General features: G+C 32.9%; 1 protein-coding gene and 1 long non-coding RNA gene across 2 annotated transcripts; both read left to right on the top strand.

Moving 5' to 3' along the window:
• Positions 1-21,313: 21,313 nt before the first annotated feature.
• LOC124371758 (Golgi apparatus protein 1-like) lies at positions 21,314-42,853 on the top strand. The gene is made up of 6 exons (XM_046830097.1): positions 21,314-21,500; positions 23,457-23,657; positions 30,584-30,703; positions 33,096-33,321; positions 38,160-38,266; positions 41,419-42,853. The coding sequence occupies exons 1-6, from the start codon at positions 21,444-21,446 to the stop codon at positions 41,584-41,586; spliced, it is 879 nt and encodes a 292-aa protein (XP_046686053.1). The 5' UTR covers positions 21,314-21,443; the 3' UTR covers positions 41,587-42,853.
• A 14,326-nt stretch (positions 42,854-57,179) lies between these two features.
• On the top strand, positions 57,180-69,770 carry LOC124371756. Its single transcript, XR_006923273.1, has 2 exons — positions 57,180-57,642; positions 69,712-69,770. It is a non-coding gene; the product is annotated as an uncharacterized LOC124371756 (long non-coding RNA).
• Positions 69,771-72,089: the final 2,319 nt, after the last annotated feature.

Below are 72,089 nucleotides of genomic sequence, written 5' to 3'. Positions count from 1 at the left end.
TATTTTTTGGGTTGTCTTGGAAAGGTAAAAAAAACAATTTAACTCAGCATTTTGTTTTACTTTTAAAAAAGGAACCTTTGACTTTTTTTTCCCACGTGTAAATTGTTACAAAAACAGTTATGGATTTTGGTGTTCGAGATCTGTCCACTAGATGGTTTACGTCTTTATTTTTGTAGCGGGAGGGCAGTTTTGTGGAGACTTTTAAAAAAACCTTGTCAGGCAAGTGTTCTTTGGGTTTTCCCCCTGGGGTTTCAATTTTGGGAATCAATTTTTTTTTCTTGTTTACATCTTTTAAATTCGCCAATTCAAATTTAAAGAGGGGTTCAATATGGGGGAGGGATAAAAATTTTTCTGTATAGTTTAAAAAACCGAAAAAAGATCTTCTGATCAAACCCTTTTTTAAAACCCAAAAATTAGCATCCAGAAATTTTTCAAGTTTTCATCTGAAAAAAATTTTGGGGCCAAAAAAATGGATGTGATCAACTTTTTTTTCCCCTTTTGCGGGAAAAGGCGAAAAGGTTCAATTGTGATTAGGGAATAAAATTTAAATCCCAGGATGAAGCTGAATCCCCCCAAGTTTTGGGGTTTGTCCCTTTGGGACAGGGTTTACTGCCCTGGGTTTTGTTAAACATTAACAGTTTTGCTAAAAGGGTTTTGCCTCAGGCATTTTACCCTTGTTTAATCTAGCGAATTTTCTGCTCTTTGGATGTACAAAAAAACCACCCCTACTTTACCCTAAGTACATTTACATTTTTGGGCCTACGGTTTGGGGGACTATGGGAAGCTTTTCTAAAAAAAAAATTTGATAGATTTTTTAAAAACCCAAAAATTTAAAAAACTGAAAAAAATTTTAATTTAAATTTAAAAAAATCCAGAGTTTTTGTGCTTGGATTGCTAAACTTTCCCCCTAGCCTTTACTTTTTTCTTGATATTTTCCAGTTATGTTGATTTAAGTGCAAACAATGGTCTAAAATATGGGGCCAAAAACCCGTGGGAACTTCAGAATTTTAACAGTTTTAAAAGACTAAAATTCAAACACGGGTCACAAAAAAGGATTTCAAGGTAATAAAATTTAGCTGCCTGAAGATCTCAGACAAAATCAAAAACCCCCAAAACGTTCAAATCTCGTTTAATTTTGGTGTTTGGGCCCCCTGGGATAAAAATTTGCATTTTATCATTTTTTTATTTTCTCTTTTTCTGAAATTCGAAACATAAAAAATATTCTTTTGGGTTTAAAAATTTAAATTTAAAAATTTTTTTTTTTGTTTTTTTACTTTTTTTTGACCACCCATCCATAAACAGGTTTCGGTTTTCTTACATTCAGCTTACAATTATACTTTTTTTGATTTTTGGGTCATATGTAAACTTTATGTGGAAAAAGGGGAAAAGGAAATTTCCCAAAAGCGGGAACTACTGATTTTGGGTTATAAAATTTACCGCCCCTAAACCCCCACAGGAATCTAAATTTGCCTTGTTAACAGGTCTTTAATTAAATAAAATTAATGTTATATCGTTTTAATTTTTTTAATGACAAATTTTTTAAAGTGTAATTTGATATTTTCATAAAAAGGGAAGGCCCCCCCTTTCCACAGAGTCGCTTGGTGATTGGGATTAGTGTTGCCCATGATGGGAAATTTCCCGATTAAAAAAATTTAATTGGTCATGGTAGTTGGCTGTAAAACTTGTTTCAAGGTCAGTTCATTTCTCTGCAACATCGAGTTTTTCTTTTTGCTGCCCAAAATTTAAATTTTTTACTATCTTTTCTTTCAATTTTTTTTAAACTGTGATTTAAAATAATATTTTTTTAATACCCCTAACTAGTTTTAACATATTTGGTTAACATTAGCAAAGCTATCACTCGGGGGGCCCTGGAAAAAATTTAAAAATTTTCTGTCCGTCTGTCTGTCAGCCAATTTCTGAAAAACAAACTGAGCCCCATAGAAAAGTTTTTTCTTGAAATTTTTAAAAAGTACTTGAATTCTTTAAAAAATAAAAAATTTTTTGGGGACATCTTGTTTAAAAAAAGGGAAAAAAATAATTTATTTTAAAATGTTAATTTTATTTTTTTTAATCCCTTAAAAACCAATGTTTAATTCAGGAACAAAATTCGAATATTGACCCTTGACCTAACAAAGCAAAAAAAAACCCATTGTTTTATTTTATTTTTTAAAAACACTTGTTGCAACCATTTTAAATTTCTTTAAAATATCAAATTTTTTTTTTTTTTATAACGTGTTTACAAACTAAAAACATATTTTTAAAAAATATGCAAAAATTTAGCTTTGTTTTTTGGAATAAAAAAGAATTGTTTTTTTCCCGGGAAAAATTTTAACCAACTTGCAAAAAGTATTTGGGAATTAAACTCCCAAACTCTTAGTTTTTTTGGCTCCCCCAATTTTTTTTCATTTAAATTTAAAAAAATTTTTTTAAGTCAATTTGGTTCCGCTTTTGAACCCTGGGGGTATGAGTTAAACAGGTTTATTAAAACTGGGAAAATAAAATTAAAAACCTTTTTTCCTTTTTATAAATTCAGATTAAAAAATTCATCCCCCCATTGGGAAAAAGTTTTTTTAATTCCTGTCTCATATGTGATTTTTAGAAATTTGGGTATCAACTTTTGAAACTTTCTTTTTAATATTTTTAATGTAAAAAAAGCCCAATCAAAATATTTTTTAATACAGGTGAGTTTTGAAAACATTGAAATTTTTTCTATAAAAATATAAAGGTTTTAAAAATTAATTTTTTAAAAAATCTAAAAATGGCTTTTTTTGACTTTTAAGGGCTTTGTATTTTAAATTTTCCCTTTCAAAAAAAACAGTTCTTTCTGAAAAGGGAAAAAAATCTAAACGTGTTTACTTGTTCCCTATTCTTTTACTTTACACCCAACACCATCCAATTTTTTGAAAGGGTTTGGGATCCTTTGCTTTTCAAAAAATCAACCTTTAAGAATTTTTCCTTGAATCTATTTAAGTTCTTGGAGAAAATTTTTGGGTAAATAATTTGGGTGCTATGTGTGATCCTTTCAAAATAAACTTCCAACCTTACGACTCTCTGATTGGAAAAAAATCAAAAAACGAATTTGAAGTGGAATAATTCTTTGTTTTTAAATTCATGCATGGGAATATTTCTCCAGAATAAATTTTTAAAAAAAAACATTCAAAATAAAAAGGGCCCAAAAATTTTTTTGGCCTTGGGCAACAACAGGCAGGGAATTTTTCAAACCCGCGGTGATGGGGGGTTGATTTACTTCTGGAAAAGAAGCAGAATCCAATTTTTAAGTTCCTTAGGAATTTACCTTGATGGGGGGGGCTGGACATTGGTCGATCACATTGAAAAACGTGTTTGCTCATAAGGGTAGCTTCTTGAAATTTTATGTCCTGTGCAATCCTCGCCAAAATTTGTGTCCGGTGGATGTAATTCATATAATGACCTATTTCGGTCTAATACATCCAACATTTCAAATTACGGCTTAAAGATTGTGCGGGAAGGCTGTTCCAAATTACAAATTTGAAAGAGTTTTTCAGATCTCAACAGAAAGCCCATCAAAATTCTTTCAGAATTAAACCCAAGGAGACGTCTTTATCTGAGATGAGCTTGGATTGCTGATCCCTGCCCTGTTCTCTATACTCTCGAGGTGGCCCTTGTACTCGCTGACTTAAATGCGAGTTGCGTTTACTGGGCAGGGGAATGTCCACTCCAAACACGGATACTAGAAGGCGGATGGAAAACCCTTTCGAGTCGAAACAGCTCAGAACGGCAGCTTTCAAACACTTGCCATCACAAAGTTGGAGTCGGACTAAGCAATAGGCCTCCCTGAGGGTATTCAAACAACTCATTGAAACAAAAAGAATTCAAACCTTTACCAAAAATGGGTTCTTATGTCAAAGGCGTTTTTTTTTTTTTTTTATTCGACTGGATGAGGTCATAATGGGGCAAGCTGGGATGAAAAACGTTTTAAATTAACAACAAAACAAAGATACCCCGGTTTTCCTGTTACATACAAGGAATTTGATTGCAATTGTATGTATGTATTTGGACTTAACATAATTTATCGGGATGTATGAATAAAACTACCAAACTCATCCTCTTTGAGTTTTTCCCTACCAATAGCAAGGGAGCAGTATGTATCTTTGGTAGTTTGGACAAGGGTGGTGAATTTCCACAGGAGGACCTGGGATAGGTTTTTTTTCGGCGATTTGTGAGTAAATGCTGGAAAAACAGGCTGGTACGGGCCTCATTGGTGTGTTTCCAGGTGCGCAAAAAAGGCCCTTAGAGGCTTAAGTGGCTTGGCAATAGGACGCGCCCCAATAGGAAAAGAGAAAGAATTTTATGTATTTTATTTATAGTTACATTGACGCTTGCCATGCATTATTGTATTGTTTCATGCAATAAAGAATATTATTATTTATTATTATTAACTGTTGAGAAGCTGTTAGTGGGACTTTCTAAGAAAAAGAAAAAAAACAGCTATTGGGTTTTCTTTTCAGGAGTGACCGCCAAAATCGCGGACAATAGTAAAAGACTGCCATCAAGAGCTATGGGACTGCTACCAATAACATGATGGAACAATTTGAACCATCTGGCTAGCCATGCTGCAGACCGGGGTCTGCTAGGAGCGACTGGAAAGAGTGAATGGGACCAGGGCGATAACTTGCTCATGTATGTCCTTGGATTAACGTCAACCGGCATAAAGGAGTCCGGGACTGCCGTTCTCGTGGGGCAGAGGATCGGCCTCTTGTCGCTTTCAGTGAAATTTCTGAAAAATTATCTCGCATTTCACGGACAGTTGTGGAAAACCCGGGAAACATAAAAACGCTTCCCAATGTGGGCCGCATGGAATTGGATAAAAAAGGTGAGTTTTTCACCCATAACAGTTTTATTATTTTTGCTTATTTAATAAAAATTTAAAATGCAATTTTTTTAATTTCTTTTTTTAATTTTTAGTTTGTTACTGTTTTTTCTTCTTTGTAATAATTACAATTTTAGTAAGGTTAGTAGGTTTCAAAGTAAAACATTTTTTATTAAATTTCCCAATTTCAATTTGTTAAAAACGGTAGCCTGGTTCGTTGTATTGTGTCACACCAGATAACAGGCAAACAATTTTAACTGCTCAAGCTAAAGTTTTATAAGTCACTTGAATATCTTACATTAACCTTTAGTGTTTTGATTTATTCAGAAATAAATACTAAAACATTATGATAAAAATATATTTAATATTACCCATTATTATTTAAGGATTTCCTATACAGTTACAACATTTACAATTTTAAATTACATACATGGATTACAAATTATGATGTAACTTAACACAAGTATACAACATCAGAGAAACAACTAAACCCAAAACAATACAAATTAAAACTTACAATAAATCAACATGCCAGAGGCATGTTGTATCAATACAATCAAACATTGTAGTTATTTAATTATCGGGCCTGGGACAAAGATGCAAAAAATTCCGTCTCTTAAACTTGGTATTGTTAATTTTTAAATGGAAAATATCAAAGGGTCTGTTACAGTTTGCTGCAAATATTGAAAGGGTTTCATATTTATTGGTTATAAAAAAAAAAAGGCCCGATGATTACATGCAATTATATTTGTATTGACGGGATGAAAAAAATACTTGCATTGAGCTAAATCCTTCTAAAGAATGGAGGAGCAATAATGTGAAATTTTTCCTCTAAAGTTTGTTTTTATCCAATTGTAAACCCTGTAATAAATTTTCTTAAAAATACATAATGGATGCGGACGAAGCATCTAAACTTCTAAGCTCTTAAATAATTAAAAACTAGTTGTAGTTCTTCCCAGCAGTGATAGGCTTTTTCTAATGATAAGCCAAAACTAGGATTGTTCTGCAGTTTAAAACGGTGCTCATTGTATTAAACCTATAGAGATAGGGTGCAATTATCTATGAAGGTATCCTCTCTGAGAACTTCGTTTAAATCAGATTTAAAAAAAAATTAGACCCACTTTCTGTCTTAGACAAATATCTGCCCCACAGAGAGGCAGGAAGGTGAGTAATGAACCCAGGCTTACTCATGATTAATTCCATAACAATTATCCATCTTTCTTATATGTTTAGAGTGCAATCCAGTTTAAATAGTTCTAAAAGGGACCGTTCTTATTTTATAAATTTCACAGAATTGATTGAGATCGTGTCATGTTTTGGTGCTAAGCCCAAAATATTTTTTTTAAAACCGTTTCAGCCCTTTTATTTCTCATTATCCCGTTCAGATAGTCTGGAACTCAACAAAACAGTTAAAGTTGTTGAGGTACTACTGTAAAAGAAGAAAAACCCAAGACAGTTATTACCAGATTTAAGTTTGTTAAATAAATCGTAGATAAAAAAAACTGAAAATGTTTATTGTATGGTTTGCTCGGTAAAAAGCTGTCAGTTCAAAACAGCTTGTCCCCATACACTCACTTTGGGGGGGGGGCCTGTATTTGCATTTGGCTTTCTACACGTTTTGGTTTCATTAAACAGATAAATTCCCACAAATTTCCTGTTTTATTTTTACCATCCATCTATTCCTTTAATGGCAAGTTGCATTACGTAATAGTAAATTCCCCTGAACAGTTAAATATGGACGAAGATCTGCAATTTGTCACAAATCGGCGGAACACGTGCTTCTACTAAGTGTTCTTGCCCCAATTTTTATGTACTGTGTGAGTTTTAAACAATTTTTATTGTAGTTTTAAACTATTCCCCAATATTATTAAGCAGTGAAAGGGCAAAGAAAATGTATGTGCATTAATTTCCTTTACAAAAAGGTTACCTTACACCACCCAGTTTGTAAATTAGAATTATATATTTTTAAAAGTAGGGCCTAATGTAAATTATTTAATGTGTATAAAGATTTAAAGGGCAACAAGACAAAATATTATGATTTGGTAGTTCTAATGTGTCAAGAGTTTTGTAATGTAAAAATTTTGTTAATAAAACAAGATTTGTTTCTTTCAATAAAATTATAAATCTGCTTTAAAGAATGTTTGTTTTATTTAACACTAAATATATTTTTATTAATGTAAAATATTAAATCAAAAATTTTTTTCTTTCCACAAAAAAAAATTTTTTTTTAAAAAAAAAAATTTTTTTTAAAACCTTTTTTAAAAAAAAATTTTTTTTTAAAAAGTTATGAGGAAAAAATTTTTTTTAAATTTTAATTCCCCCCAAAAAAATTTTAAAAAATTTTTTTTTCCCCCGGGGAGGGGAAAAAATTTTTTTTTTTTTTTAAAAAAAAAAAAAAATTTTCCCCCAAAAAAAAAGGTTTTTCCCAAAAAATTTTTTTGGGAAAAAAAAAAATTTTTCCCAAAAAAAATTTTTTAAAAAATTTTTTTTTTTTAAAAATTTTTAAATTTTTTTTTTTTTTTATTTAAAAAAAAATTTTTTTTTTTTTTTTTTTTTTTTTTTTTTTAAAATTTTTTTTTTTTAAAATTTTTTTTAAATTTTTTTTTTTTTTAAAAAATTTTTTAAAAAATTTTAAAAAAAATTTTTTTTTTTTTAAAAATTTTTTAATTTTTTTTTTTAATTTTTTTTTTTTAAAAACTTTTAAAAAAGCCTTTTTAAAAAAATTTTTTTTTTAAAAATTTTTTTTATTTTTTTTTAAACCCTTTTTTTTTTTTCCCCCCCAAAAAACCCAAAAAAAATTTTTTTTCCCCCCCCCCCCCCCCCCCCCCCCCCCCCCCCCCCCCCCCCCCCCCCCCCCCCCCCCCCCCCCCCCCCCCCCCCCCCCCCCCCCCCCCCCCCCCCCCCCCCCCCCCCCCCCCCCCCCCCCCCCCCCCCCCCCCCCCCCCCCCCCCCCCCCCCACCCCCCCCCCCCCCCCCCCCCCCCCCCCCCCCCCCCCCCCCCCCCCCCCCCCCCCCCCCCCCCCCCCCCCCCCCCCCCCCCCCCCCCCCCCCCCCCCCCCCCCCCCCCCCCCCCCCCCCCCCCCCCCCCCCCCCCCCCCCCCCCCCCCCCCCCCCCCCCCCCCCCCCCCCCCCCCCCCCCCCCCCCCCCCCCCCCCCCCCCCCCCCCCCCCCCCCCCCCCCCCCCCCCCCCCCCCCCCCCCCCCCCCCCCCCCCCCCCCCCCCCCCCCCCCCCCCCAAAAAAACCCCCCCCCCCCCCCCCCCCCCCCCCCCCCCCCCCCCCCCCCCCCCCCCCCCCCCCCCCCCCCCCCCCCCCCCCCCCCCCCCCCCCCCCCCCCCCCCCCCCCCCCCCCCCCCCCCCCCCCCCCCCCCCCCCCCCCCCCCCCCCCCCCCCCCCCCCCCCCCCCCCCCCCCCCCCCCCCCCCCCCCCCCCCCCCCCCCCCCCCCCCCCCCCCCCCCCCCCCCCCCCCAACCCCCCCCCCCCCCCCCCCCCCCCCCCCCCCCCCCCCCCCCCCCCCCCCCCCCCCCCCCCCCCCCCCCCCCCCCCCCCAAAAACCCCCCCCCCCCCCCCCCCCCCCCCCCCCCCCCCCCCCCCCCCCCCCAAAACCCCCCCCCCCCCCCCCCCCCCCCCCCCCCCCCCCCCCCCCCCCCCCCCCCCCCCCCCCCCCCCCCCCCCCCCCCCCCCCCCCAAAAAAAACCCCCCCCCCCCCCCCCCCCCCCCCCCCCCCCCCCCCCCCCCCCCCCCCCCCCCCCCCCCCCCCCCCCCCCCCCCCCCCCCCCCCCCCCCCCCCCCCCCCCCCCCCCCCCCCCCCCCCCCCCCCCCCCCCCCCCAAAAAACCCCCCCCCCCCCCCCCCCCCCCCCCCCCCCCCCCCCCAAAAACCCCCCCCCCCCCCCCCCCCCCCCCCCCAAAAAAAACCCCCCCCCCCCCCCCCCCCCCCCCCCCCCCCCCCCCCCCCCCCCCCCCCCCCCCCCCCCCCCCCCCCCCCCCCCCCCCCCCCCCCCCCCCCCCCCCCCCCCCCCCCCCCCCCCCCCCCCCCCCCCCCCCCCCCCCCCCCCCCCCCCCCCCCTTGAAAAATTTGGAAAAAATTTTTTTAAAAAGGGGGGGAAAAATTTTTTTGGGGGGCCCCCCCAAAAAATTTTAAAAAAAATTGAGGGGGGTTTTTTTAAAAATTTTTTTAAAAAAATTTTGGGGGTTTTTTTTTTAAAAAAAAAATTTTTTTTTAAAAATTTTTTTTTTGAAGGCCCTTTTTTTTTTTAAAAAGGAAAGGCTCTTTTTAAAGGGGAAAAAATTTTTTTTTAAAAAAATTACAGGGGGGGAAAAAAAAAAAAAATTTTTTAAGAGGTGTTGGGGGGGCCCCCCCGGGGGGTTTTTTCCCCTTTTTAAAAAGGGGGGGGGAAAAAAGGGGGGGGGAAAAAGGGGGGGGGGGAAAAAAAATTTTCCCGGGGAAAAAAGGGGAAAATTTTTAAAAATTTTTCCCCGGGGGGGGGGTTTTTTGGGGAAAATAAATTTTTGGGGGGGTTTTTTAAAAAAACTTTTTAAAAAAATTTTTTTTTTTTTTTTTGGGTTTTTTTTTTTTTAAAAAAATTTTTTAAAAAAATTTTTTTGGGGGTTTTTTTGGGTTTGGGGAAAAAATTAAAAATTTTAAACTTTCCTTTTTTTTGGGGGGGGGGGTGGTGAATTTTTAAAAAAATTTTAAAAATTTTAAAAAATTTTGGGTTTAAAAAAATTTTTTCCTTTTTCCCCGTTTCCCCTTTTTTTAATTTTTAAATTTAAAATTTTTTGGGGTTTTTTTTTTTTGGGGAAAAAAAATTTTTAATTTAAAAAATTTTTTTTTTTTAAAAAAGCCCCTTTTTTTGGGAAAAAAAATTTTTTTTTTTTTAAAAAAATTTTGGTTTTTTTTGGGTTTTTTTTAAAAAAAAAAACCTTTTTTTCCCCGGGAAATTTTTTTAAAAATTTTTTTTTTTTTGGTCCCTTTAAAAATTTTTTTTTTTAAAAAATTTTTTAAAAAAATTTTTTTTTTTTAAAAAAAGGTTTTTTTTGGGGGAAAAAAAAAGGGGGGGGAAGAAAGGGGGGGTTAAAAAAAAGGGGGGGGGGGGGGCCCCCCCCCACAAAAAGGGGGGGTTTTTTTTTACCCCCCCCAAAGGTTTTTTCCCCCCCCAAACCTTTAAATTTTTTTGGGGGGGGTTTTTTAAAAAAATTTTAAAAAAAAGGTTTTTTTAAAAAAAGGTTTAAAATTTTTGGTTTTTGGTTTTTTTTCCCCCCGGGGTTTGGGGGGGGGGTTTTTTTTTTTTTTTTTTGGGGTTTTTTTTTTTTTTTAAAATTTAAAAAAAAGTTTTAAAGCCAAATTTTTTTTTTATTTTTTTTTTTTTTTTTTTTTTTTTTTAAAAAATTTTTTTTTTTTAAAAAAAAATTTTTTTTTTTTTTTTTAAATTTTTCCCCCCCCTTTAAGGCCCCGGGGTTTTTTTAAAAAAAATTTTTTTTTTGGGGGTTTTTTTCCCTTTTAATTTTTTTAAAAAACCCCCCCTTTTTTTCCCCCTTTTTTAAAATTTTTTTTTTTTTTTTAATTTCTTTAAAAATTTTTTTTAAATTTTTTAAAACCGGTTTTAAAAATTTTTTTTTTTCCCCGGGGGGGGTTTTTTGGTTTTACCTTTTGGAAAAACCTTTTTTTTTTCTTTTTTAAAATTTTTTTTCCCCCCCAAAAATTTTTTTTTGGGGGGGGGCCTGGGGAAAAAATTTTTTTTTTTAAAAATTTTTTAAAGGGGGGGTTTTTTTTTTTTTAAAATTTTTTAAAAACCTTTTTAAAAAATTTGGGGGGGGAAAAATTTTTTTTTTGGGGGTTTTTTTTTGGGGGCCCGGGGTTTTTTTTAAAATAAAATTTTTTTTTTTGGGTTTGGGTTTTTTAAAATTTTTAAAAAATTTTTCCCCCCCTTTTTTTTTTTTTTTTTTTAAAAAAATTTTTTTAGGGGTAAAAATTTAAAAAAAAAAAAAAAAAAACCCTTTTTTTTAAAAAAAAAATTTTTTTTAAAAAAATTTAAAAATTTTTTTTTTTTTTTTTTTAAAAAATTTTAAAAAAAAAAAACCCCAAAAAAACCTTTTTTTTTAAGGGTTTTTCCAAAAATTTTTTTTAAAAAAAAATTTTTTTTTAAAATTTTTTTTGGGTTTTTTTTTGTTTTTTTTAAAGGGGGAAAAAAAAATTTTTTTTTTTTAAAAAAATTTTTTTTTTTTTCCAAATTTGGGTTTTTTTTTTTGGGGTTTTTTTAAAAAAAATTTTTTTTTTTTTTTTTAATTTTTTAAAAAAAAAGAAAATTTTTTTTTTCCCCAAAATTTAAAGGGTTTTTTTTTTTTTTTTTTTATTCCCAAAAAAACCCCCCTTTTTGTAAATTTTTTAAAAAAATTAAACCCCCCTTTTTTTTTTTTAAAATTTTTTTAAAAAAGTTTCCCCCCCCTTTTTTTTAAAAAATTTTTTAAAAAAGGGGGGGAATTTTTTTTTTTGGGGAAAAAAATTTTTTTTGGGAAAAAAAAAAAAAATTTTTGGAACAAAAAAAATTTAAAAAAAACAAAATTTTAAAACCCTTTCTTTAAAAAATTTTTGGAAAAGGGAAAATTTTTTTAAAAAAACCCCCCCCTTTTCTTTCTTTTTTTCCCCGGGTTTTAAAAACCCCAAAAAGGGGAAAAAGGGAAAACCGGGGTTTTAAGGAAAAGGTGGGGTTTTTTTTTGGAAAGGGGGAAAAACCTTTGGAAAAAGGAAAAAAAGGGCCAAAGAAACCCGTTAAATTTTTCCAAAAGGGGGTTTTTTTTAAAAAAAAAAAATTTTGGGGCCCCCCCCAAAAAAAAAAAACCCCAAAAAAAATGGGGGGTTTTTTGGGTTTTTTTTTTAAAAAAATTGGGGGGGGGAAAAAAACGGGGAAAAAATCCCCCAAAAAAATTTTTTTTTTTTTTTTAAAAATTTTTGGGTTTTAAAAAAAATTTTTTTTTCCTTTTTTTTTTTTTTTTTGGGGAAAAAAAACCCCCAAAAAAAAAAAATTTTTTTGTTTTTTTTTAAAAAAAAAAAATTTTTTATTTTAAATTTTTTTGGGGGGTTTTTTTTAAAAAAAAAAATTTTTTTTGGAATTTTAAATGGGTTTTTTTTGGTTTTTTTAAACCCCCCCAAAAAAAATTTTTTAAAAAAGGGGGGGCCCAACCCTTTTTTGTTTTTTGGGTTTTTAAAAAAAACTTTTTTTTTTTTGGGTTTTTCCTTTTTTTTTTTAAAAATTTAAAAAATTTATTTAAAAATTTTTTTAAAAAAATTTTTTTTTTTAAAAAGGGAAAGGGCATAAAAGGGAATTTTTTTTTTTTGGGGGAAAAAAATTTTAAAAGGGGGGGGGGGAAAAAAAATTTTTTTTTTTTGGGAAAAAAATTTTTTTTTTTAAAAATTTTTTTTGGGGGGTTTTTTTTTTAAAAAAAAAAAAAAATTTAAAATTTTTAAAAAAAAAAATTTTTTAAAAAAAAAAAAAAAAAATTTTTAAAAAAAAAAAAAAAATTTTTTTTAAAAAAAAAGGGGGAAATTTAAATTTTTTTTGGGTGTTGGGTTTTAAAAAAAAAAGTTGGGGTTTTTAAATTTTAAAAAGGGAAAAAATTTTTTAAAGGGGCCTTCCAAAAATTTTAAAAAAAAAAAAAAAAAATTTAAAATTTTAAAAAAAAGGGTTTTTGGGGGGAAAAAAATTTTTTAAAAATTTAAAAATTTTAAAAAAAACCCCAAAAAAAAATTTTTTTTTAAAAAAATTTTTTTAAAAAATTTTTTTTTTTTTTAAATTTTGGGGGCCCCCCCCTTTTTTTTTTTGGGGGGTTTTTTTTTTTTTGGGGGGTTTTTTGGGGGGTTTTGGGGTTTTTTTTTTGGGTTTTTCCGTTTTTTGAAAATTTTAAAAAAAATTTTTTTGGGGGGGATTTTAAGGGGGGTTTTGGGTTTTAATTTTGGGAATTTTTTGGGTTTTTTGGGGGAAAAAAAAATTTAAGGGGGGAAATTTTTTGGTTTTGGGGGGGGTTTTTTAAAAAAGGGGGTTTTTTTTTTGGGGGGTTTTTTTGGGGGTTTTTTTAAAAATTTTTTTTTTTTTTTTTTTTTTAAAATTTTTTTTTTTTTTTTTTGAAAAAAAATTTTTTTCCCCTTTTTTTTCCCGGCTTGGAAAAAAAAAATTGGTTTTTTTTTTTTATTTTTTTTTTGGGGGGGGTTTTTTTTTTTTTAAAAAAAAAAAAAAATTTTTTTAAAAAAAATTTTTTTTTTAAAAAAAAAAAAATTTTTTTTAAAAAAAATTTTTTTTTTTTTAATTTTTAAAAAAAAAATTTTTTGGAAAAAAAATTTTTTTTTTTTTTTTTTGGGGTTTTTAAAAATTTTTTAAATTTTTTTCCAAAAAATTTTTTTTCTTTTTTAAATTTTTTTTTTTTTTTTTAATTTTTTAAAAAAAAAAAATTTTTTTTAAAAAAAAAATTGGGTTTTTAAAATTTTTTTTAAAAAAAATTTTTTTTTAAAAAAATTTTTTTTTTGGGTTTTTTAAAAAAATTTTTTTCAAAAAAAAAAAATTTTAAAATTTTTTGGGTTTTTTTTTGTTATTTTGGGGTTTTTTTTAAAAAAAAAATTTTTTTTTTTTAATTTTTTGGGAAAAATTTTTTTTTTTTTTTAAAAAAAAAAAAAAAATTTTTTAAAAAAAAAGGGAAAAATTTAAAAATTTTTTTAATTTTTTAATTAAAAAGGGTTTTTCCCCCCCAAAAAAAAAATTTTTTTTTTTGGTTTTAAAATTAAAAAAAATTTTTGGGGGGCAAAAAAAATTGTTTAAAATTAAAAATTTTTTTTTTTTTAAAAAAATTTTTTTTTTAAAAGGGGGTTTTTTTTTTTTAAATTTGAAAAGGGAAAAAAGGTTAAAAAAAAAAAAGGGGAAAAATTTTTTTGGGGGGTTTTTTAAAAATTTTTTTTTTTTAAAAAACCCCCGGGGGTTTTAAATTTTTTTTTTTTTTCCCTTTTTTGGAGCTTTTTAAAAAAAAAAAAAAAATTTTTTTTTTTTAAATTTTTAAAAATTTTTTTTTTTTGGGGGTTTTTTTTTTTAAAAAAAGGGGGGGTTTAAAAAAAAATTTTTGGGGGGGCCCCAAAAAAAAAAAAATTTTAAAAAAAATTAAAAAAGGGGGAAAAATTTTTTTTTTTTTTTAAAAAAAAAAAACCCCAAAGGGGGGGGTTTTTTTTTTTTTTTTTAAAAATTTTTTTTTTCCCCCCCCAATTAAAAAAATTTTTTTCCCCCAATTTTTCCCCCAAAAAAAAAAAAAAAAAAAAAAAAATTTTTTTTAAAAAAAAAAAAATTTTTTTTTTTTTGGGTTTTTTTTTTCCCAAAAATTTTAAAAAGAATTAAAATTTTTTTTTTTTTTTTTTTTTTTAATTTTAAAAAATTTCCCCAAAAAAGGTTTTTTTGGGGGCTTTAAAAAAACTTTTAAAACCCCCCCCGGGTTTAAATTTAAAATTAAAGGGGGAAAAGGGGAAAAAAATTTAAAAAATTTTTTTTTTTTTAAAAAATTTTTAAATTTTTTTAAAATTTTTTTTAAAATTTTTTAAAAAAATTTTTTTTTTAAACAAATTTTTTCTAAAAAAACCCCCCAAAAAAAAAATTTTTTTTTTTTAACTTTAAAATTTTGGAAAAAAAAAAAATTTTGGGGTTTTTTTTTTTTTAAAAAAATTTTTTTTTTTTTCCCCCCAAAAAAAAAAATTTTAAAAAAGGGGATGGAAAAAAAATTTTCAATTTTTTTTTTTTAAAAAAAACCCCCCAAATTTTTTTTAAAAAAACCTTTTTTTTACCGTTAAATTTTTTTTCCCAAAGGGGGTTTTTTCCAAAAGTTTTTTAAAATTTCCCCTTTTTTTTTTTTAAAAAAAAAATTTTTTCCCCCTTTTTTAAAAATTTCCCCAAAAAAAAAATTTGGTTTTTTTGGGGGAAAATTTTTAAAGGGGGGGGAAAAAAAGGGGGGGGTTTTTGGGGCTTTTAACCTAATGGAAACCCTTTTTTTTTTTTTTCCCCCCAAAAAAAAAGGGGTTTTCCCCCAAAAAATTTTTTTTTTTTCCCCTTTTTTTTTTTTTTTTAACCTTTTTTTTTTTTTTTTTTTTGGGGGTTTTTTGGGGGGAAAATTTTTTTTTTGGGTTTTTTTGGGGAAATTCCCCCAAAAAGGGGGTTCCCCGGGGGCCCCCCTTTCCCCCTTTTTTTTTTAAATTTTAAAAGGTTTGGGGTTTTTTTTGGGGGAAAAACCCCCCCCCCGGGGTTTTTTTTTTTTTTTTAAAAAAAAAAAAAAAATTTTTTTCCCTTTTTTTTTCCAAAAAAGGGGGGAAAAAAAATTTTTTTTTTTTAAAAAAAAAGGGAAAAAATTTTTTAAAAAGGGGAAAAATTTTTTCCCCCCGGTTTTTTATTTTTCCCCCTTTTTTTGGGGGGGCCCCTTTTAAAAAAAATTAACAAAAAAATTTTTTTTAAAAAAATTTTTTTTTAAAAAAATTGGGCCATAAAATTTTTTTTAAAAAAAAAAATTTTTTTAAAAAAAAAATTTTTTTTTTGTAAAAATTTTTTTAAAATTTTCCCTTAAAAAAGGTTTTTTAATTTAAAATTTTAAAAAAAAAAAAAAAAAAAGGGGGGGAAAAAAAAAATTTTTTTTTTTTTAATTTTTTGTTTAAAATTTAAAAAATTTTAAATTTTTTTTTTAAAATTTTTAAAAAATTTTTTCCCCCCAAAAAAAAGGGGGCCCAATTTTAAAATTTTTTTTTTAAAAAAAATTTTTTTTAAAAAATTTTTTAAAACCCCCTTTTTTTTGGGTTTTTTTTTTTTTTTTGGGTTAAAAATTTTTTTTAAAAAAAAAAACCCTTTTTTTTTAAAAAATTTTTTTTTTTTTTTTTAAAAAAAAAAAAATTTTTTCCTTTAAAAAAAATTTAAATTTTTTTTTTAATTTTTTTTTTTTCCCCCCCCCCCCCCCCCCCTTTTTTTTTTTTTTTAAATTTTTAAATTTTTTAAAATTTTTTTTTTAAATTTTTAAAAAATTTTTTTTGAATTTTTTAAAAAATTTTTTAAAAAAAAAAAAAAAAAAAAAAAATTTTTTTTTTTTTTTGGGGGGTTTTTTTAAAGGGGGGAAAAATTTTGGGGAAAAAACCCCCCTTTTTTTTTTCCCCCCCAAAAAAAAAAAAGGGGGGAAAAAAAAAAAAAAAGGGGAAAAAGGTTTAAAACCCCAAAAAGGGGGGGGAAAACGGTTTTCCCCTTCCCCCTTTTTTAAAATTTTTCCCCCCCCTTTTTTTTGGGGGTAAAAATTTCCCCCCAAAATTTTTGTTTTTGGTTTTTGGGGGGCAAAGGGGGGCCCCCATTTCTCCCCAAAAAAAAAAAAAAAAAAAAAAGGGTTTTTTTAAAAAAAAAATTGGGGGGGGGTTTTTAAAAATTTTTAAAAGGGGGTTTTTTTAAAAAAAAAAATTTTTTTTTTTAAAATTTAAAAAAATTTTAAAAAAAAAAAAAAAAATTTTTAAAAAGGTTTTTAAAAAGGGGGTTTTTTTTTTTTTTTTAAACACAAACCCGGTTTTTTTTTTTTTTAAGAATTTTTTTTAAAAAAAATTTTTTTTTTTTTTTTAAAAAAAAAAAATTTTTTTTTTTTTTTAAAAATTTTGGGAAAAAAAAAAATTTTTTTTAAATTTTTTTTCAAAAAAAATTAAAAAGGGTTTAAAAAAAAAAAAACCCTTTTGGGGGTTTTTTTAATTTTTAATAAAAATTTTTTTTTTTTTTAAATTTCCCAAAAAATTTTTTAAAAAAAACCCTTTAAAATTAAGGGAAAAATTTTTTAAAAGGGGAAAAAAAGGGGGGGTTTTTTTGGGGGGTTTAAACCCCCCCAAAAAGGGGGGGAAAAAAAACCCCCCGGGGCCTTTTTTTTTTGGGGTTTTGGGGGGTTTTTTTAAAAACCCGGAAAGGGGTTTGGGGTTTTTCCGGGGGGTTTTCCCCCGGTTTTTTTGGGGGGCCCTTTTTGGGGGGGGGAAAAATTTTTTTTTTTTAAAATTTTTAAAAATTTTTTTTCTTAAAGGGAAAGGGGGGGGGGGGGATAAGGGGGGGGCCCCAAAAAACCCGGCCCCCCCAAAAAATTTTTTCCCCTTTTTTTTCCCCCCCCCCCAAAAAACCCCTTTTTAATTTGGGAAGGGGCCCCCCCCAGGTCCCCCTTTAAAGGAAAAATTTTTTTAAAAAACCAAATTTTAAAGTTTATTTTGACCTAGTTTGTAGTCTATAATATATATATAGCTATAAAAAGCTTAGTTGTCCACCTTAAAAGAAAATAGCAAATCTCAAAACATGCTTTTTGGTTCACGTAATGAAGGCAAATGTCCGATAAAATTATTAATTACTTTACTTTGTCAGTTGAGCCCATTAAAACATATAAAAATGTATGTAATTGCAAATTTCTGAAAAAATTACCAGATTTACTGGTAGTAAATCTTATAATTGTGTCAATACTCCATATTGTTTATATACATTTTACATACAGTAGATGAGTTTATTGAGTATTGAGTTTATTGAGTAGGCTTAATACAAGATCTTCAAGATCTGAATTGGTGTCAAACAGTATAGGATATGAAGCATTTGAATAATTTGTCAGAGGATACTAAGCAGTGGATACTAAGTGGTCAATGTTCATGTTCTCTCCAGGTCAAGAATTCTTCAAGGCTGTAGAACGATCTCCCTAGCAGCCAGGCAGTTAGCTTCTTCTTGAGCAGGTTACGGCTGGTACTCTTGAGTACTTCTGGTAGGCAGTTGAAGAATTTTGCTCCAGCATAGGTTGGCTTCGTCTCGTAGCGTGCTATCTTGTGTGGAGGTAACGCATAGTTTGCAGCATTTCTGGTAGGATAGGCATGTCTGTCTTGGTGACTAGGCAGGTCTTGTGTAGAGGCATACATTATTGTCTCCAGGATGTAGAGTGAGGGTGCAGTGAGGATACCTAGGTCTTTAAAAGATTGTCTACAGCTGTCTCTTGTGCCCAGGCCAGATATTGCTCTTACAGCTTTCTTTTGCAGGATCAGTACGCGCTGCATATTTCTTGCTGTTGAGCCTCCCCATAGCACAATGCCATACCGCAGGTGCGACTCAAACAGTGCATGATATGAGGTTTTGCAGGCTGCTTGAGTGCTTATTGCCTTGATCCTCTTTATAACGAAGATAGCTGAGCTAAGTTTTTTACAGAGCTTGTTTACTTGCCCCTCTCAGGACAGCTTTTCGTCTATCACGATCCCTAAGTGATTTACTTCGTTGGTTGCTGTAATACTGGGGAGCTCTGAAATTTTCTCTCTATTTATTCCCAGAGCTATCTGCTTTGTCTTAGATTTGTTAAGGACGAGGTCATTTACAGAAGAGTACTCAGCTGCTACGTTTAATGCAATATATGAAGCAATTTCAAGGTCTTCTGTACTTTTCTTTCCAGTGAGCAGCACTGTGTCATCTGCATACAAAATACTGTAGGCATAGTCTTGGAGATGTTGTGGCATATCATTTGTAAAGAGTACAAATAAGGCTGGTCCAAGAACAGATCCCTGTGGGACTCCTCTTTGGATGCGGAGTGGGTCTGACTTAATTATGGTTGTTAATTCCTTCAGGGTATGCTTTACTTCTACTACCTGGCTTCTTCCATTCAGGTAGTCTTTGAACCATTTGGCCTCCACACCATGGATTCCAAGGGCATTCAGTTTCCTAATTATCAGGTTGTGGCTCAGGCAGTCGAATGCTTTGCTATAATCAAGCAGTACGCCAACAACAGTGTCCCCATCTTCTAGGTGGTCGATAATATGTTCAATCAGGTCAATAAGTGCTGTTACGGTAGACCTTCCGCCAGTAAAACCATGCTGTCTGTCTGTCAGTAGTCCGTTCCACTTGAGATGTCCTAGCAGTCTGGCAAGAGCAACCCTCTCGATTACTTTAGAGAAGGTTGACAGCAATGAGATTGGTCTATAGTTTTGAGGTCTCTGTCTTATCTCCCTTCTTGTGTTTAGCATATACCTTGGCGCTTTTTAGAGCTGATGGGAAGATTCCTTGGGAGAAAGATTTGTTTATTATGTGGACAAGAATAGGAGAAAGTTCATTTTTGCAGTATTTCAGAAGCTTGGCTGATACTTCATCATTTCCTGCCGATGTTTTTGGGTTTTAAAGAGTCAATAATCTTCTGGACCTCTTTGAGAGTAGTTGGCTGTAGCGACATAGTTTGAAGGCTCAGAACATCATTCCCGTCTGAAGGCAGTTGAGATACCACATTGTTTTGCTTAAGGGTCTCATTAGCGATGTTGACGAAGTATGAGTTCATGTGGTCAGCAATTGCTTTGGGGTAATTTACCAGTTTCCCTCTGATACGTAGTTGCATATTTGACGCCTGTACACCCTTTGGTCTTCTTTCACCATTTATAATGTCCCACAAAGCCTTGCTCTTGTTGTTCGCTAGTTGTATGTGCTCTTCACTAGCCAGGCGTCGAAGGGCTCTGAGCTTCAGGTCATAGATCTTTTTCTTTTCTACAGCATCTCTCTTGTCCTCATCTCTGCCAGACTGATTGTATTTTTGCCATGCACTTTGGAAGGTTTGTCTCATGACCATAGCTTCGGTGTCATTTATTACTCTTCTTTTAGTGCTGTGCCTTGTTCGTGTTCTTTTATATGGACATGCTGTGTTTAGTGCAGAAGCTATGATATTGGAGAAGTTGTTATAGGTTTCTTCCACACTGTTCACTGAGATCACACTTTCCCAGTCCTGGGTTGACAGGTACTGCTTGAGGTGTTCAAGATTTCTGTTATTGAGATGTCTGCGACTGGAGGTCAGCGTCTTTATTGCCTGTGTTGGTATTCCTATGTCGCAGTATTGTCCAGTGTGGTCTGAGAGGCCTGTGTGCACAACCTCTACATCGATGTTATGTTGTGCTATGTTTGTACAAACATAGTCTATTGAGGATGCAGTATTATGTGTAACCCTTGTTGCAGGGAGTATAAGTCTGCGCAGATTATAGGAGGCAAGGAATTCATTGAATCTGGTTTTTTCATTATGTTCTTTCAAAGAGTCGATATTGATGTCTCCTATGATTAGGACTGGGTTATTCTGCATTGGGAGATCATCCAGCAGGTCAGTCAGCATATCTATAGATGTGTCGAGGTGGCTAGTTGTTCTATAAATGCCAAGAATATAAAGGTACTTTGATTTTGTTATTTTGAGAGTTATACATGCTATCTCACATATCAGTTCGATACTGCGGTTTTCAATGCTGAGATTTGATATGTTATTTCCCAGTTCATCGTTTTTATATATAGCGACTCCTCCTTTTTGGTGATTGACTCTGCTGAAACCACTCACTAGTGAGTACCCTGATAGTCGTACATTTTCTAAATGATCTTTATTCATACCATGCTCTGTGAGGATGACAATGTCCGGCTTTCTAGTGCTGATCTCGTGGTTTATTCTTTCTATTTTGTTTGCCATCCTGTCTACGTTCTGATGGAGAACTGTTAGTGTCTTGCATTTTTCTTCAGTTCTGAGTTTAAGAAGACTCGTGGTTTGTGGTGGTTTTTTGTTTTGTGACCTCTGTCTAAAAAAGGTGACTCTTTTCCGGTTATATTGATTGTTGCCGGTGGTGTGCAATTGTCATTCAGTGTGGTGATGTCAGTTGGCAGTTCAAAATTTTCCCTCATATCTTCCCTGTTAACTCCCGCAGTTTCCAAAGTTGCCCTGTAGTGTTCTATATTTCTGTCAAAGAATTCCATATATGTTTCATCATGTGCCAAGAGTGAAGAAGTGATGGGAGGCTTTACGATGCATTTGTTAGATGTACTTATTGTGTTTTGAGTCATCAAAGGGTTATTCTCTGTGTAGGATTCTGCTTCCACATCCATCACTTTAAGGCCCTCCTCTCCATGTGCAGTCTGGGTGATTGTCGTCTGTTCCAGGCCTAGTGTTGTCATACCCTGTCTCTTCTGAGTTTCTCTGCATTTAGCCATCTGCAATGAGACACTGAAGCAGTTCTTTTTTCCTTTCTTAGATGGAGTAAGATTTGGTCTGGCCTGCATAGATAAATTAGTATAGAGATTTTCTACAATATCGACTATTTGATTAGAAATTATAGATTCTAACAGTATGGGGTTAAATAAAAATTAAATAGAATTATAAATAAAAATAAAATTTATTAAAATATTGTTTCAATGGGTTTAAACATCATTAAAATCCTTTCATGTGTTATAAAATGTGTTACAACTACTTTCAGCATTTTAAAAGTATTTTAACTATTTAACATTCAATTTTGAAAGTATATGTTCGGATTTAATTTTGTATTTTACAATTTGCATAACACTACAAAAGATAGTGTTGGGCAAAGGCAAATCTTACTTAACTTGTAAGAGTTTAGCTATTGTCCAAATGTGATAAAACTATTCCTTTGTCATGTGTGTTCAACTCGATAATAACTTAATTAATTTATTGTCACTTAGGTTTTGGAGTGTTTAGAAGAGAAGAAAAAGAACCTAAGTGCAACTTGCCACCAGAAGGTATTTTTCATTGAGCTTCAAGACTTGACTGACAGCTCCACAGATTATACATTGCTCTTGACCTGCAAGCCTATGATCCGACTCTTTTGTCAGCAGTACGATAAATCTCAGGCTCTCATGTGTCTAAAGGTGACTGTCCAGATTTTTATTTATTTTTTTTAATCCACTAATTTAAATAATTTTATTCGCTGCTTTTTATTTTACTTGACATTTATAGTTTGTTTAAATTATAAAAGTAGTTTATAGAAGATATTTCAGAGCTTTTTTACCTTATAGAGCTTTAGGTGAAATTACCATTAATAATTGTGTTTACATCTTAAAGATACAGTAATAAAGGATAATAAGACATTCAGCTAGTATTGTTTTATTCAGAAAGAATACGATACTCTCTTTGCTGGAATTGATCTACAAACTAGAAAATATAAAATGCAATCCAATAGCTAGTCTACATTAAAAAGGAATAAAATAAACTTGTTACTTATATTTTGTGAATTATTTATGTTATAGAAGCGTATATTTATTATTAACAGCAAGTAATTCAATTTTATATAGTGGATAAATTGGAAAGAAATTGCATTTAATGAGGATTTGAATGTTGGGAACACCAATTTTCTGATCATTTGTGATTTTTCTTAATAAAAAGTAGTATCCAAAAAAGTGAAATAACTTTTAAAGCTATATATAATTTTCTTTGCAAAACAATTGTATGTCCTTAAAAATACTCTAAACTACACATTTTACATTTGTTGATTCAGGTTTAATTTCAGTTGAAATATCCAAATTTTTAAAATGAGAAAACATCTTTTTTAAACTATTTTCAATAGTAAAACTGTTTCAGCAATGTTTTTTACCAAGCAGAAAGCTATACTTCATGACTACACATTGTTCATATGTAACATATGATAAAAAAAAAACATATGATGTTCATATGATAAAAGAAAGAGAGAAAAAAATAGCACTAGCAAAAACAATGACTATGGACAAACACAGCAAGTCAGATTGACAATGCAGGTGGCACTTCACTGCTAATGAGCTGTACTATGCATTCTGCAAGATCCTCTCCCTAAGCTCTATTCCATTTTCTTTTAGGTACTCTTTCATATTAGACTTAAAACTAATAGCAGTTAAAGTATCTGTTTTATGGGGTTGTCTTTAAATTACTATATAAAGACCATATCTCAGGTATGATAATCATCTAGATTCCTTTGAGTATATTTGATGTGGTTGTTTAAAAAAATGTTTTGTAAATAATTAAGCATGGTACTGTCAATATATTTAGTACTTTAAATTTCTGTTTGCACAATTAATGATGACAAAGAATTAACCCATTAGCCACTCAACATTCTTGCGCCTAACCTCCATGTACAAATCAATTAAATATGCAAAAAATGCAAGAGTTTAGCAAAACTCTCACAAAACATTCAATTGTGTTGCTATTTGGTTAACTGAGCTATTGTTTTTTGCTAATGAAACCGGTTATAATATACTGTAATTAACATAAGGTTTTTTTTCATTATGAGAATATTTAAAAAATTATTTCTTTTTTGTAAATTTTGAAAGCAAGAAATTGTTTTTAGTGCAAAAAACAGTTATAATATATGATATTTGGTGTAGTTTTATAGGAATTTTACTATTTTGTTTAAGTAGAAAATTTTATTTCATTGATTTATCTTAATTTTTTCAATTTCACTTAGATTTTTGTAAAATGTGACATGTGTTCTCCTTACACAAATCCTAGTAAACACACAAAAAGCGCAAGGATATGGATCACACTCATTTCTATTGGGTTAATACATATTTATATGTATAGCACATGTTATTTTGTTTTAGTTTTAAAACATAAACTTTATTATTTGAGACCATACTAATGTTTAAACAAATATTTAATAACGTATCTCGTCATCACGTTACCGTCCCGTCAGCGTTTTGGTACCACGTCGGCCGTCACGAGATGGGTACCGTGGTAAGCGGTTAATGCGTTAATTATAATTAATAAAGCCAATATAGCTATTCTATATCTAACTATTGAAAGATGAAACTCATGAGTTTTTTTAGTTATCCTGACAACTTGTAATGTCCTTCCAGAAATACAAGGATGAAGTTTCATTTGACAATAAGTGCCGACTTCTGGTGATGCGGCGGATGATAGAGCAGACGAGTGACTACAGGTTCAACCCTCTGTTGGCCATAGGTTGCCGCATGGACATAGACAAGTTCTGTAACCATATTGTGGACCACCAGCCTAGAGATCAGGAGCTGCAAGGAAAAGTCATCAAATGCCTTAAGGTGTGTAACATAGCTCTAATACTTATTCTTACAGTTTGGCCGATGATATATAGGCCATGTTTTTACAGTCTATCGGCTCTAATAGGTCCCCAATCACTGCACTAGTACGTACTTCCTCAATTAGATCCTCCATTTTCACTTCTGAAAGGTTCACAGAACCAGCCACTTATAAATCCAAAACACAAGCTCCAGTACACAATAGGGAACAGTGCTAAAATGCTAAGGGTTCAGTGAAGACTGATAAAATAGATGAACCAGTCTTGTTTAGTTTGTGCTCTGTTAAATATGTCAATTTTGAAGGGTTCTTAACAGTTTTGTGAGTTTTTTTTTTGCAGCTAAGTTGGTAATAAGTGATAGTGCATCAATGACAGGTACTGTTTCATTCATATTTTAGTATCAATGGAGAAAAAAAGGAAAACCTAATTTTCAATTCAAGTTATTACAACATTATCTTAGATATTAATCACGATTGGCACTCTGATATAGGAGCTCACCTTTGCCCTCTCAGATAAGAGCTCACTCAGTCTTCCTTCAAGACTGAACTTTGTACTGTTTTGATTAAGTGTTTTAGTTTGATATCTGTGGACTGCTATTGAAAGGAAGATCATATACCCAACCTGATATTATCAGAACTTGATAATCACATCTTGGACTGTTATGGAAAATATTGTTGACTGAAAACAATTATATTGTTTTTACTGTTATTATTGAACACTGCCCATTGAGACCAGCTTTACATTTTATCAATATTCAACACGCAAATTGTTTTATTATATTAAACTAAATAGTGCTATTTATTATATTATTTTATTAAGTATATATTGCTTACTGGGGTGAACCGAGTAGCCTCTGTGGCATTGTTGTTGCTTATTTGACCAAATTGGATGAGATGGAAGGTCAGAATAAAAAATGTAAATGTGGTAAAAGTGTAGGACAAGGAGGAATTTATTGTACGGGTATCTGTCAAAAATGGATACATCTTAGATGTTTTGGTCTGCCTTACTCCAGTGTAAGGGATATGACAGATGAGCAGTTGGAGGTATGGAAGTGCCCAAATTGTGTACAAAATAGCACTCCTGGCTCACTGGATGATAGCATTCCTGAATTTTCAATTTCCATTGCCTTGGAATTAGAAAATACTTTTCATCAGGAAAATGAAAGTCTGAAGCAAGAGTTACATGACTTAAAAAATAGGAAATCTGCATATGTGTTTGAGCTAGAAGATAAAGTAAAGTATTTGGAGGAAGAGGTGAAAAATCTAACTAAAATTTACACTGTAAAGGAAACTGAGGTTCAAGAGAAATTAAAATCAGTTGATAAAATGTTATCTCTTGAAAAGAAACTAACTGCTGAAGTAATCTTACAAGCTGAGAATGACAAAGAGTTCTATGATTTAGAGAAAAACAAACTTAAAAATTATGAATGCACTTCCTGCAGTATCTACAAAGATGAATTATCAAAAATGTTAAACTCAATAAAATCGTTGGAAGCTGCATCCGAAATCTTGCAAAAGGAAAATGAAACTTTAACAAATCGTATTAAAAGTAAAGATACCATAAACCCACCATGCTTTCACTGCTTCCCACCTAATAATAGCAGCACAACATGTGCAGTTAATACTAAAAATAATGACCTCTCAACTAACCAAGCTCGCTACACTGGGGAACAGATATTTACTATTAATAAAACAAAACAAAAGAATTCTAGAAATTGTAGCAATTCTCAAATACAGGTTTCTACACCAAACTTTGTAACTCCCAACCCATTTGGCCCTCTAGCGGTTGAAGATGACAGTGAGTCTACTAGTAAAGCTATGGACAAGGAAGTTGTTAGAAAAAAGAATAAGAAGAAACGTAAAATGTTTTTGTGCACTGACAGCCATGGTAGAGACCTAGCATGGTACATTAATAAAAAATCATCAGATCTGGAATCGTACAGTTTTATACAACCTGGTGGCCGTGCTCAACAGATTTTGAATGAAATCAATTTAAATGAAGGAAAGTTAGAGGAAAATAGCACCATGGTTATTGCCTGCGGCTCAAATGATGTATCTAGAAATGAGGCCAACACAGCAATTGACATCATCACAAAAACTATAAACAGTATGAGTGGAAAACCAATTATCTTGGTTGACCTGCCTCTTAGGTACGATCTACCTGACTGGTCGTGCGTAAATTTAGAAATTAAAAGAACTAACAATGAGCTGCTAAGTATTAGTAATAATGTCAGCAATGTGACTCTGGTAAGGGCTAGTCAGGCAAGTAGAAGATTACATACAAGGCATGGTATGCACCTAAATCAAATAGGAAAGATTTGGCTGGCGCAGGAAATCTGCAAGGCCGCGGAGAGTACCAAGCAACCACTACCGCCTGGGTGTGATGACTCTACAGAGGAACTGGAATTAATACAACCTTTATTAGCACCTTCGGAAAACTTAACAGTAACCGCCTCAAACCACCATCCATAACATGTACAGGTTATTTAGAAGAACAGCCTAACTTTAATTTGATGTTCTGGAATGTGTGTAGTATACTAAACAAACTCCCTCTCATCGATATTTTAAATAGTCAATATAAGACAGATGTACTGTGCATTGCAGAACACTGGTTGTCCTCAACTGATATAAACAATTTAGTGATACCTGGCTATGTTATCGCTGACTTTTTCGCAAGAGAAAAACATATTCATGGGGGTGTGCTTATCTGTGTTAAGGAAGGAACTGAATTTGTTTTTTATGATAAATTGTCTTGTTTCTCGGAGGAACTTGTTTGTGAATTGGCAGCAATAATGCTGCCAACTTGGAAAACTCTAGTGGTAACTTTCTATAGATCTCCAGCAGGTAACTTATCACTATTCTATGATAAGTTATATGACATTTTTGTCCTTCCTGCATTATAATAAATGTAATATAGTCTTTGTGGGTGACTTCAATGTCAATTTTCTTAACAGAAATGACTCAGAGGCCAAAGTACTATTCAACCTCATTGACAGTTTTGGACTAAATATTACTGTTGCTGAAGTTACAAGACCTACCCTTGGAGGAGATGCAACAAAGGGTAGTTGTATTGATAATCTGCTGACGACTATTCATCAAGATAAGGGAAAATCTACAGTCATTCACACTGGTGCTTCAGACCATATGGCCATCCTCTTCAAAGCTACTTTAGACAATGTAATGTCTAGGATTATACCACAAATGTTTATTGTTAGACCCATTTCTACTTTGGGCTCCTCACTTTTTACGTCTTACCTAGGTCTCACTAATTGGAATGATATTTATGTTATTAAGTCAAATGTTAACCTTAAGTTTAAGTTATTTTTAGAAAAGTTCTTATTGGCTCTGAACTGTGCTATGCCTTTAAAAAATAAGAAATCTAAATCTAAACAAGTAAATGTTGCCTGGTATCATGAAGGTCTAAATAAGACAAAGCAGGAGCTTGATAGACTTTATTATATTATAAAAAACACAAGCAATGAGAAAAATATTGATATTAGAAATAAATATAGAAATCTTAAAAATGTTTACAGAAATGAAATAAAAAAAAGCAAAGCTTGACTTTAATAACACTTTACTTGATAAAGCAACAAACAAAAGTAAAGCTGCTTGGAGCATTATTAATAAATCAGTCAGGGCTAATAGTATGTCATCTAACTCATCTCATGTACTGGAACCTGATAGTTTTAATTCATATTTTGTTGGCTCAGTTTTGGAGACTTGCAAAAGTATTCCACCTAGCAATAATGACTATTCTTTCTACCTTGGTAAGCACTGTGCTCAGTGGAACTCTACAGTAAGCTTTTGCCTGAATGAATTTAAAGTGGAAGATGTTCATGCAGCTATCCTTAGTTTAAGTAATAGCACATGTCTCGATTGTTATGGTATAAGTGCTCCTATTCTGAAAATGGCTGCCAACTCAATCTGTGAAATTCTAACTTATTTATTTAATGAAAGTGTTAGGACAGGTATTTTTCCTGATGTACTAAAGATAAACAAAGTGATTCCAGTACATAAGAGGGGTCCAAAGGACCAAACTTGTAATTATAGGCCTATAACTATTGTTACAGCAGTGTCAAAGGTGTTGGAGCGGCTAGTTCATAAGCAGTTGGTTTGCTATCTCGAAACCAATAATTTACTCAGCACTTGTCAATTTGGGTTTCGAGCTGAGCGGTGTACCATTGGCGCAGTCCAGTCCTTCATAAATGATTGCTTTGATGGTTTGGAACTAAAAAAATCTGTCAAGTTCAGATCTTATGACTTATCCAGAGCCTTTGATACTGTAAATCATCATATTCTATTAAATAAACTTAGGTCTTATGGTTTTAGTCAACTTTGTGTCAGTTTTTTTAACTCATATCTCTCAAATAGGTGTCAATATGTATATTTAAATGGCTCTATGTCAGAAACTAGGCCTGTTAAGCTAGGTGTTCCTCAGGGATCCATTTTAGGACCTACTCTATTTATTTTGTATATAAATGACTTGCCTTTTAATCTCAATGACAATTATGTTAGTACGTATTTGTTTGCTGATGACTTGGGTCTTAAGGTCTGCGCAAAAACGAGGAACGAATGTAATGAGCTACTTAGTGTTAAGACCTCAATTGTAGATGATTGGTGTGCAGCAAATAAGCTCTGTGTAAACGATAAAAAAATTCAAGATTTACATATTACCTTTTCTAATAGGCCTAGTGATAATGAGGACTTAAGTCTTAAGTTTCTTGGCATTTTTATACAATCCAATCTTAAATGGCAAACTCATATTGATTATGTAGCTTCTCGAATTTCCCGAGGTATTTTTCTTATAAGATCCCTTAATGGAACAATTTCTGCTAAACACTTGCTTTTTATGTACTATGCCTATATTCATAGTTTCTTAACATATGGAGTAACTTTGTGGGGCCAATCTCAGATTGCGAATAAACTGTTTGTGTTACAAAAAAGAGCAGTCAGGCTTATATGTAATGTCCAGAGTCGTGAGCACTGTAAACCACTGTTTGTAAAATTAGGTGTATTAACATTGCCGTCTATTTAAGTATTAAATGTTTTGTTATATGTCAGAGATAATTTATCATTATTTATTAATCAATGTGATGTTCATAGTTATAGTACTCGTAATAGAAATAATGTAGTTGTACCAAAATGTAACTTTGCTAGCACTCAAGCCAGTTTTAGATATCAGGGAATCAAATATTACAATGCTTTGCCCAATCATATCAAGGTATTAAACAGATCAAATTTTAAAAATGTTGTAAAGAAAATGTTAGTAGATTCATGTTTGTACACTGTTGATGAATTTTTAACTGTGATAAGAAGTAAGGATATTTAAAGTAAGCTATAGATTATTTATAATATGACGTTGTTATATACATAGTTTGTATTCTGACAAAAAACCATTTGAATTTGAATTTAAAGCAAAAGTAAGTGATTCGGATAGTTGCATAATTGAAGTTTAAATAATCTTGCAAGGAAGCCTTCACATAGTTAAAACTGTTGACTCTGTGTGGTCTGTACATATTGGAGATAACATTATTTTGTATGCCCCTGATTGCCCTAGCATTTTTTCTCAAGAAATACAAGAATAACAGTTTTAGAGGGATTTTCACAAATCTAATGATAGTAAAAGGATTTAAATCGAACAATAAATTACTGATTTAGAGCAGATTCACTGTGACAAGACATGGGCCACATTGAGAGCTGCCATTTATTCAGTTTTTGTATTGTTGGCTATTGTCTGAGAACCTCAATGTGGGCCATGTCTTGTCACAGTAAATCTACTCTTTAAATCAGTTATTTGTTATTCGATTTAAATATGTTTGGTGTCATTAGATTTCTAATAACATTTTCTAAAAACTGCTATTCTTGTAATGCTGGGTTTTAAGTTATTTAAAGTTTAAAAGATCTAATGGCTACCATTTTAAAAATACTAAAGATAATTTCATGATATTTTTTTATCATAAACATTTGAGGCAAATTCCGTATAATTTAATTTATTAGATTTTATGATATTCATTGTTTTATAAAAGTTTAAAAGTTGTTATGGCCTACATTTTGAAAATACTAAAGATAATTTAATGATATTTTTTTTCATTAACTGGCCTTGTTAACATAAACATTTGAGCCAATTTTGGTATAATGTAGTTTATTGATTTTTGAGATATTAATTTTTTAATAAAACTACATACAGACAGACAGGTGGGAAACTAAGCATCGGAGACCCATGTTCATATGGTAAAATAAATTCGTTTTGACCTGAGCAATAGTGTGGTATACCACAAATGTTGAGATACTGAAGTGTTGAACGATACATCAAGTCTACTGTGGAGGATGACTGTTGGAGTGGATGGGGCTCCCTTAGTGTTATAGGATAATGCTAGCGTAACTTCCCCTCTTCTTCTAAGGGCAGCCTATTACCATGCACTGAAGCCTCAAAGGCCTTTTGCGCAACCCGGAAGTGTACGATGAACCCAACCAGTTTAATGTTCCTGCAGTTCTACAAACTGCTGAAAACAACTGGTCAGGTACTCCTGGGGAAAGTCATCACCCTTATCCATACCCCTCCCTTCTTCCAAGGTGATATGACTAAAATAAGAGACCCACTACCCTTCTCATTGGATCTCAACATGTAGCCCCTACTACGACCTTATTCATTTTAAAAATCCTATCACTCCGGAAGCAAGCACAAAAGTCCTTTTAGGACGAACTGGTTGACTAACAATGAGTGGTTTTGTCCTATGTTGAGTTTAGTCCCTCCCCTCTACAATATTGAATCAATCCTTCCCACAATGACAGAGCTATGTAAAATGGTGTGTTTAATTATCGAAGAATAAAATGTTTGAACTCATATACAGCATATTAGTTTGTTAATAGAGATATATTAATAAAATAAACATTAGCAAAATTAATATTTTCTGTTTTAACTTACTTTTAGGTGAAATTCAGAGAGGGTAAGCTGCGAAGTGAGTGTGAAGTTCAAATGGCGAATGTACTACGAGAAGCTGCATTGGACTACAAGTTGAATCCTTTACTTCGGAGTTTGTGCCAAGAGGAGGTAAATTTATTGGTGTATGTATTTAGAGATAACTATTGGGTTTTATGGAGACCCAATAAAATCCTCAACATAATTAATTTAAGGTGTTTTTATTACATATTAAGTTGAAAATGTATTTATAAGTTGATGAAATGTTTACACTGTGCTTAGTAGTAATGTTGTAGGTATGCCAGTACTCACGCCATCTGTACAGTAAGTTTTGATGTCCGTAAGTGGCTGAGCATTAGCAAAGTTTATTACTTAAGGGACTGACAAAATTTAATTTATCTTGTCTGCACGTTATCTAAAAATGAACTGACCTATGGATAAAGTTTTATTTCTATATAAGTTAGCGAAAATATTTACATTTGTGTTATGGTTAGCCATGATTGTAACAAGAAAATCTCATATTAGATAAATTTTTAAACAAACTGAGTAATATCATATCATATAGTAACACATGTAGCTATAGAATTGTAATATTTCATGCAATCCCAGAGAAGCCTGTTACACATGGTGTGGTGTACTCTTACCTCGTAAATACAAGCAATAGTGTTGAAGAGCCAACCATTAATGTTAATGTATAATTTAACCATGGATGCACTAATGTCACATAAAAGTGAACTCAGTAATTTGAGGATGCGTTGGTCATCACATTTATACCATTGAGAAGTAGAATTTGACAATACAGAATCATAGAAAAATCCATTCTCTGTGCTATTTTTTTTATTTATTGTTGGTAGAAAATGAAAACGGAGAATATTTCTAAGTGAACTGGAGTTACTTTTTGGTTATTCAAAATTTCAAGATAACGCCTTCTTAAATAGGAATTGCCCAAAATGGGATATAATTTCAAATTATATATAAAAAAGACAACTATCTACATTTTACCCATAAATTGTGTTTTTTTATTGACAGTAGACAAATATTTATTGTACAATATGTTTTCTGTTATCAAAATGTAATTTAAAAAACTGGTACATAGTCAATGATTTAAACTACATAACTAAAGCATATTCTAAAACATTACTTTTAACCCTTGGTACGCTAAATAATCAGTAGAAAAATCTACTGTTACGCTTAATTAAATTTTTTTTTATTTTTTATTTTTATATTTTTTCTAAAGTTTATTTTTTTATTGAACATATTGGTTAAATACTATATAAAAACACATGTTATGTTAAAAAATTATTTTTATTATTTACATAAATATATAATAACAGTTTTCAAGTAATTTCAATTTTTTATTTAATTTTTTAAGACTTGATGCATATTAGTTTAAAACAAAATAATTTGGATTTGGTACACTGTTAAAAATTAAATTAGAAGGCACAAAACAGTTAGAACATTGCACAGTTAGAATTGAGCTTGACTGTGGTAGACTTCAAAACAGTCATCCCGATGGACAGCAGGCTTGGAATTGCATGTCTTGCAAAGATAAATGGTTTCTTTCCTCAGTACTCTCTTCAAACACACGACGCACCTAGCTTTTCCTTTTTTTCATAAAGTGAGTCTTTCCACTGTTAAGTTACTAAACAAACAATGCACGTTCAGCTGTTGTTTTCAAAAGCGAGTGTACCCGCTCCGAGCGTAGAGACGGCAGGCCGAGTGCGCACGCAGGCGGTCACGGCCAACAAAAATCAGATGTTGTGACTGACGACAGCTGTTTTGATGTGTCACGCTCCACCAATATCACAATGGAAGACAAAAGAAGCACTCATGCACATTCTGACGGCATTTCGTGGAACTTAAATGTTTATAATACGTTGTTAAGAGATACCGCGAATTATACCGCTTAGCGCGCTACGGGGAAATTACGATCGGCGATATATACCGCTTAACGCGTACGAAGGGTTAATACATTTTATTGATATAAAAACGTTATAAAACACATTGATTAAATTTAAGACTTAAACCCATTTTACAATTTCTTTAAAGATATATTTTTATTATTCGTTCATCATAAACTGTCTTTGAAGAATTTATTTACATTACAATATGTTTTTTGACAAAGTACTTAATTTAATTTATTAGTAAATTTAGATAAAGGAAGTTTTTTATACAACTGTAGAATATTATTATACAATTTCAATTACGTATCAATAAATCCAAAGACAAAATTTTAATTTGACTATTAAAGGTTTCATAACGTTTTGTAGTGGAATTTTATGTAATTTTGGGTTTAGGTAGGGATATCCGGGATTTGGTATGTATATCCAGGTTTTGGAACAGAAATCTGGTTTTTGGTATGGATATCCAGGTTTTGGTTTGGATATCCATAGTTATTGTGCTGCCCTACAAATCCATGTTTCTCCAATCTACTCGTATCTTGGCCACAGACCCCTCCATTCAAACCAGATATAGATATTCCTGATTTTACGAAAGTGTTCTCCAATTTTTCTCACACTTCCAGATCAACAGGCTGTGCCAAGACAAGGACGATGGCAAAGGGGGAACAGAAGAATGCCTGAAGGTGGCCCTTCTCCAGGGTCACATCACCAGCAGAGCATGTAAGCTGGAGGTCGCAGGGCTCATAGAGGAGGCCAGAGCTGACATACACGTGGACCCCATCTTGCACAAGACCTGCTCCCTGGATCTGCGAAAGTTCTGCTTCGACATCGAACAAGGCGCAGGACGACGTAAGTTGTATAGTTATTGTGTTGTAATGGGATAGTTTATATTGAATACACAAAGAATTAATGTAATTACTACTAGTCCTTATTTGTTTCCAAATTTAGTGAGTTCACTTCAAGATTCAAATTCAAAGTATTTATTGCACATTGGCATTTGAATAATTACACAAGTGATACAAACTGGTGCAGGTCAAGGTTTTTTAAAAGTATAACTAAAATACAAGCGTTGCAGTATGTACTGCATATATTGTCTATATTGTATTATGTCTATAAAGAAGAACAAAATCATCGTTATTTTACATAGCCTGATAGGATGATATGGTGTAATAATAAATAATTGGGATTTTTAAATTGATTAGTTACTGTTTTACTTATTGTTTGAAAAATCTTTCAGTATTTCATTTACACTGTAATAAGTTTTTTCTATGAGGAGGATTTTGATACTATTTTGAAAATTATTATTTTTAAGCACTTTTAAAGGTGATAAAGGTAAACAATTATATAAGAAAATTCCCATATACAGTGGACTTTTTTCAAATAAAGAAGTTTTGTGAATTGGAAAGGCAAGAAGATTTTTGTGTCTACTATTGTGATTATGCTGATTTTTGTATTGGTCAAAGGTGTTTGAATTTTTATGGATTAAGTTCAACAATACAAAAGTATATAATCCTGGTAGTGTGAGTATTTTAAAATTTTTAAATAGCGGTCGGCAGCTCTCTCTAAAGTTTGCCCCAAGCATTGCTCTCAGAACAGCTTTTCGGGCAAGATCAAACAATATATTTAGAAATTTAAACCTTCATTAAGTTGCACCTCTTTTTAAAAGTATTTATGACAGAAAATAAATAATTAAACTTTGAGATTATTGTTTAATCCACCTTTTTTCATAAGTAAATAACTGATGGACCTATTTTAGTTGGATATTAAATAAAAAACTACTCTCTCTAGCTGTAATTTTTATAATTTGGATGTATATAATTTATACATTATGAGATATTCTCACATTCTGCTGCACCACTCCACTCCCTCTCTTCCCTTTGCATTCCGCTTCTCCTCACTCTCCCCTTTCCTATCTCCTCTCTTGAGAGGGAGGAATGGGGTAGAAGTGAGTTAGTAAAATTTATAATGTGAGGACCCTCATAAATTTATAGACAGTGTCACTAAACTTGGCCCACCTAAATTATTCAAACATTGTATTATTTCAATGTATGTATATTCCATACAGTGATCATGAAAGAGCACACTCAAAAACAGCATTTTCTGAACAAAAAATTATCACTAATAACAATGTTTAATTTGTTATTGTGTATGAGTAGACACTCTTTATACATTAGCATTGACTTATATTCAAAGCATTCCACTTTCCAAAAAAACTCAAATTTACACAAGAATAAAATGTACATTTGAAGTTTATACTTTTCAAAAATAAATAAATAGGTTTGTCGTTCAAAAAAGAATGTTAATTATTCATGCACAGTTGGAAGTGCTTTATATCTCAGACAACATCACAGCCACCGCCTAGAGTGATTCTTTTATTGCTTCTTCTGAATGCTTCCCATTAGTTTTTAATCACATTAAGTGGTGTAAGGTGTATAGATTTGATATATATACGAGGTGTGATCAAAAAGTTCCAGGACTGAATTTTTATACATTTATTCATACAACATACAGGTTATTCGAATTTGTCTCCTTCAAAGTACTCCCCTTGGGAAACTACACACTTTTCCCACCGGTGTTTCCACTGATCAAAGGCCCCAGAAAACTCTTCTTTTGTAAAGGTGTTTAGCAGCTCCGTCGTTTTTTCTTTAATTTCATCAACTGTTTGAAATCTTCGTCCTTTCAGGGGTCTCTTGAGCTTCGGGAAGAGAAAAAAGTCTGCTGGAGCCAGGTCAGGTGAGTAGGGGGGCTGAGGAATGACAGTCATTGCGTTTTTTACACAAAAGTCACGGATAACTAATGCAGAGTGAACAGGAGCATTGTCATGGTGAAGGGCCCAATCACAACTTTGCCACAGCTCAGGTCTCTTTCTTCTCACAGCATTACGCAATTTTCTGAGGGTTTCAAGATAAACAAAACGATTAATTGTTTGACCTTGTGGAAGGAATTCATAGTAGACGACACCTTTACAGTCAAAGAAAACCGTAAGCATGACCTTCACATTTGATTTGACTTGACGTGCTTTCTTGGGTCTTGGAGAGCCTTTTGATGTTCATTGTGATGATTGGGCTTTTGTTTCCACATCGTAACCAAAAACCCATGTCTCGTCTCCCGTAATGACATGATCCAAGAAGCTTTCGTCGTCATTTGCCTTTTGAAGAAGTTCCTCAGAAACATGAATTCGGTGTTGTTTTTGGTCTTCAGTCAACAGTTTTGGCACAAACTTTGCTGCAACACGACGCATTTGAAGTTTTTCAGTTAAAATTTCCTGACATGACCCAAATGAAATGTTACACTCTTCTGCCATTTCACGGATTGTTAGTCGACGTTCTGATCGAACGAGAGCATTCACTGTAGCAACATTGTCATCATTGATTGACGTTGAAGGGCGTCCGGAATGAGCATCGTCGTCTATGGATGTTCGACCATCTTTAAACCTCTACAACCACTGATGGCAGCATGATCGGCTTAGACATTCTTTACCAAAGGCCTCTTGTAACATCAAAAAGGTTTCAGAAAACGTTTTGTTCAGTTTCACACAAAACTTCACACAAACACGTTGCTCTTCTTTCACATTCATTTTCATTAAACAAAAAAATAGCCATACTCTATAAAACTAATCTCAAACAAACTGTGCTAATGTTACTTTCAGTGATGTTATGATTGATCTGCAAACACAGCTGTATTACGTTGAGTCAGGGAATACAATGCTGCCAACCGCATCACTGTGAGACATTGCATTCCCATAGTATATAAAAAGTCCTGGAACTTTTTGATCATCACACCTCGTGTATATATATATATATACTCGCCTTCGGCTCGCTGGGGGCTACGCCCCCAGGCCCCCAAAGTAAACGCTTGCAAATTCGGGGATAAGCGGAATTCGGTGACTGGTTAAGTCCGGACATTAAGTAAATGACAAGGGATTTAAAAATTGACCTTTTTCATAGATTTTTTTTCCGGATTCGTAAAAACTTTTGACTTTGAGGGCATTTTGCGGTTAAACCGTTAGAGATACGACAAAAAGTGACTGGACCTTTTTTGTTGGAAATTTAATTTTGTCTTTCGATTGTGCCCTCAGATCTGATCTACGACCTATGGTTTAGCCAGAAATGAGCTCGGGAGAAAAGTCTGCACGGGTCAGCTATCTTGAATTGTTTAGTAAAAACATAATAAAAACCGACCTCAAGGCAGTATTTTAAGTCGAACAGGGGGTTTAATATCACCAGGAGACTATCTAGTCAAGGCGAGAAATTCCCTGGGTGGGTGATTAATGTTAAGGAGGTTAAGACAAGAGGTGGTTTAATTTCGTCAGGATATTGTCTGGTCATATGAACAAATTCCCAGGGGGGGTTAACGTTACCGGGGGATAAGTCTCCAGGGGGTTATCTGGTCATACCAGGATCTTCCCAGGGGGGGGGGTTTAAGAGATTTGGTGACTGGTAAAATTCGGACATGAGGTCATGGCAGGAAATTCCCTGGGGGGGTTTAATGTTACCAGGGGGGTTAACACATCAGGGGGTTGAATGTACAGGAGGTTATCAGGTCATACCAGGAAATCCCCGGGGGGGGGTTAATATTACCGGGGGTTAATGACACACTTGGGCCTTTTTTAGAGGGTATTGTGTCTGCGAACATAATAAATATTCCTCTGTCCCTATCTACTATTGACGCTTAGCTAACGCTCAGCCAACTCCCGAAGTCACTGAACCTTTTCTGTAGATCACGTGATTTCCTAAATCCCGTTTAAAATTTGTTTTGAGTTACGACCAACCGTTTAGCCGCTATCAAGCCCGGAATGTAAATTTTTAGGCGAAGATGTCCAATATTTTCACTTAATCGCGTTTTGCGGTCAAACTAAGGGAAATATAGTAAAAAGTCACTGGACCTTTTTTGTAGGTCATCTTATTTCCTAAATAAAAACGTTAGTCTTATTTTGACCTCCGACCAATGGTTTCGCCGCTATCGACCCCAAAAAACAAAAGTTTCGCGTAAAAAGTTACAACAAAATTGTACATAATCACGTTTTTCGGCCAAACCAATCGAGATAGGGCAAAAGATTACTGGACCTTTTCTGTAGATCGCGCAATTTGCTAATTTGATGGGTCAATCAGATTTGAGCTACGACCAACGGTTTCGGCCGCTATCGGGCTTGAAACATTATTTTTATCGAAAAAATCTCTGGAATTTCAAATGTTTCGAGCGTTTTGTCGCTTAACCATGGAAGATAGAGCAAAAAGTCATTAGACCTTTTTTTTGTAGTTCACTTCATTCCTGACCATGAATTTTCCGTCAGATCCGAGCTAGCTCCAACGGTTTCGCCCGCTATCGGGCTTACAAAAAATGCCTGCAGGGGTGAAGAATGCGCGATTTTTTTGGGAATTTTTTTGAGGGGTTGAAAATGAAAAATTCTCACTTTTCGGGATTTTCCTGGTGGTTACACGTGGAAAGCTATCTGTGTACCAAATTTCAAGTCTCTAACTCATCTGGAAGTAGGTTAGAATTAGTATACGTGAGTGAGTCAGTCAGTTACACATGCGGTTGTATATATATTAGATATATATATATATATATATATACACACACACACATTACTGCAACCTACAGTATCCCACTATATTGATGTTCTGTCATAAGATGTTGTGCAGCTCATTAAACAAGTTGTTAAATCACAAAACTTTATTTTGCAGATATACAGTGCCTTCTGAATGCTCTATCAGAACACAAATATTTGCAATCAGACTGTCAAAAAATGCTCCAACAAAGAGTGGAAATGTTCAAAAACGCTGATGAGGAGGTGAGTATTTAGTTTTTAGTGTCAGTTTTATCATAAGTTGCAGTTTACTTCATGTTGTTGGCTCAATCTGAGCAAAGTCTATAACTTAAAGGCTTGGAAAAATTCATTTCTGTCTATCTGTCTGTCCCCATGATATCCTGAGAACAAACTGGCCTCAGCGAAGCCTGTTAACGTGACATGAGGTGTTGCACAATCCTACCATGTATTAGTTAAAATCAATCTTTTACTATTGCATAAAATTTGTGTTTAAATTAACAATAGAAAATAAAAATATACTTATGCTTATTACTAGCAGTAAGAGATTAGGTTTTGATGATCAATTTCTGTTGGAAGAAAACATATATCGTTAAAAGTTTTTAAATGGTCACCTACATTTGTTATTGATCGCAGGTGAATTCTGCAAGTTCGGCAACAATAGTTGTTGGGGATCGTCTTTTATATAAACTATTTTTTTAGTGTAAATGAATTATCTGTCTTTAAAGAATTTATCAATATCTGTTTATATTATTTGATGTTTTTTCTATAAGAAAATTTCTTTACAACTTAACAAGTGTACACCGTCGTAAAGAAATAAGCTGATAATAAATTGGTTAGTGGATTGAGAATAACTGGTTGAGCCTTTTTTAGTAATCAGCTGTTTTAAACTAAACACTCTTGTAAGATTAACATTGGAAGTTTGGAAGCCCGTGGGGCAGTTATACTGTATTTCAAATATACAACAGATGCATACAGAGTGTAAGAACTCTCAATTTGTACTATAAATAGGTAAAAAAATTATTTTTGGATATCTAAAATTATTGTACAGAAATCAAGAAATTATTTTCTTTTTTATGTAGATTCAGCAGAAGTTCAGATAATGTTGTATGGAAATCATAAAAGGCTTACAGACTTTCACATTGATATGTGTTGTTATAAAAGAAACACAAGGTTTCGAGGACTGATGTATTCTCTCTTCTTCAGCTGTCAAATTCTAAAATATAAGGTTAATTATGTAAGTAAGTAAATTATTCATAAAACATGGTGATAAACTCACCAAATTCAAATTTTATTGCAAAAAAGAAGTGTCTTATTGACATTTAAAATGTGTCTAGATTTTAATTTAACCCTTTTGAGACCATAAATTATTTGGGACCCCTTTTGGAGCATAAATTATTATGTTCCAAAACTACATAGGTCTATAAACTAGTGTATTTCTTAGAGTTGTTAAAAATCCTATAACTCAGAGCCCAATAAGGATAGGAAACTGTTCTTAGTACCAAAATGTGAAAAATGTATTGCCTTAAATAATAATATTTTATGGTCTGTACATTGTATTTTTTAAGTGTGTTAATTAAAAAAAATTTAATATGGTGTTTTATTAATATGAGGCATGTTTTTAAAGTAAGTACCGTTTTTAAATTACGCCACCGCAGCGCTGCAGTTGCCGTTTAGCACATGCGCTTAGTGTAGCTACATCAGTTGGGAAGCCCCAGACGCCATTACGACGCCGTTTGATCGAGTCTTCGTTTGTTTACATGATTTTAAAATGCCGCCGACTATCCAGAATCCCGCCAACTGTGAAGTGCGTGCTGTGATTCGTTTTCTCTGTGCTAAAGGCTTAAAAGCAATTGATATTCATCGTCAAATCAGTGAAATTTATGGTGAAAACATTATGAGTGAAGGGATGGTGCGGAAATGGGTTAGGGCCTTCAAAGATGGCCGCACAAACGTTCATGATGAGAAACGAAGTGGGCGACCTTCAGTCATTACCGATGATCTCATTCAAAAAGTGGACTGTAAAGTGAAAGAGAACAGACGGTTCACAATTTCGTCCTTAGCTGAAACATTTTCTGCTGTATCAATAAGTGTTCTCTACGAAATTGTGTCCCAACGTTTAAATTATCGGAAACTGTGTTCACGGTGGGTACCGAAAATGTTGAATGATGAGCACAAAACCAAACAATTGGGCAGTGCATTGGGCTTTCTCGAGCGTTACAGAAACGAGGGCGATGATTTTTTAAGCCATATAGTTACAGGCGATGAAACGTGAGTAGCCTACGTTACACCTGAATCAAAACAACAGTCAATGGAATGGCGGCATTCAACATCCCCTATGAAAGTCAAATTCAAGCAAACAATTTCTGCCCAGAAAATCATATGCACTGTCTTTTGGGACAGACAGGGTGTGTTGTTGGTCAATTCTCTGCCTCGCGGTAAAAACGATTAATGCAGCCGCGTACTGTGAAACTTTAAAAAAACTGCGTGCAGCGCAATTCAAAACAAAAGGTGTGGCATGCTGAGTGCAGGCGTCGTTTTGCTCCACGGTAATGCTCGTCCACATTCAGCAAATCGAACACAAGAGCTCATCACTTCATTTAGCTGGGAACAATTGGACCATCCTCCATACAGTCCCGATCTAGCACCTAGCGACTACCATTTATTTCTGCACTTGAAGACACATTTGAAGGGGAAGCGTCATTCCAATGATGAAGAAGTAAAAACGTCTGTGCAACAGTGGTTGTCCAGTCTGGCGGCAAGCTTCTTTGACGACGGCATACAAAAGCTGGTCCCAAGATACGACAAGTGCCTTAATAATAATGGAAATTATGTAGAGAAGTAGATGAAAGAATGCTCTCTCAGGTAAATAAAGTTTTGTTTGAAAAATTTACTTGTTGATTTTTTTATATCAAAACGGTACTTTAAAAACATGCCTCGTAAATACACATCAAACATATCAATAATGCAGACAATTAAAATATGAAAGAAAAATTACCTTTTTGGGTTTGTTTAGATTCAAGGATAGAATATAATACTATTCTAAAAGGATACCTTACACTATCACAGTATTTATATCGTTGTTTGACGTCTTATTATTATATTAAATGCAAAGAAAGACGAAACAGCATTTGTGTAGTTGTTATAAATGGTGAATACCATAAATATTTCAGTGACATATTCCGCAAAACAGTAGTGAAAACTAAAAATACTGAAGTTGTGAAACGTCAATGGCTGGTCTGTAGCAGAAAAGTACGATATCGCTTGTTGGCTCTAACGCTTTTTAAAACTTGCTGGTGATATAACAACAGCTGGTCCTAAAAGGGTTAAATGGTGTAGAATTATATTTTAGGTTAATTTAAGGATTAAAAATTGAGATAATTTATTTTGATTTCCAGATAAAAAATCAACCTGAGAATGTGGGTGAACTTTTGGCCCAAGTATCGCATTCACCATCGAGAAGATACTTCATGCTGGTGACTCTCTCTTTCGTAGGAATGGTGTTCATCATGGGAATGTTCTTGGGTCGGATGACAAGGAGGACTATACTGATGAAGAACAAGTGATACACCAACATCTCCGATTATCCTGGAGATTATCACTCCCGACTGGTGAATATCTAATTGGCCAAATATCATTGTTATTTTCAAACTCGTGAGACGGCTTTGTGTTCTTTATTACACGCTTGAGTGGTGGATTTTTTACTTCAACAAAAGTATTGTCAGTTTTTTTTATCAGTTGCTAGTTGGTTGAATTTTGGTTATTGATAATGCGGAATTATCCTGCTTTGGTTTGTCTGTTCTGTTATAAGTAATCTTAAGTCATTGTGCTAAGTTGTCTCCTTAGTCTCCACCTGATCCTAAAATTAAAACAGGGTCTGGAAAACAGTAGAATGGTCTCATCAGGCAGAAAACTATTTTAAAAATTGAAGAGTGAACCATTTTATATTAAATATACAAGAATAACAAATGTATGACATTTACACATTTTGTCTGTGTATAGTTGTTCGTTTATAAACAATTTAATAGATGCTTTCTAAAATGAAGAATCTCAACCCTTGACCTTTTACTCTCAAAACCATTAGTTGCTTGAAAATGTTGACATTTCTTATGTATTTTAAAAATTGATCATTAAATCAAGAGATATATAATGACTCCATCTGATACTAACCAGATCAAAACCAGGTATGGAAATGAAAGTGGAAAACCATTTTATATTATGTTTTTATATCATCAGTTAAAACCTATACAATTTCTGCAAGGGATTAGAGAAAAATCGTGTTACATGTAACCAACTGTGTTGATGTAAACATTTAATTTTAACCCTTCATTGGGCAGAATAATAAGTTCCGTTATCAATAGCACACTGTATGAAATGTACAATTTAACCCTTTTAGTGCCAATGTATGGAATTTTGAAAAATTACCAAGAAATGCCAGTGTTTGTATATATGGACGTTGCAAACAATGCCAACGTCTGTATATGGACATTCACAGAAAATATTCTACTGTTATAATTTTTTAACGTATTATAAATTTATTTGTATATATAAACAATTAGAATAAACCAGATTACAAGAAAGGAAATATGTATTGCAATATTTTAAGATTAATTACCTCTTTAGTTTCAAACTTAGTATGATACCACAAAAACAGTTAATATATAGTTTTCTAAAAATCAACGTAACTTTTAAAGTTTATAAAATATTAATCAAAACGTATTATGTTTGAATTCAGTTTCATTTTCTCTTTTAAGTGATATTGTGTTTTATAGTGAAATATTTTTTTCTCATGTGAAACTGAAAAAAAAATATATTGTAAGGAAATATTTATATTTTTTTAATTTAAGTATACTACAATCAAAAATAAGATTTCTTTTATAGTTTTTATTAAGGAAATTTATTTTTCTGCTTATAGGTAAAAATTTAGGAAAATAACTCATTATTTATAACTTTAACAATTTTTTCAGTAAAACGTTGTAAAACTGCTGAAATATGCCTGGCATCCTTCAGTAGTAGTGGGTGGAAAATTCCCGGCATTCTTAGAAATGACTGGCACTTGGCTTTCTTAGAAATGACTTGATTTGGCCTGGCACTATAAGGGTTTCCACTAATTTCTGTTTGTATAAAACATTTTAAATAAACACTAAAAGCTAAATTAAGTTTTACATTTATACTGGTTTCTATGTTTTTATAAAATAAAAAACTAATTCTTTTATTCGTAAATTGTAATTTAAAAGTAAAAACTGTATGTCAATTTTTATGGTTAATCTCTGTACATTTGTAATGTTTTATAATATTCTTCTAGTGTATGTTTTCCTTTGCAGAAATTTGTGTATTTTTTTATGGAACCATTCATACGGCTGGCTATTACATAATGTAACTAATACATAAATCAACTAATGTATTGTAATATACTAATGTAGTATCTTGGTAAAAGTGTTAAAGAGCTATTTGTCACACATGTTTACTCAAGTGATTTTTTTTTTTTTTTTTTTTTTTTTTTTTTTTAGCTGTCATTTTTATGGTCATTTTAGCGGTCTTTTTTGCATGAAACTCTTGGATGAAATTGTATGAAAAGTCTTTTCAATCAATTACACAATCACAACATTTTTTATGTGCCAAAGATTTGGCGTGAGAATATTCTAGATCATTTTCATGTGAGTTACTATATTCTTACTTTCAATGAGTGAACTCTTCTTTCATTCTATCGATAGTTCAGGGCATCTAGGCTGTTATTATGTTATAATTATCACGTTACATCATCTTTTTTTCAACTAAGTAAAAGTTTGTGTAATAAAAACTGAAATAGACTGAAGAATGTTCTTTGGAGATGTAAAGACTCAAGTGAGGCATTGCATTTTGTGAATGGATTTGTCTAATTAATGTGGCAATAGTTTCAGTAATATCGTACAGGAGGTTATGATGATCATTTATGTAAATTAACTAGATTTTATTTAACCCAATTTGTATTATTTAAACTTACATTATACTGTGTCACTTAGATGTGTGTGTGCTGGTAACTTTCAAGTTCCTTGTTATTTTATATACATATTTTATAGTTAGAGAATTATAAGAATGATTGTTATTGCTATAATTCCAATTAACATTGCTTACATTTAGTTATGGCTAGAAAAATTAACAACCTAAACCCATATCTGTTGTAAAGCTTGGTAATTACTAATTTATGTGCACATTTCAATTGAATTGTGAAACATTAAAATTGACAAAACACCAATATTTAAATTTAGATATGTTCATGGTGAAAGTTTTCTATATCTGAATTTATGTTAACAATTATGTAAGAAAATAATAATTAGGATATTCATACTTTGGAATAATAAATTCATAACTGTATGCAAGATTAGTTTATATTGAAACTAAATTGAATTTTTAAAGTGAATTAATTGTTCAGTAGAACAATGGTATCAGATATCAAATTTGATGATGATTTTAACTTTCTTATTAGTCTGCATAACATTTCAAACAATTCAGAATAAGTATTTTGGCAAATAAATATTTTTCAAGTGCTAGTTTTCAAGCGTAAAACAAAATTTTTGTATTAATCCATTTTGTCTTTCATCCATGCAATTACATTATGGAAATTCCTCAACTTAACTCTTGTAGAAGAAATATATGTTTATCTTGTCAGGCAAATTTTGAATAATGTTTCTAAAATTTGTACAATGAATTTCAAGTGAATTCTATTTGTAATGTAAATCAGATTTTCATTGGTAGTATTTAACAGGTTTTTATTAATTTATTTTCTGTGTTATTAATGTTTTAATATTAAAACTCTTGTGGCTTTAGCAACATTGGTAAACGTTTGATCCTGCTTTATTTATGTAAAATTTGTGCAATATCATTTGTGTTTTACTTAGTTTTGCTACAGTCTTTAAATTTATAGTAAAAGTTTGATAGTAACTGTGTATTTGATATCTGTATTACAGTACTGACCAAGCACTGCATACTTAATATTTGCTAAAATATATAGTTTACAATATATTTGTACTAAAACCTTTCATTTTCTTATCTGGATATTTTCTCACTCCGTGTGTGTGGTTGCAGAAAAGGTTAAAATAAGAAGTGTTCTTACTATCAAGGTTTATTCTATGCATTCAAGACTATTTAATGTAAACAAGTTGGAAATAGTGGTTAAATTAATTAAACGTATGATTGTGCTACCATAAAACAATGTTTACACATAAGAGTTGACTATATTTAACAGCCTTTCAATTAATAATACTTGTTTGCTATAGTGCAACTTTAGAGACCAAGATGGGATTATTCAAAATAAGAATAGACCTAAATTAGGAACCCTAAGAATGTCCATGTAAAATTTCATGATGATCGGTTAAACAGTTTACACATGAAAGTGTAACAAACAAACAGAGTTACTGTTGCATTTATAATATTAGTTAAGATAGTAATTAATTTTACTTGAATGTATTAGTGTAGTCTTTGAAATAAAATAAATTTTTAATTATTCATTATAACTACTGTTCGAAATGGTCAACAGAAGTAATGTATTCCTACAATGTTTTATTAACATGTTTAAAATAAAAGGTAAGGGGTTACATCTGATATTAATAAAAATTAAAAACTACTATCTTCAAAATAAAATTAAACGATTAGACTTGAAGCTTGTCCGCGACCAGATGTTCAACTGATCATTCGCTACTATATCTAAGGGTTTTGGCATGCATTTAGGTTGGATGAAAGTAACAATGCTAATTCATCAGTCCTAATTCAATGTTTGTGTTTGAGTTTTTAAATTGTGCAATATAATTTGTTACCAATTTTATAGTAAAAGTATACTCCTGTGAAAGAATTTGGTTATTTTTATGGAATAGTTTGGGGAGTCATCCTCCACTAAGTTTTCCCTCTGAATGTACTCCTGTATGAGACTGTATATTAGTCATCCTTTAGAAAGATCAATCAATCTTAAAGCGATAACAATACTACACATCACATATAATTAATTGTTATAACACAATGTATCTAATATTAAAAGGTGCATGAACAAAAATTCCTTATATTAAACTAAATGTTTAAAAGTATAAAACATCTATAAAACACACTAAACATTACCATTTTAATTTTTCAATTCAACATTGGAAATAATGTAAAAACATAACACAAATTTACTGATAAATTAGTGAATACATATGGACACAAAAAGCATGACAATCAATTGTATGCTATTCCTAAATTTCAATAGTTGCTTACAACCATTTTGGGACAGTTTGTAGTCAATTATTAGTTAAATTGTTGTGCATTCAACTTCACTGATAGTGCATCTAATGTATCTGAAGTCGAGTTTATGTGACACTTCAGAGAATTTTTGCAGCAATGGTAGTAGTTCTCATTAGCTGGCACCAAAATTAACACTTCCACTGTCAACGTCATTTGACGTCGCACATGGAATTCTTTAGACTACCGACATCTTTTGATGGCGCTGACTTTTACAGTAATAAAAATGCATTTAAACTTATTTAGACTTTGGCATTGAAAGTCATTCACTATTTCCGTGTTTTTATTTCTTACTCTATGGATTATGATCTATGAAATGTTGGCAGTCATCTGGAATATCAGAAAAAGTGGTTTGCTTAAAAATTCGTCATGGCGGCTGGGCGACCGTTGTCATGTCATGACGTTGCTAATTCGTCGTCTGCATTGTTATTGTTTTGCTTGCCATTCATTTAGTTTACAACGATTGTTTTGTGAGTAAATACAATGAATTGAAGACAATAAAATGCTAGAAGAGTTATTCAGATTTTCAAGTGACAGTGAAAGTGATGATTTATTCCAAGTTGCCACAGATAAAGATCCTGATTTTACTATTGATGGACTTGTTCACATTGTGGTTTTACTCAAAAAACAAATATCAGTATAAAACTTTTATTTTTATGTTTTATAAATAATTAGTTTATTACAGAAATTTATAGTTTTTTTCAGCTTCTGATGAAGAGTTTGATGATGGACTTGGAGCAAGTGGTTAGGCCCCCACACTAAAAAAAATTTAACATAAGTGGATTTCAATTGTAAATATTTGTAGCTATAGGGACAATAATTAAAGTACTAAATACAGCAAATAGTAATGAGAAATATATTTATGTTATAGACTAGTACATGGTGCTGTTTTTTGGCAACTTTTTATTTTTTACAAAAAACGTTGTTTTTTAGTTTTAAAACAAGACTTTCTGTTTGAAAATATTTATGCATGAGCATTTGTGTAGAAAGAGGAAGAACAGCTTTAATAAAAAGTAAGTCCGATGGTTTTCTTATAATTGGCTAAAAAGTTATATTTATTTAAAAATCATTAAAACGGGTGGCAGTGTGGGAAAGTTGTCAAAATTAGGAGGCAGCAGTGAAAGTGTTAACAGCAAACTGCACTTACATTAATCTCTTTTATAATGTAAGCCCATGGTCCCAATTGGTTGTCTGCCATCAAGTTTACCATCTAGTTTTTAAATAGATAGCAGATACCAACACATTTTTTATGCAATCCGCAGTGCATAACAGTTGCTACTACCAATATTAAAATATTCAATATAGGTTCTTGTGCACCCACAGATATATTATTTAGACGTGAAACGGTTTCGCGCATGGAGGGGTTTGAGGGAAAGTGTGGGCTGGGTGGGGTAAGAGGAGTGGGAAGGCAGATGCAGCCAGTAGACTACTTGCACTATAGCAGATATCTGAGAAGCGTGCCTAGGCTTTCATTTTTGTATATATTTTTTTACTTTATTAACATAACACTGCGGGGTACTGTTTCTTCATATATTTATAAACGTTGTATATTATTTCATCAGTTTTTGAAACCGAAGAACTTGTAATGTACATTTTAAGCACTGATATTTATGTTTTTAGCCACGCTAGTATGCACTTTACTTGTGGAGCAGACAGAACTGACTGTGCACTGATCAGATGAGCAGGCCGCGTATGCGCGCAGTAACATTTTCCACTGCGCAACCAAGTCCCATTTCGGGTTTAGGTAATCTATCAGTAAAATTTATAATTGTTAGTTACTACTGTAGCAATTTCACAAATACACAGCCAGTAACAAACTCCGTAACTGTTTGTCTGTCACTGTTACTATGTAAACCACTGCAGCTCTGTAACTGTCATTGTTGCTATATACCAAATATTTTTCTTACCTCATCAAGACATATTTTAGCTGATTAACAATAGTGACGTTCAAGAAGTAATTTTCTAATTTTCTTAAAAATAGTTGTGACATTCAAGACTTGCTTGTACTACTATAAACAATTTGTTAATCATTTATTTGTAGTTTAAATTTAAACATGAGATTTTCTTGAATAGTAATAATAGGAAATAAAGCTGCACGTTTATGGATTTAGAATGAATTAGGAGAGAAAACAACAGGAATGTAGAGCGTTAGGAGATTCGGTTTCTAATCGTGACACTTTTACTTTTGAAAGGAATAGTTCAAGAGCCAATTTACACTGTATAAGCACATGACTGGGTTTTCCTTGAAATCGAGAGAAATTTCCCCTTGGAAAGAAATCAACAATCGGCCTTGCTAGTTTGGCACAGGTCAAAATGGGAGAGTATCAAAAGGGTTAAAAGTATTAAATGATAATAAATGACATCATATATTTTAATTTTTTTTACACACTTACAAACAATTGTCAGACACGTAAATTAATGTTAATTCAGTCTCAGCTAATCATATAAAGATCTGGAAAAAGGCGATTTTCAGTCTCTTCAAGCCTAGTTGTCTTACAGTAATAACAACTATTATGTGTTCCACGGTTGAAAGCTAAAAAATATAATTGAATCGTTTATTTCAGAAAGGGCAACATGTCACATTTTTCTAATTTTACACCAGCAATAAAAAACCGTTTGTATTAAAGAAACCGAGTTTATTGTGAATTTTTAATAGATTATCTGAAGAAGTATACTGAAATACATATTCCACACAAATTTCACATATTTAATTTTTTAATATGTAGCCTCTACAATTTTTTTTTAGTTTTGGATATGTGCCCTTTTCTCCATTAAAAAAACAGGGGAAAATGATCATAAAACACATATTACACAATCAATTTAAATGTTTTAATTTGCAAAATAGATAAAACAGTGTGTCTAACTGTTAAAAAGACTTAATTTTTCCATTATTAGTTTAATCCAGGTCATCTTGACGTGTAGTTGGCCAAGCTATGATAGTGTCGTAGAATGATTTTGCTTCTTCTGGTATGTATTTTTGAACTTTTTTTATGTCCTCAATCTTTTTTTCATTAATTAGGTTCTTTCCGTTGTAAGCTCGCTCTGATGGGTTATGGTATATGTACAACATTAGGTTTCATGAGAGGAAATGTGCTGCTTACCAATCCATTGATTGTTTCACTTCCTTTTACAGTACCTTCATTCATTTCTAGATAGTATAGTTCAGATATTTTTCAGCTTTTTTCTATCTTTGTTTTTCATAGTCATGGTTTCTGTTGAATTTACATACTTTTTAAAGTATTTAGGCCACCACTGATCAAAATCCAAGATAATGCTACTGTCTTTTAACATTACAGTTTCAATTTTCCCTTTTTTGTGCCATCTTTTATCAAAGTTTCATATTGTTCGGGTGTATATACTCTGTCTTGGTTTTTTATTGCTCCTTTTAATAACCCAAAAGTCCTGTCACACGGCAAGAAACTGTGGCCTCTTACGGGAAAGTATTGTTTTACAGGTATTTTTCTGTTGTGCGATATTGATAACAAGGCCCTCAATACCGTGTGGTTTCTATTTTGGCCTGTACACGCATCAGAGAAAACATGAATCTCTCGTGCCGTTTCGGGTACATGTTTGTTTATAAAATCAAAAATAAAGGAAGACACTTCATTTCCTCCCTTTTTAGCGATTCCCTCATGATAGAGATACGTTGTGCTCTTTTTTGTTTTCAAGTCATAGACACAAAAGCAGTTAACCCAGAGTTGGCGGTAGTAAAATATCTCTTGTAACTGGATATTAGGTAAAGGTAGATTCTGCATATAGTCAACACAAATACCATATGTGTCTGGCTCATCTTCACACTTTTTTGTAACACATTTCTAAAGCAGAATAGAATTTTTTTTCCACGTCTCAAGTGTACTATTTTTTCCGCTGCCGCTACTCTTTTTGCATTATCGTTTAGCGTATTGCTTTTTATTTTTTGGTAGTAAGCTCCTCACATAAACCGCACACATCTTTCTGTGGCCTACCAAATCTGAAGTTGTAGTTTTCTTTATAATAAGTATAGTATGTACTGTACTTAAACGTTCAATTCTGGATTTATTTGTGTTGAACAGTTTGTGCATGATTTTAATGCTCAGCTCAGCAGAAAGAATAAGTTATAGGCTTTCCTGTGTAGTGAGACACTTTGGTTGGAAAGCACTCAATGTGATCTTTTAGCTTCTGACATATTTCTGGAGGCACAACATTTTACCTTAGGGTTTTTGCCACGTTTGTCCATTTGGTGATTTTCCTACACTTAGTAAGTCTGAAATCCTTCTAAGTCCGTTTTGCTGGTGACAGAGTACAATGCTATGATTGCATTTTTTACAAACGGCAATATTTTCTCCTTTGTATGATAAATGATAAGAAACTGTATGCCTCTTACCTTTTGTTTTTTTCAGCGGGAATACCTGGCTTTGGTCGAGACCTTTTAATTGCTTTAATTTCCATAAGTCCTTGCAGAAACGAATCTTGTTGATTTTTGTTATCTATGCTGTACAACTCCAAAAACATTTGTACTTGATCATCTTTAGGTATTTTATCCAAACAATTTCTGTGGCACCTGAAAAAAAACATTTGTACTAAAACTGTCAGTATTGTTATTAAATTAATATTTATACAGCAATACCTTACAAGTAATTGTTGTACATATCACTGATTATACAACCCACAAGTTATTGTACACCTGGGATTTATTTAAAAAACGATAAAGATATATTTTAGCGTTAAAGTTCAAAAACATGATTAATTTTATGGCTTATGTTTATAGGTTAAGTTTTGTAAGCTTTACTATTGATAAAGTCAGTAATAAATTTCTGGGACTCTTGTCAGACTGATTAGTGTAGGCCTTTTTCTGTGTATGATTTAAAAATTATGTAATCCTAATTAATATAATTAAAACAACTTACCCACAACTGTTTTTTTTCCCAGGACCTTTCCAGGAACTTCAGCTCCTTTGTAGTTTCTATAAGGCTCTCCAGATAACCGAGCCTTCTTAATAATATTACGTTTGTACTTATCATTGTTGTGAACTCCCCATTTCCTCTTCTTACTTAATGGAATTTCTAGACCTTGGTCAGTGTCACTTTCCATCATTTCTTTCTGCTAAATATTGTAAATAAATACACGAAAGACTAACAAAGATGCTTTCACCAAATCGTCTGAACAATATAACAAACATTTGAGGTTAGACCAAGCAAACTCAGTGCAGGCAACTGTTGCTCAAGCATGCGCATCTGTCTAGTGTAGTCTGTTTGCTGTAGAAAGGGCACATGTCCAGGATATGTTGCCCTTTCACAAATAAATCTAGTTTTCAGATTGCCATAGTAACAAATGGAATACAGTTAGAGATGTGACCTTTTAACAGTAAATGTGTCTACACCCAAAGAAACTATTTCTGCAAAAAAAAACCATATTTGAAAAAAATGTGATTTTGTGCCCTTTCTGAAATAAACGATTCAATTAGAGAAGAAAATTGTCATTTGATATTGTTGTCGCAGCTTAATGTAAAAAAGGGCCATGCGGCCTGTATAGCTTTGCCTGTATAAATAAAGAATTTTTTTATTTCATTTCATTTCAAACACCACCAGAACCAGCGCTGCTGACAATTGATTTCTTTCATAGGAGAGACTCCTCTATCAATATTAAGTAACTAGATTGTGAGATTAAACAATCCAAATTAGCCCTTAGCCTCTAGACTAGAAGCAGTTGTCTGGTGTCATATGTGACATGTACTATTTCCTGTGTTGAAACTATCGGCTGATACTGATATTAAACTATTTCAAAAAATCTTTTTTATACCCTTTGTCAAAAGAAACTGCCTGAATATACTCCCTACATTCTGTACAGTTATTTACTATGCCAGAAGCAGTCACTTTGTGTAATTTAAAAGTACTCTTTTGTTTGTACAAAAATTACACAATTTTTTATTATTTTGGTTTTTATTTTGTTCTTGTACCTCACTCAGGCATGTTTAAAATAATGATCTTCCAAAACATTAATGCTATACTTCTCAAAGGATCAATTTCATTTCATTGTTTGTAAGCTTTCACATTCCTGGAGAATATCACGTTTTATATTGATATGTAATAACAAAAACCTATTGCATTTTTAAGCTATTCAAATTTTTTACAATAAATCCTTTATAATATAAAAACAGGGGATGCCTCTCTGAAATGTAATTTTATTTTCATTAGTTAAAACATCTTCACTTGTAATTGCATTCATAAAAACCCTAATATCAATCACTAAACTTCTATTTAATCGCATGAACTGATGTTGAAATTTAAAAGTATAATAAAGTCTTTAAATTTAATGAAGTACGTTGGTTTTAGGGTTTCATTTTTTAGTATAGAATACATTTTTACTTTTAATACCATCACTTTGTTTTTGAATAAAAAATTGCTGTATTTTGCTTCTAATATTTACAAATGTCAGAAAAAGTAAAAAAGTCCACAAATAACCGTCAGCAGAAATTTTGTTGTTAACATAATTTAATTTGTTTTTTAATACAAAATCAGCGTATTACAATTGGCCTTATGCTAACACTAAATTCCAAAAGCCCAAAACCACTCCATTCCAAAGTTTATATGTGTATCTATGCTATTTAACATTTCTTGTGAAAAATACCCAAAATGACTCAAACCAGTTGAAACTTGGTACGAAAGATTATCTTATAAATGTCTCAGCTAAGTTTTCTAGCTTTGTATACCATTTCATTCCAATATTGCAGGTGTTAAACTTTAAAAACTCACAATTGCTTCATTTATAGAACTAGAGAAAAATCAAAAGTATTCTGGAATCCGTATAATATTTCGTAAACATTTTGTAATAAACGACTTTTTTTGCATCTCAAATAGATTTTAGGATGTCGATACATGTAAATCCCATAAGAAGTAAATTATTAATATTTCAGATCTCACAAAATCTACCCACTACTTCTGGCTAAGCCAGAAGGATTATTCAATTGGCAATCAAAAAAGTTATCGTGTTGCTAGATTAATAATTACTGTTTGTATTATTCTTATGCTTTATGTAAATTATATGAATTCTGAGTTGAGTTTTTGCACAAAGTTTTTTTTAGTTACATCATTCTAATAATACAAAGGAGGATTACTGAATGATCTCACCCTGCTTGTGCTCTCTGCGTTGACAAAGACACTAATAGTAGTATGAATGAAATGTTTGAAAATGACAGAAAATACGCATAGTAAAAAAGAGAATTGTTGGTCTAAAGAAATCATCCTATTGGCAAACTTTTACTCAATGATGCATTTACCTCAGTTTATTACTCAAGTTTCTGTTTAACACCATTTTTATCCAAGTTTCTGTGGTTCAAACCATAAAAATTAAAGTTTAGAAAGTAAATATGCTGTCTACAATTTATATATAAATATTATCTAATAATTTATTTTGTAGCTTGCGTGTATACCATTTAACTCAAATGTTACTATTAGTTTATGAAATAAATATTTTACTGTACATTCTTTACTGAGATTTATATGAATTTTTGTAGTAATAGAATTATGACGTGAGATTTAAACTATGATGTAATTTACCATTGCTACATTTGTAAATAAAATGTTAAATAAATTAATATTTTTATAACTTGTAAGATTGTATGCATGTAATCAGTGATATTATGTATAAGAGCTATTGGTTATAAATGTATAATATTAGATGAGCAATATATAATTAAAGCACAAAATGTATAACTCTATTGTTGTTATTGTCAAATCCTGTTCCTTTGGGTTAGATTGTTAAAAGGCCTTATAAATAGAGACTCTTGAAATCAAAGAGTAGATACCTAAAAACACATAAATATTTTGTAATAAATTCAATCTTTTACACATTGGCAATTATAAATTTGTTATACAGGGTGTCCCGTAACTTTCTGGACAAAAAATGAAATTGAATATGAGGTATTTTTGGCCTGTAAACCTCAGCTCAATGTGGTAGTTGTAGCGTACAATGCCCATATAATGACTCAGAAGGAATCGCTATGTCACAAACACAAGTTACAACTCAAAACTAACTCTGTAGATTATAGTAAATATATTCAAAGTTAACAGCAGTAGTGTATCAAAGAAAATGCAGAATCAATCGAGACTCAAAAATTGAATCTGTCATGATTCCATATTATAGAAGATACGCTCATCTCCCACCACTTCCAGGACAATATTTGTAGATCGGTTACGCTGGCTTGCATGAAGTGTCATAAACAAACCTAAATATCCCTCCAAAATATTGGCCGACATTTACTGTTGTCCTTCTTCCAAGAATTGCGTAATACGCTTCCAATATGGGCTTTGCACAACACACCACCAATAAGATGAATGAATGCAATGCTATAAAAAATACCTTAAACTTCTGTACTACAAAGACATTAGTACATTCCAGTTTTTTTCTCTTAGGACAAGAATCAGGATGGGTAAGGTTAGGGGTAGAGGCCGCCTCCTATCGAGATCCATGAGGAAGAATTAAGGCACTAATCTCAGTCATGTCCCCCCAGGAAGAAGGGAAGGCCAGCTCTGAACCAGCCTCTTCAGTCAAAGCAGGCAGGGGGTAGAACACCCTTGTTGAGGTTAGCACTGACTTTTCCTTTAGATATTATTATGAAGTCATGCTTAACACCAGCGCTTTGGCATTTGAAGTCATGCTTTGACATTTTTTAAGCGCCTCTGAACCTCTACAATGTGGGGCTAATGTTTATAAAACTGCTTTATAAATAGGCATTTGTCTCAAATCCACAAATCTTTCAATATAGAAACTTAAATATTAGTGTCTCAATACCAATTGTAAAATTGTATTGTACTCAATTTTATATTGTAATCTATTTATATTAATAGGAAAATTTACACTGAATATAAAATTATTCATAATTAATGTGAAAAATGATTTCACAATGACCATGTAATAAACATATCAATCTCAATATCTTATGAGTGAGAAAACCCAGTATTTTGTGAGATTCAAAGATATTCCATTAGCATAGTTCACTCAATAACAGCGTTAAAGGCCACATGCAGTCTCTCCAGGAACCAATATGTCAGTGAAAAGCTTGGTGTCGCCTTTATAGGGTAGACATCGCCACTATAACTAAATTGTTCGGGTTATACATAAGACATCAAACACAAAGAGACCTTTGAAAGACATGCAAAGAATGGCAGTGAAATACGGGACAAAGCAGAATCAAAACTTACTTCACTTGATGTATAGTTTCTCAGTCAATATATGGCAGCTTGCCCATAACTCCATAACATAAGCTTCACCATTTTGGGGGTGCTGATCTTATTGAAGACTTTAGCCAAATCAAGATTGATGGTAATCACCTGTCTACCTTGCTAAAAGGCCAAAAGATTACGGCTTCAATAAATAAGCAAGTTGGTCATAGTGAATTGACCAGACCTAAAGCTTTGCTACTCATCAGTGATTTATGAAATTTCGGCATGTAGAAGTTCAGAGCGAGCTCTTCAGAGACCATAGCCAGATAAGAAAAATGACAATGGGTCTGTAGGTGATTGTCTTACTAATTTTTCTGAACTTAGGAATAGAACCACACAGCTAGCCTTCAAAGATTTCGGAAAGAATTAGACCTCACAGGGATACCTTGAGGAAGTTAGTGATGTGTGGAACAAGAAGATCACAGCACTTCCAGAGGATAGAGAGAGGTGAACCAAGCTCATGAGTCCTTTATTTTGACTTTCATTGGTAAAAGTTTTGAAATCTGGCTCAATTATGATAAGGTGGAAGGAGTGCATAATAATAAATATAATTACAAAATTGACTAAATATCAGCTTGTTCGTTTCATTTGATCACCGTTGGTAACAATTGAATCTTTTTCGTGTTGGTGACATGAGAGGATACATGGTGAACGCCAATTTGCGGGAGTATGGTTTTTATAGGGCTAGTACAACGTGACGTATACTATCGAGCCTCGAAGGCAGTTGTGATGTGGGCCATATTTTTAGTTTTAACCCGTTGGTTACAGATGCAATTAAATCACATACGTCTTCCACAATACAGGCCGTGCTACATGCTATAGTATTTTAGTGGCTAATTGTAGGAGTTACAGAGATTATACCAGATTGTTTCCGGATATAAAAAAGAAAATTATTACAAGAGCTAAATGAGAACTTTACTGAGCCAAAGACGCCAAATTGACTTGTTACTTTTGTAAAAAAATTAGATTATGATCCTTTAGAGTACACTAACCAAAGAAACTAAATATAAAGAAACGCAGGGACCGTATATTGAGTTTAAATTATCTTTGTTGTTTTATAAACAAAATGTGATTCATATGTTTGACAATGAAGCAAGCACGTAGTTTTATATCCGAAAATGTAGAATTACTCCAGAGTCGTCATCCAACTTCAGCTCGTAATCCAGGAGGAGACAGCCAATACGCTTTGTTTAAGAACAAAGCCTGGGTTTTCATGAAATGGATAGATAATTGTCTATGAGAAGAAGTCTATTAATGAACATAATGGCTAGTGTTGGTGGCAGGCCATTGTTAACCTCTTTAAACCATTGGCCACTGCCAATAACTGTTAATTACGTGTCTAATTTTTGGCATTAAATGTATCAAGCATACAATATAGAACTCGTGAACCATTCTGCATTTGTTATCCCTTTAATATCTTTGCGTTTTGACTCCCAACAAAACTTCAGTAAACTGAAAAGTCGATTTCACAAAAATAATTAAATTAATGGTTATGTTACTAAATCATTGAAAATTGCCTCTTACCTCCGCATCTCGGAATACTATTCAATTAAATATTACATATTTTTCTAGCAATAAAGTAGTTGTATTAATTAATATACATAATGTGTTTTGGATATTGTTTTGCTCTCTGCTTTCTTATTTTACTCTATGGTTATCTATTGAAATAAACTATCTAAAATTATGCCTTTTTTGTCTTCTTTATGTCCTGTCATCTGCCCGGGTTGTTTCGTGACTGGTTGATTGGTTAGATTTGTTAAATATAAATGAAATATTTGTATTCGTTCTAAATTGTAATTAAGTCCATTGATCAAGTTGTTAGATCAAGGTAAAAGTAAAGAAGTTATTAGCAGCATTTAAAGTAAAAGTACTGGGAGGATTGGGAAGTGTGGACACTTATTATAAACATTGAATTATTTGACTAATGGATGATCTTAACATAGCCTGAGCTGAATAAAGCTAGTGAGCATTTCGACATATTTACATTGATTCATGCACCAACAATAATTAGTTGGCGGCTCTGGTAGTTTTTGTGTTTCCTAGTGAAGTACAGTTATTCTGCCTGGATTAAAAACTATTTGTTAATTTATTCAACCATGGCTGCAGCTTGTAGGTTATTTGGTACACTGGAGAAAGTGTCTTTATCAAATATTAAGCAATTTAGCTTACCAGGTAAGATCACGATTTTATAAGATTTTAAAAGTAAAATGTTATGATACATTTAATTAATAATATTTTAAGTTAAATTTTTAATGTAGTATGATTTAAAATCTCATGTTTTAAATTATGATTTTGTGTTATCAATCACTAAAATTAGACTTGATTAAGAGTTAATTTAAATTTTAAAAATATGTTGTAATTAATTTCTTATTGTTTAATATGTTATTAATTAATTGTTTTTATTTTTGTAATTATGGCTTCAACATGTTGGGTTAGTACCTAAGAATCCATTATGTGATATTTGTGGAAAGGTAACAAATGTAACTGTCAGAGGAGCTAACATAGTCGTCTTCAGATGCAAAAAAGAAGGTAATGGTGGACACAATTTTAGTAAAAACGCACTGAAGAATAGTTTTTTTGAAGGGTTAAAGTTCAGACTGCGCAATATTGTGACTGTAATGTACTTCTTTTCCAGAAATCAGACAAATTACGATTTTTTAATTCTTGAGTGTAGTTCGGATTTACACAGTCCATCTAGAAGTACGATATCTGACTGGCTGTCGTTTTGCAGGGAAGTGTGTTTTGTTTGGATAGATGGTCAGTTTAATAGGGAAGAAAAGCTTGGAGGTCCTGGAGTGGTGGTGGAAATTGATGAGTGTAAAATTGGTAAACGTAACAATAACAAAGGGAGGTTGGTAGAAGGAACCTGGATTCTAGGTTTAATAGAAACTAGGCTATACCGGAAGGATAAAAACGTGGGGGTAGATATAGGATAGAGATTTGTCCTGAAAACAAACGGGATGCAAAAACTCCCATTCCTCTCGTGCTAAAAAAACACGTGCAGCCTGGAACACCCATAGTTACAGATATGTGGAAAGCATATTTTGGATTAAGTGATTGTGGTTTTGTCCATTTTACTGTCAACCATAGTGAAAACTTTTTAAACCCAGCAACTGGTGCCAACACTCAGACAGTTGAAAGTTCGTGGAGAGCCGTAAAACGTAGTCTAAGAAGTGGTATCCCAGCTGACCTTCTCGCAGATCATCTCTGTGAATATTTATATAGAAGAGAGGTACGATTTTCTGAAGAGGACGCGTTTAACTATTTCTTAAAAGCTGTAAAAAATTGTAACCCAGGCGAAGACATGTAGATAGTTCGACAAATTTCCGTTTCCTATTCTAATTATTTTTATGTTCTAATTTATTTTCTATTCCCAATGTTTGTTATCATTTCTTAATTATTTATGGTTTTACTGTTTGATTGTTCTTGTTCTGATTCATTTAGTTAAAGTTATGAGTTTCCCTGATTTTGGTTATATTCATTTATTATTTGTTACATCATTACATTCACATTTTAATTTAAAACATATGATTGTTATTACTTTTATATCGATTGATAGCTTATGATTCGATATGCGAATATTAGGTATCGATGATTATATTCTTCGATATAAAAAACCGGGTCCGCTTATCGTACCCTACCCCTGAGCTTTAATTTGGATACTATATCAAGGTTTTTTTACAGAAGTAGGGTGGTGCTAGGGATCACCAAAGTCTGCACTAATAGCCAGGGTCATTTCTGATCTGTACTTTCTCGATTACCCTGTACCTCAGATTACCCTGGCCATCAGTTCGGAATATGGTGGCCCACACTTCTAGCAATAAAAGAAGAACATCCCTCAATATAGGACCTAAATACAAGCTAAGATCATGTGAACGCTCATAAATTGTAACTAACTTTTTCTATTTTAACCCTTTGAATGCCACAAGGCAAAAAATTTAGTACAAAAGAAATGCACTAGCAACTATATTGCAAGTCATATGCGAAAAATGCCAGGGAATAATAAGAAGTATTACCGGGCTTCAGGAAAAAGAATATATTTTTTATATTTTTCATACTATTTTTATGAAACAGGTATCAAAATATTTGCAATAAATTGTATTACAATAAAATATTACAAAACAAACGAAACAACAGAAAATAATATTAGTTTTGGCATGTCAAAACCAAAAAATGTATGAAGCAATTTTTATTTTTTAGTTTTTATTTTTTTTGACAAATTAATAAGAAACAATTTTACTATGGGAACAATTTTTTTTTAATATTCTTTATAACATTGTTAATGTGAAAAAAAAATAATGGTTAACTTTTTTGTATAAATAATTACTATAGTTACATGACAATGTTTGAAATTATGTACATAATAAAAAAATCATTTTTCAGTACCGGTAATACAACACTAAAACAAAAATAAATAATGCATTACTTACATTTATCCTTTGGTTCTAAAGTCCAATATCCAATATATAGTCTTCATATTTTCCAAAAAAAATGTACACTACACACACACACACAATGTATCACTGTCACATTGAGAGCCTATGGTCGGGGAATTACGACTCACAAATCTCGGTTGGGTGTCTTGTTCTGGTGTGTAAGTAGGGTCTTCATCAGTGTCATCAAAAATATCGGACAATGAAAAGTTTGAATCGTTATCACTACCCGACAAATCACTCAGTAGTTGTCTGTCAACTTCACTTACACTTAAGTGATCACAATCCATTTCTGAATGTCTATTATTAATAACACATGAAAAAACAGTCACAAGAACTACTAAAACTTACAAAGATATCAATTTAACAAAGCATTTTAGAGATCCTAACCTCAAAACGATGTAAACACAACCATGTGACCGAACAGACTGCTATACGTAGCGAGTTGTTTACGCGCCAACGATGCGATGCCCCGGTTGATCTCCGCCAGCTGTTGTTGCTTCTATTATTCTGTGTTTTTTTTATCTTCACTAATATAAAGTACTATGTGAACTATTATTTATCTATTGCAGGATAGTTAACAAATAAAACAATATTGGTTGTGAAAAGAATTCATGAAAAATAAAGCGTTAAAAATTACGATAACAGACGGCGACGACGGATCGTCGCCTGACACTTTTTCACAAGGGTTTTTGGCGACGATATATCGTCGCCGTGGCACGCAAAGGGTTAAATATATTTACCTACTTACATAGCCTACTAACAAGTAGTAGATAGGGACAGAGTGTCCTCTGAATAATACCAAAGTACCAGATAAACTACAATGGTGGCATTATGCAAACCAATGTGACCAATGATAGTTTAACTTTCTAACTGTTTGGTGGTGTGCTGATTGTTGTAGTGCAAGGATGTTTTTCCGGATGTACAAAAAATATTTGTTATTTAACAATAACATTTATTACTTAAGTTTAGCATACCTGTGAAAAAGTAAATAAAAAGAGTACAGAGAAAATAATTGAAAATACTTTACTTATGGCTTCAAACACTTGTTTTTTGCACCAACTCTTCCTTTTATTTTGATTGACAAGATCCTTGCACAGGCTTGTTGCCAATTTAGATTTGCATAATGACTAGAAGTAAGAATTGCAAGCCTGTATAAAATAAAATCTTTATAAAATATAAATAGCTTGAATCATTGTCTTAAGTAAGTATTTAATTTAGCCACTGCACACTATTTGTAAAAATTTCAATTTAAATTAAGAAAATAAATGCATAGGAGAGTAGTACAATAGATTTAAAAGGGAGGAAAGCTTAAATAATGCGAGTTGACGGCTTTGTTACTCCGCACTTAAATTCCTCGATATATTACTTAAATTCAAGCTCAGATCACGTGAGAAAGCATAAACCGAAATGCCTCTGGCCATCAATATGGGCTTCAGTGGTGCCTTTGGAAAAAAAAGAAAAACATTTTTGAAATAGTACCTAAATTCAAGCTCAGATTATGTGAGTGGTTGTTTCCGTCTTACCCAAAGTTCGTTCAATGTGATCTGACTTAGAAAAATGCCTACCCAGGGGACAATCAGCCAACACAAGAACTAATAATATAATCTCAAACATTTATAACAAAATTGAAATAATAGAAACATACGAAACATTTAATTTCTTATTCTTTGATTTAGAGACCTGTCCAAAACATTGTATCCTCAGCTAGAGGCTGTTGCTTTTTATATACAAGGAAACGCGTTTAAAATTCCATATCAAACTAAAAATGGCACAATTCCCAAATTGTGTATTGGAATGCAATCAAATAACTTCACGGAACACCACTGCATGTATTATTCACAGGTGAAACCTCCAGGGTATATAACTCCATTTTTCTTTGTAGAATCTTTCAAAAACCAACCTGAAGAAAATGTGGATACAGAATGGCTAATGGTGACGACAAAACACAAAGAACGTCTTTTAAAATCTGACGAATCACAAAAGATGTGAGACCAAGAGCACAAAGGAAAAAACATCAACATAGAATTAGAATCTGATGGAAAATGTCAATCAATGTTCACCATAGAGGTGGAGTCTGTTGGAAAAATGTTCTGACCTCTAAAATTCCTTGTACGTTTTCGTCTGAATGTTGGTATCCTGATTAACTTGTTGTCTCTCCCACCCAGGAACCCTGATTTTCCTCTAGATTGATGGACTATCAGTTTGTGCAATTATGGATTGTGACCGCCTAAAAATTCTGGAAATAAAAACATACTTTTTTGAGAAATTTATAAAAGTGGTTTGAGATCATTATAGCTAACATGGCCAAAGTTAATTAGAACCATACATTTTGTTATTTAAATTTGGAAACTACAAAACTTATTTCCTCTATATTTCTTCGTAATTGTCATTAAGATTTAAGCACGACTCAATCAGAGCCAAGTGTGAGTTGTTATGTATGGTTGATTGAAAGTGTCCCATTTAAATTTTCACAGGAGGTCTGTGGTTTGCCAAGAAACGTGAAACCAAATATTATTGTGTAGTTTTGTCCACTTTTAGACCAATGAACCCAATCGTGTGTCACTTCCTTCACCCATAATGTTTGGCCATAAACAGTACAAAGTAGGCCTGAGACCTTATGAATAGCTGCCACTGAATATTGTTTTGATGTTACCTAACTATAACACACTTTGCATTTGGTGGAAAACTATAGAAAATGAAAACTCGCCCACTGATCTAACGTGCATGCCAGTGTGAGTGAGAGAGTGCTATTACTATCAGCACTATAAGCGAATGGCGGTTACTTTCAGTTATGTAACCAAAGCCCACACTGATGGCCAGAGACATTTGTGTTGGTATTTCCTTGTTCAAATCATTCATTGTGATCTGATCATAGGTAAGTAGTCAGAAATATTTATTCATTTTTAAAAATAAAAGAGCAGATGTCTACCTTTTATACAACAGTTTGGCGTGCTTGTACTCTCCAGTGGACTGTTATCGGCCAAATATATACACACTCAGTTGCGCCGGTCAATGTACAGGATATGTAGCTCACACACTCTGGAAATGGTATATGAAGGTCTATGTGATCATAACTGAAGAAGGGTTTATTTAATTTAAATAGGTATGTTTTTTTAAGAAATTGCACAGTTATGAGATGGGATTTATAATCTTAGGTCCTAATCTCCTCAGTAAAAAAAAAAATAATTTTCTGCATCTGGTGTGATTTTGCTATCTGTTTTTCAAATCTTCTATCCATTTTGTCTCAATCTAGTTTATTTTCCTTATATTTTATTCGGTTTAGCAGCATATCTCTATGTAAAATATAAATAGATCTAAATTTAAAAGTCACTAAATTGTGATTTTAAAATTTAATTTTGTATGTAATTCTTTCAATTTGATTTCTTCATTCATTAACAATATTGATCTTTCACTGTACTGCTTAAATGTGTTCACTCATTTATTTTCTAATGTGTAACCTTTGCAAAATACAGTGTAAATAATTTGTTCATTGCTTTGTGCCATCAATTTTGTATATTTTTATTGAAGTTTTAGGAGTTTAAGTTTTGAATACAATATTATTTATGTTACTATGTGTTAAAGTCAGTTAAAAGTTTATTTTATTATTATTATTTTCCATAAAAAGAAAGTTTGTAATTAAGAAATAGTAAGTCTAAGTAATTATTAGTCATTGCATATCCCTGTTTGTTGAGATGTGGTTGTTTACTTTTAGCTGGCTTTTCTTTTATTACTGGTTTTATTGTTGTGTTTAAGTAGTTTGTAATTTGTAATTTAAAACTTGAATATACACAATACACATTTTTTAGCCTGTCTAATCTACACATTTTTTAGCCTGTTAATCTGTGGAATCTTGGAATACCAATTTTAAACTTCTGTGCATTGTAATAATCAGTAATATTTTTGTTTATGTATTGTAATTACTAAAATATAAACATATCAGTTGCACAGATTATAACTCAACAATCCTATTGGAATATATTCAGAATAAGGAGCATGGACAATTCTGTCAAGCCAGAGTCTGACAATCCAGTCATGTTATTCTTGGCACTATATAAATATGCTAGATCATACCTTGGCCATTAATAGCATGGGCTGAACTGTTGCATTAATTAGTTTCTTATCATTAGGCCTAGATAACACTTGGCTGAAATAAAATTTTTATGGAATACTCATATTAAAGTAGAAATCAATATCTACTTTTAAATGTATCCTTTTTAAGAATATTATAACAAACATTTATCTTTTATGTATGAGAAGTAAATATATAATAACATTAATATACAACCAATGATACAGAAACAGCTAATTTAAATGGATAAATCAGAAATCAGAAATTTTTTATTATTCATATTCCTAGAGAACAGAGTAAAGGTCACGTGGTTATGTTACAATTATGTAGGAGTGTATGTTTGTTAGCTATGGGTTCCAGTCCTCCACTGCAGAAATTCTTGTATAGTGTAGAATGGACGTTGCAGAAACCAGGTTTTTAGTGGGGGATGAGTTCCTTTTCTGGAAGCCTTCTTAAGCTGTCGGGCAGTGTGTTGAAGAATAAAGCTCCTCTGTAGGATGGTTTTTTTCTCAGTCAAGCTCAGGTGGTGCTGGTCAAGTAGGAAGTTTCTTCCGTGTCTGGTGTGATAGGGGTGTCTGTCTCCTGTTCTTGTTTGGCCTGTCTTGATTGCGTATAGGATTGTTTCCTGAATGTAGAGTCCTATGAGGGTCAGGATTCCCAGTTCCTTGAAGGCTGCTCGGCATGTGTCCAGTGGTTCAAGGCCTTTCAAAGTTCTGACTGGCTCTTTTCTGGATGACCAAGCAGTCTGTGGAGGTTTGTGGCTGTTGTCCCTCCCCAGGCTATCAGACCATATCTCATGTGAGACTCAAATAGCGAGTAGTACGCTGTCATGGCTACTTGAGGGTTGGTAATTTGTTTTATTCTTCTTACTACATAGAGGCTACTACTTAGTTTATTGCAGAGTTTATTCACATGGGGTTCCCAGGATAGATTTTGGTCTATGATTATGCCGAGATATTTTCCTGAGTCTATTGTGTTTACTTCTGGAAGGCCTTCATGGTAGTTTTTGGCCTGGGCGTGTTGATTATCTGTTGTGTTTTGGAGGCATATTAGAACCAAGTCATTATAGAGGCAATATTGTTTCGCCATATTAAAAGTGACGTACGAGTCAACATCTAGCTGGTCTTTGTTCTTGCTTGCTACAATCAAGGCTGTATCATCAGCGTACATAACCATTTCACAGTAGTTCTCAAGATAACTTGGGAAGGTCGTTGGTTAGTAATATATATAAGACGGGGGCCGAGAACTGAGCCCTGAGGCACTCCTCTATTCACCAGAAGCTGTTCCGACTTAATTTTCTGGATTGTGTTGTGTAATGTGTAGGTGATTTCAACCAGTTGTTTTCTGTTACTTAAGTAGCTCCTAAAACCATTCCAGTTCCTTGCCATTGATTCCAAGTGATAGAAGTTTTGTTATTATTAGTTTGTGGTCAAGACAGTCCAAAAGCCTTGCTGAAATCTAGGAGGATGCTTGTGGTTATATTTCCTTCTTCCATATTACTGATGATAGTTTCTATTAATTGAACTATTGCTGTTGTTGTTGATCTATTTTTGACAAAACCATGTTGTTTAGGAGTTAGTAGATGATGCTGTTTGAGGTGATTTAGGAGTCTATTCAGTACTACCCGCTCTAAAATTTTTGAGAATGTTGAAATGAGGGATATGGGCCGATAGCTGCTTGGTTCATTTGTTGGGCCCCCTTTGTACTTCGGGTAGACTTTTGCTAGTTTTAGTTGGCTAGGGAATGTTCCTTGGGTAAGTGATTTGTTTATTAATATCTGTGAGTGGTGTGATAATTTCTTTTTTGCATTTTTTGATTATTTTTGATGACATCTTGTCCTCCTCCGCAGAAGTTTTAGATTTTAGAGTGTCAATAATTTTTCCAATTTCTTGTTCGTTTGTTCCTGCGAAAGTTAGTAGTGGTATCTGAGGTTGTCTGTTTGGTCCAGTTATGGGTGTTGGAGGTTTTCCATTTAGGTTTTGGGAGAGAGTTTTGTCGGCTATTGTAACGAAGAAGTTGTTTAGATGATTGGCAATGTTTGTTGGCGAGTGTATGAGTTCTTCTCCTATTTTCAGTTCTTCCAGTTGACTCTTGGTTGATTTTTCTTTTTTTTTCATTATTTATTAACCCTCCACATGGCCTTTGACTTGTTTTCTGACCTTTCTACAAAATCTGCGTTTTGCTGTTTCCAAAGGGTTTTTAGTTTTGTATCATAGGCTTTTTTTTCTTTGAGCTGTTTCTCTTTTGTCATCGGGGTGTCCAGTGGTGAGGTTCTCTGTTGAGTGCCTCTAAGTAGGAACCTTTTTTAGAGTCTGGCTTTCGGCATCCCATATATTTTTGGTGGGGTTTCTTTTGTCTTTGACTGTCTTCAGAGGGCATGTTGAGTGAATGATTCCATTAAATGCATTGTAAGCAGTTTCAACAACACTCTCCGCCTGTATGATGTGTGACCAGTCTTGTTCCTGTAGGCTACGGATAATGATAACAAGGTCAACTGGCATGTAACAGAGGATTAGTATGGACAACAAACGTGACTGTTATATAGGGAGGCAAGCCATAGCCTTCATCTTAAATATTTGTAGTTTATCCTGGAACACAATTACCAAGCCTATGTAATCTAGCGATGGGTCCAGCCTTCAGGTTGTCCTGTGGTGGTTGTGAGCGAGTAGTTAAGTGGATCAGGTGGACTCTTGAATCATTGATCATAAAACCTTAATAGTCGTCATATCTTACAAATAGATCTCAACTTTTCTATTATAAATTGAGTATTCTGGTGTTGGTAGGTTAGTTAATCAGGGTGTACATCAGGGATCCATTCTGGAACTATTACTTTTTATCATGTATATGAATGATCTAGATTTTAAGTGTAAATTTAGTCCTTCTTTAGCTGATAACATGACAGCTAAAGTCAATGTAGTTAGTGACTGGTGTAATGCAAATTTGCTCTCCTCAAACTTAGATAAAACTCAAGATCTTGTATCTCTCTGTGATAATAGTGCTATTCAAACTGTCGAGTTCCTAGGGATTATGGTACAGTCCAACTTAAAGTGGCAGTCCCAGATAGAATCTTTAATACCAAAACCAACCAGAGGGATTTTCATGACTAGGATACTAGGTACAACCGCATCAATGAGTGTACTATTGTCAGTTTATTGGAAAGAGTACTATTGTCAGTATTATTGGAGTTATATACATTGCAATCTGAATTACAGTGAAATTTTTCAGGGCAATAGTACACACTCTCAAGCCATATTCATCTTGCAGGAAAGAACTATTCAAGCGCAGTGAAGGTCCCAACCAGAACCAGTTGCAAACCTTTATTCGTGTGACATTGTATTATTATGACCCTTCCATGTATTTATATTTTTCAATGTTTAATGATATACACAATCACGATACCAGAAAAAATTGAAATTGAAGAACGAGTATAGTACAGTGTCTAAATCTTAGCAATGGCCAGGATATTTTTAAATATACAGCCATAAAAATGTACAACTATTTATTAATATTAAGAATTTAGAATGTAATGGTTTCAGGTTAAGGACCATTCTTGTACAATGTTGTTTTTATAAAGTAGGTGATTTTTATAAATTAAAGTTAAAGTACAGTACCTTAACTATATTTTTAAACTTGATTTCTGAAGTAATCTACAAATTTTTGTATTTGTCTTCAGGCAATTCTTGATATTACTTAATAAGGACCATCATGAACCTTAATTTATTACTTAATCTTTTCATGAAACTTGTATGTTAGGATTTTAATTTAAAAAATACTAGATAAACTGTAATTATTTGGTTTTTGTAGCATAACTACATACATGTTAAGGTAGATTCTTATCCTTTTTCTTAAAAATAGTAATACAATTTACATTTAATAACCAATATTACACCTCCATTAAATTGTAAAATTATTAATCATCTACAAACTTAGGTTGTAATTACTTAATTACAAATGAATGAATGGAAACCGTAAAGTACAGTAGTTAGTAAAGTTCTAAGTTAAACTGTGACAGAAAAGTTTAAACTTGTAAATTAATAATTGAATTACAAATATTAAAGAATTTACAAACAAATATATACAGCCGAACCTTGATAAGACGAATTTCAAGAACTATAGAAAAATTTGCCTTATCAAGGTATTCTTAATAAAGATGTTTGTTTTAAGAGGTTTAATACTGCCGTTATTCGTCTTATAGAGGTTTCTCCTCGCTCTAAGATAATCTCTATAAAACGAAGATTTTTGTGACCAACCTCTATAAATATGAATCATTGTTAATGTAACTGAAGCTATTTTTAAATGTAGGCCTAGGTAAAAAAAAAAACTGCAACAGTTTAAAAATAGAGTGTTAATGTATGAGTAGTAATGTAAAGCACTGGTACATATGGTTTTTAAACTTATAAGTAACAGATCTATATTTCACACACACACAAAATTGCAATCAGGTCTTGTAAAATTTGTTATTAATTATTGATGTTTACCTGCATGCATGGTTGCTATGTCCAAAGTGGAATCTAACTCGACGATACTCTTTACTTTCATTCAAACAATTTTTCTCCTCCAAAAAACACTTTAGTGCATCAATAGCTTCTCTTGCGTCTTTCGTTAACAGTTCAGGTCGATCACTCTCCGCCCGTCCACCCTCCTCATCATCTTCAGCTGCTTCATCTTCTTGAGAATTTGAAGGTTGAACATAAGCCAGTATATCTTCATCCGTTGGATCTCCACATACTTCTATGTCATCATTGAAGTCAACAAATTCTTCAGACTCCATTCCTTGGCCCCCAGTACTTCGTTATCTTTGCTCCAGTCCTGAAGAAGGATGGGTGAGGTGCATCAGCTGCGATTTCATGTCGAGACACGCTTTTGAGTCACTGTTTTTTTTTTTTTTTTTTTTTTTTTTTAAACAATAGAGGTTGAGAGCATAAAATATTTGTCCTATAGAGGTCGCGTTCGTCTTGTAGAGGTTCTTTGCTAAGATTATTCGTTGTATAGAGGTTAATTATAATCAGCCCAAATCACAAAAATATCTTCTTATGGAGGTTTTTATCGTATTACTCATTCATGTTTACAAATAAATGAAAAACTTAGGAAGTCACTGACCAAAAACAATACGTTGTATGGAGGTGTTTTTTAGCATTGTGTGTTACTAAAGTTTCAAGGGGATTTGAAAAACGTCATCTTATCGAGGAATTCGTTTCATCAAGGTTCAACTGAAGGCTTCTTCTTCTATGGGGCGGACTATTGCCATGCACTTAAGCCTCAAGGGTCTTTTGCGCACCCTGAAAGCACACCATGAGGCCTACTAGTCTATGATTTCAGCAGTTCCACAAACCGCCGAAAAACAACCTATCAGGTCCTCTTGGGGAAATTCACCACCCTTGTCCAAACTACCAAAGATGGCATGCCACTCCCTTGCTATTGTAGGACAATCAAAGAGCAAGTGTTCCGCAGTTTCATCCTGCTCATCCATCACACATTCTATAGAGCTGATCCTCCTGAAGGATGCCGACTCTGTAATTTACTATCCTGCCTTTCCGATCAATTTATGAATTTTTCTATGTAACACATTATATAAGCTATATATTATAGCTTTTGTTTACTTTGTTATTTTTGACAAACTTGAGTTATTGGTAAATTATGATTCTTGGACTAACTTATACATTTTACAAGTGACTAAATTTCAGCATATTAAAAATTGAAGTTGTACTAGACTAACAAATTTATGTAATGTTTCAGCCGTCTCATATGGACACTCAAGATTTTTTTCTGCTGAATCAACTACTGGGAAACACACACAAAAACAAAACTCGTAAATGATGTGTGCGTTATTACTCTTGATTCACCTGGAGCCAAGGTTAGTAACAATTCAATTATTGTTAGTATAGTTAGCAACATTAAAAATATTCTACTTTTGATTTGTAACCATTATTCTGCATTAAACTTAGTTGAATTATTTTAAATTCGTTCAAGAGACCAAATCATAATTTTTGTATTGCTGCATTTTTGTCTTGCATCAGAGACCTCGTGATCTTGACAGTTGTCTCACTATACACATGCGAGGCCACCTGATTCACAATAGCTCAGGAACCTGACCACCTAGGTGATAATCACAGTTATTACACTAGAAACACCTATGATTATACTTTACCTACACACCACCCGACCCTGTTTGTAAAGAAACCTATCTTGGGGGAAAATTTATAATCAACTTCCAGTCGATTCAAAGAGATGCAGAGAAGACAAGAATATCAAGACATCACTTATGACCTGGCTGCTACAGAAGTCTTTTTACACTTTAGAAGAAGAATTTTTAAAGGACTGACTTTTTCATTGACACCATTACTGTACTCAATGTTCATGTAAATAAAGAATTTGATTGATTGATACAGGGTATTTTAGGCATTGAACTAAGTGTCAGTAGACTTCTCGCACAGGCCACTTGTCCATGATGACAGGCAGAATTAGGCTTAAAAGAGGATCAGCCTCTCTTTTTAAATGAAAGACTGCAAGATTTACATAATTGATCTGTTATGAAATATTACTTTTTCATTGGCTTGACCTGTTGCTTTTGCAGTTAAATAATCCAAATTTATAACTAATAAGATATAACTGGCCTTGCTTTTCTTTTAAAAAATTGTTTGTAAAACAATGTAAAAATAAATAATAATCTTGAAGGTATTTTTCAAAACAAAACTGGTAAATCATTTGGAGATATCCTCATTTTGGTTGTATCCAAACAACGCTAAGAACAGTTGTCATTGAGTTAGTGAACTGGAAGTCCTGCAGTTCTAATTTGATTATAATATTTTGCATGTATTTTACATTTTATTAGGTAAAAGGGAGGGGTGTAAATTGGGGGACAATGATATTTTTACGTGTTTTGGAGAAAAGTTAACTGGAACACAGAAAAATACATTTCCTTGCATTCTACTTGTACAAGTTTTATTTAATTATTAAGTGTTTATATTATTTAATCTGTAATTGATTTAACAAGTATGTTCAACAAATTCACAATTTGATTAAATACTTAAAAACTCTAATTTAACAATTTTAACTATAGCAAATTAATTCTTCCAGTGTTAGATGCTATTATTTATATTCCTATTCAACCATTAATGACATACATTTTTCAGAATCATTAAAGTAACATAACATCCAATCAATTAACCCTTTGACTGATATGAACTTTGATATCTATTTTAAGTTCTCACTACTGCATGAAATATGGAAGTCATCGCCTACTCTTTGTTTGAGTAAATAGTTTTGTAACTAAATGCCACCTGCCATATTACAGCGTTAATACACATTATCAGAACTGATTGTACTGGTCCAAAATAAAGTACATTTAACTACAAGACCAAATATATTTACATTCTACAAACGGTCTTCTAATGTGAGTCACAGAACTGGTTTTACTTAGAGCTATCTAGCTTTTACTTGCATAGGTGTTTTTTGATTTATATTAATGAGATCTTATATAACAGTGATTTATCATTATTACAGAACATATTTAGAGGCGGACAATTATGCCAACTGTAATTAACAGGTCCTTGTCTCGTTAAAAACACATCAGTATTCATTAATCAGCCTAGAAATGAAAAATATTAACACATTTCTTCCTTAATAATTAATGTGTAAAACCCAAAATAAGAATGTACTAAAAATTTAATTTAATTTAATTGATTGACTATTTTTCTGTCTGGTGGTTTTTTAATGTTTTAACCAAAGATTATGTACCAAAATGTAGCCATTAGTGTGGGTAATTAGTATTTGACTTGTAGAGAATGTTCATAAATTTGTGTTTTATGTATGGTTAAATATGGTTATATTATGTATAAACAACAGTGTTTGTGTTCCTTTACTTTCCTATCATTTTGATTTAGAACCTAGATTGCACCTAATACAAAAGAGAAGTATTCAATCTTGGAAAGATTTTTTCATTTGATTAGCATCGAGATAGCATTTGCAATTTCAATAACTTATTTCTATGTATTAATTTATTTCATTTTTGATAAGAAAATTATCTAATTCTTCTTACCTAGAAAGACTCGATTATTCGTTAAATTTGCTAAATTCCATTGTTATAGAATATTGAATTGCAATGGCTAAACGAT

The sequence above is a fragment of the Homalodisca vitripennis genome, unplaced genomic scaffold (assembly GCF_021130785.1).
Source record: "Homalodisca vitripennis isolate AUS2020 unplaced genomic scaffold, UT_GWSS_2.1 ScUCBcl_1940;HRSCAF=6197, whole genome shotgun sequence".
NCBI lineage: Eukaryota > Metazoa > Arthropoda > Insecta > Hemiptera > Cicadellidae > Homalodisca > Homalodisca vitripennis.
This window is presented reverse-complemented; position numbering and strand designations above follow the sequence as displayed.

What these genes read in the sequence shown, in the direction of transcription:
- LOC124371758 (XM_046830097.1), top strand. Translation starts at nt 21,444, where the DNA reads ATGATCCGACTCTTTTGTCAGCAGTACGATAAATCTCAGGCTCTCATG. An exon ending in AGGCTCTCATGTGTCTAAAG is followed by an intron (nt 21,501 to 23,456) that starts GTGACTGTCCAG and finishes ATGTCCTTCCAG; the next exon opens with AAATACAAGGATGAAGTTTC. An exon ending in AAGTCATCAAATGCCTTAAG is followed by an intron (nt 23,658 to 30,583) that starts GTGTGTAACATA and finishes ACTTACTTTTAG; the next exon opens with GTGAAATTCAGAGAGGGTAA.